This window comes from Lathyrus oleraceus, chromosome 3, assembly GCF_024323335.1.
Source record: "Lathyrus oleraceus cultivar Zhongwan6 chromosome 3, CAAS_Psat_ZW6_1.0, whole genome shotgun sequence".
NCBI classification, from domain to species: Eukaryota; Viridiplantae; Streptophyta; class Magnoliopsida; order Fabales; family Fabaceae; genus Lathyrus; species Lathyrus oleraceus.
The window spans coordinates 148,037,256-148,109,344 of NC_066581.1; the positions used below are offsets into that span (position 1 = coordinate 148,037,256).

General features: G+C 37.6%; 2 protein-coding genes, 1 long non-coding RNA gene and 1 other non-coding gene across 6 annotated transcripts; 2 read left to right on the forward strand and 2 right to left on the reverse strand.

Moving 5' to 3' along the window:
• Positions 1-633: 633 nt before the first annotated feature.
• LOC127125889 (zinc finger BED domain-containing protein DAYSLEEPER) lies at positions 634-6,219 on the reverse strand. Of its 2 annotated transcripts, none has more exons than XM_051054745.1 (2): positions 6,059-6,219; positions 634-4,675 (listed from the first exon to the last, which is right to left on the reverse strand). In XM_051054745.1, the coding sequence occupies exon 2, from the start codon at positions 4,654-4,656 to the stop codon at positions 802-804; it is 3,855 nt and encodes a 1,284-aa protein (XP_050910702.1). In that variant the 5' UTR covers positions 4,657-4,675; positions 6,059-6,219; the 3' UTR covers positions 634-801. The 2 variants fall into 2 exon arrangements, with proteins under 2 accessions (XP_050910702.1, XP_050910701.1); XM_051054744.1 differs by having other exon boundaries at positions 634-4,679.
• Positions 6,106-7,825, forward strand: LOC127125891 (uncharacterized). Its single transcript, XR_007804829.1, has 3 exons — positions 6,106-6,250; positions 6,340-6,403; positions 7,044-7,825. It is a non-coding gene; the product is annotated as an uncharacterized LOC127125891 (long non-coding RNA).
• Positions 7,826-23,870: 16,045 nt separating this feature from the next.
• Positions 23,871-26,699, forward strand: LOC127129008 (glutathione S-transferase L1). 2 transcript variants are annotated; one of them, XM_051058339.1, is made up of 8 exons: positions 23,871-23,963; positions 24,048-24,122; positions 24,215-24,275; positions 24,375-24,461; positions 24,691-24,789; positions 24,883-25,023; positions 25,234-25,307; positions 26,038-26,699. In XM_051058339.1, the coding sequence occupies exons 1-8, from the start codon at positions 23,953-23,955 to the stop codon at positions 26,174-26,176; spliced, it is 687 nt and encodes a 228-aa protein (XP_050914296.1). In that variant the 5' UTR covers positions 23,871-23,952; the 3' UTR covers positions 26,177-26,699. The 2 variants fall into 2 exon arrangements, with proteins under 2 accessions (XP_050914296.1, XP_050914297.1); XM_051058340.1 differs by having other exon boundaries at positions 24,883-24,985.
• A 1,483-nt stretch (positions 26,700-28,182) lies between these two features.
• LOC127132947 (small nucleolar RNA R71) lies at positions 28,183-28,289 on the reverse strand. The gene has a single exon (XR_007806950.1). It is a non-coding gene; the product is annotated as a small nucleolar RNA R71 (small nucleolar RNA).
• Between the last annotated feature and the right edge of the window lie 43,800 nt (positions 28,290-72,089).

Consider the following 72,089-nt stretch of genomic DNA (forward strand, 5'->3'; position numbering starts at 1 on the left):
ATTGAACGTTTATATATATATATATATATATATATATATATATATATATATATATATATATATCCGGCAACATCATGTCATAAACATGGTTTTAATTTAAGCACAAACACAGTAATCAAAATGTTACAACGGAAAACAGTAGAAAATTACTTCAACTGAATCATAAGGATTGGTTTTACCATAAAATAGAAGTGGCGGCACTTATTCCTGATTGTCTTCTATTTGTGTATAAACTTTATTATAAAAAAAAACCAATGAAAAACAAAAAAAAAAGGGACAAAAATCAGAATCAGAACAGTTAAAACATATATGATCAGAATGTGAATTCTATTAGCAGCTCTGATAAACTCTTAATTGTAACAAGATCAAATTAACTAACATGACTACCAATAAGCAAATAAACATGATTTTTCTATTCTATTATTTTTACCTTTGGTTCCATCAAACTGCAGAAAATTATTCATGGGAGTGTCGCAATTTTTAGCTGGAGCAAATCGTTCCAGTTATTGCCACCTCAATTTAGGCTGATTTCTGATGGAGCAAATCCAATTATCTGCAGTTCTTGAATATTTCTGTTGAGGACTTGTATACGGAAAGGAAGGATCTATTTCTATTTCTAGCATCAAAGAAAAGTTAGATCATAGTTTAAAGTTTAAATATTCAAGATGAATCATCCAAATAATCTCTCAAATATTACAATATAGCCTAAAAGAGAACTAAGTTAAAAGTAAAATACAAGAGAACCTAAAAACATAATGGATACAACCACATGAAATCTAGGTTTCCATCACAACATGAAATCTAGATTTCCATTTTCACAAGTGCAGTCGCAGATTCGGGTGCTCCATACTGCATCCAATCTTTGGCACAAATAAGTGCTTCCACTGTCTCTGGACGCAAGGAACTTCGATAATGATCCATTTCTCTGCTCGTTTTGTCAAAGACGTTGTCATGAGGAACAGTAGAAACTGGAATAGACAATATGTCTCGGGCCATCCTAGACAGTGTCGGGTACTTAAGTTTATTTAGCTTCCACCAACCTAATACATCAAAGTCTGGCACTCGCGGCAATAGTGATTCTTCCATATATTGATCCAATTCAGACTTCGTCTGATGGGTAGAAGTTTCCATGATGTAGACATCAAAGTCTGTAAGACCGTTATCTGACAACAAAGTTCCTCCCGGGGACCCATCCATCTTCATGTTACTTCCAGCATTTCCTTCTTCCGCATATGCCGGTGTTACCGGAAGAGGAAGGGTCGCATACTCACGAAACAGCTCATGAATTCCGTCATTAACAATCTTGACATACACATGAGCATCCTCACCATATATTTTTGTGAAACTGAACTCAACAAGCTTCATCTTGAAACGAGGATCCATAACTACAGCAATCACCAAAGCCAGACTACAATCTCTCCAGTACTTATCGATCTTTTCATGCATGGGTTTAGTAAGGTCACTAATGAAGGGATCCTCATTCATAACAGCACGAGCAAGATCCAAATGTAATTTCCAAATTTCATGAAAGAATGTAATAGCAGTGGGATAAGTTGTTGTCATAAGAATGTTTGCTGCATCATAAAGGGGTTTCAAGTATGCGCAAAGGGTCTCAACAAGCTTCCAATCTTGAACAGATGGGGTTCCTTTGTAATCAGGATCCGAAGTGTCTAAACAAGAAAACACTTCCTTCAGTTCAGAAGCTGCAACCAACATTTGATATGTTGTATTCCATTTGGTTTGGTCATCAATAAAAAGGCTCCTTTCACTAGGTACCTGAAGGTGCTGCTTAAGATCCATGAATTTTTCCTCATGTGATTCTGAAGTCTTCACATATTTCACACTTTCCCGGATTTTATTAACAATGCCATGTGCTGAGCCTAACAAATCATATGCAACATTGCTTAAAGTACGGGAAATGCAACTTCCAATTAGCAACTGGCCATTGAAGATAAGTGGATTCTTCACAGAGAGTAGAGGTCTGAGATTCTCAATGGTGACTTCAGTCAGTGGCTGATTACAAGTAATAGTAAATAACCTTCCCTCCAAATTCCAATCAGAAATGCAGACAGATACAGCATGGCTGAGAGCAGAGTCAGAATCAGGGTATGGTTCCATCACAACATTGAGAATTCTCCTCTGCAACTTCCAATCGCTATCAACAAAATGTCCTGTGATAAACACATACCCTACAGATTGACTTGAGGTCCACATGTCCAGCGTCAGGCCAAAACGTCCTGGTAATTCATCAAAATACTTCATAAGGTTTTGCTTTTCCGTCAGGTAAGTTGCGACGCAGTCTCCTTGAATAGTATTAAAGCTCACCATGTTGAACTGAGGTTGCAGATTTTGAACAAATGCAACGAATCCTGGATGCTCAACCATGTGAAGGGGGTAATCATGCATAATGATCATCCTAGCAATCTCTTGACGACACCGATCTTGATCGAAAATCACGTAAGGCGTGCTAGCAGTTCTATAACGCCGTTTTGGTGTATTGCTAGCATTGCCAGCAGCACCACTTCCCCTTGAACGCGGGGTATATGGGGCATACTGATTTGGATCTAAACTACGCAGAAGAGCTGGGCATGCACCTTTGGCAATGTGCCGTTTAAGGTGGCTGGTACCAGCAACTTTAGGGCCAGTACTGTAGGCAAAAGTTTGCTTGCATTCCTTGCAACATGCCCTTCTACAGTCAGCACTAACTGTTTCTATGGTGAAGTGTTCCCAAACTATAGATTTCTTTTTCCTCCTCTTATTCGGCTGTGTCTCTGGGGTATGTTCTTCATTGTTTGGTGGAGTTTCAGCATTTACTATTTCATAGCTGGGAAAATCGTTAGCATTGACTATCTCATAGTGTGCTTGAGAACTGATCTGACTGCTGTGAAACGTTTCACTATTTGCCAGGTCATAGTGAGTCATCATTTGGGAATTGGCTAGCTGATCATGGGGCAGTGTTTCAGAGATAGCCAACTGATGGTTGGCCAGTGCCTCATGATGGTCCAGATGGTTATTTGGCAGTGTATCATACTCTTGCAAGTGGTTATGGGATACTTGTTTGACATCTGTGTCGTGACTGTCTGCCACTGGTTCAGAGCTATGCGGCGATTCAGTATTAGGCAATGATTCAGGTTGAGGCAGTTGATCTTCAGGAATCATATGGAGATTAGCAAACTGATGATTATCAAGAAGAATTTCTTGATGGGATATCTGATTATTGGGATACATTGTTGAATTGGTTAACTCATTCTCAGGCCGAGCTTCAGATGCAACCACATCATTGCTGATTTGTGCTTCGTGCATTACAGTCTCATTACTGATTTGTTCCTCGTAAATGACAGTCTCATTGTTGGGTTGTGTGTCAGACATAACTTCCTCATTGTTAGGCTGTGTGCCAGACACAACTGCATCATGGATGATCCCTGCTTCGTGCATGACACTCTCATTGTTGGGCTGTGAGTCAGACATGACTACATCAATGTTGGGCTGTGTGTCAGACACAACTGCATCATTGCATACCCCTTCTTGATGAATGACATTCTCATTGTTGGGCTCTGTGTCAAACACAACCACATCATTGCTAATTTGTGATTCATGTATGACGGTATCATTGCTGGGCTGAGTGTCAGAAAAAACCACCTCACTGTTCAGCTGTGAATCAGATATGACCACCCCATTGCTCTGCTGTGAGTCCGACAATACAACTTCACTGCTGGGCTGTGCTTCAGACATGACCATTTCATCATTGTCATGCGTTTCCGATATCACCACCTCAGTCTTGTGTTGTGCTTCAGTAACAATAATCTCATCAATGCGCTGCGTTTCAGATACAAGCGCACTCTCATTGTTGTGCTGTTTTTCAGATTCAACCAACTCATCTCTATTTTGTGTTTCAGATGCAACCACCTCATCACTGTGTTGTGCTTCATTACTTGTCTGCATTTCAGAATTAACCACAGCATTGCTTGGCAATGCCTGAGAATCAACTACCTGGTTGCTGGGCTGTGCCTCTAAGGAAGCCTTCTTGTCAGTAGTAGCTTCAGAACCAACAAGCAGATCACCAGGTGCAGCTTCAGAGTTGTCCTGCGGGGTATCAAGTCTTGCCTCCAAATCAATTGGCTGATTGTCTTCTGCAGCACCAGCATTGCCAACCTGGTTGTTGTTCAGTGATTCAGAATTCTCCAGCTCATTTTCCTGACATTCTTTTGTGTTGTCCAACTCATCTGCATCACCATCGGTAGGCAGGGTTTCAGATGTAGAAAGTCTTTCATTAGGGTGTGCTTCAGAATTGCAGAGATCCTTGATGGGCTGTGTCTCCAAATTTTCCACATTATTGTTAGACAGAATTTCAGAATTTTCAAGATCGTTGCCAGGTTGAGAGCCAGGGCTGTTTGGCTCTTGTTTTACATCAGGGGTCACCACTAATTTGTCTTCAATAACATCCATCTTGTCGGCATTGATTGACTCATCTTTTACATCAGGGGTCACCACTAATTTGTCTTCAATAACATCCATCTTGTCGGCATTGATCGACTCATCTTTTACATCAGGGGTCACCACTAATTTGTCTTCAATAACATCCATCTTGTCGGCATTGATCGACTCATCTTTTACATCAGGGGTCACCACCACTTCACCTTCTTCAAGGGTAGCCATCCTATTAGTATATGTCCTCCTGCCTTACCCAGAAGAAATAAATATTTATGTAATCAATCACAATTACACCGGTACCATGTGTATGTGAAGATAAACATGGCATCAGTAGGACATGAGGTCTCGAGATATAATGCATCACAAGAAAAATATACAGACTTAAAATTAACATAAACATTCAGCCATATAAGCATTTGTCTACAATGAATATTTGGAAAGCAGAGAAATCAAGAACTACATGGAAAGAAATAGTGAAAAGTAATACAGAACATCCAAAGCAACAAATCTATTAATTTAAATAAAGCATGCAATTTAAGCAGCGCAATTAAGAAAAAGCATAGAGTGAGGGTTTAATTCCCATCAGTAGAAAATGCAGGGAGATAATTACATTTTTTAAAAGAATTTTCAACAAACTGCGCTGCTACCCCTAAGTACCACGCATAAGCATAACACACAATTTATTCAATGCGTGAACTCTTTGTTTACAAATTTGTCCTATCATTAGTAATTAGAAAATATTTATACATAAAAAGAAGGCAAACCAGAAATATTTATTTTTTACATATATCCTTCCAAGGATAAGAATACGCAACTCATGCATGAAAGCAACCAGTGCAGTTTGTTTTTCTCTCTACACCATTTCACTTCTCTTGGCTGGGTTGTGCAGATGAACTACTGCAACTTTCATTGGGTGGAAAAAAACCAAGGAAAGCTCTACATTAAATATTAATGAATGAACAACATAAAAATGTTCTCAGCATCAGATATTCTTAACATGAATCACATTTGATTGTCAGATAAAAAAAATGCATTTTGAATTTGTTAATAAAATAATAAGGCCCAACCCAAGGACACGATAGCAACAATACCCACAATCCGTAAATTCGTTACTATTTATCCAAGTATATATTTGCGTTTAATTCTTCGACATATATTCACAAATGTAATTAAGCCATAATATACACAACTCTCGATGAACCCAAAGGATAATTGGGCCCATTGTTGGGTCGGATAGGCCCATCTCAATAAGAACAACCCAACAGTCAAATGGAAGAAGTACATAGATCACAAGCACTTTCCAGTATCCAGAGCCCGCATGATGTAATAAATCAAGCATAAACTCAAAACCAGTTTCAAGTTTCAACTAATCACTACTATACATATATATAAAATATCACACTACAATTGGATAAATAAAAAGAGAGGCAATATAGGATCGATCTACTAGTTTCAAATTAAGTAAGAACCGCCCAAACACAGTTTACAGAAAGAAAAGCTGAAAAGGAATAACGACTTGCAACAAAAGCGATTATTGACAAAACTTGAGTAGAAGTGAAAAAGGAATCAGATGAAGAGAATTCTCAAAAATAATTGACAAATTAGAATATTCGGGTTTGAGATCTACCAGCGGTGTCGACGGAATCTGACTGGAACGCGGCTCGGCGGCGCCGCGCGAGATCTAGGGTTTTCAGGAGAGAGAAAGAGAGAGATTGGGCTTGGAAAGGAACCCGATACTAATTGGACCTAAAGTTCGAGAGGCAATAGTATGGCTCGTTGTGTTTTGATAAGGTCGTGTAAAGATATAAAATACAACAAGGTCCAATATTATTTATTTATTTTTAGGGAAATATATTCAGATTTATTGGTTCCATAATAATTTATTTTGTCTGGCTTTTACTATATTAGGTACCCCAATGGGGAATGGACCATGGATATCATCATATTCGGAGCCTCCTCCATAATTTAGGAGGTTACTTTTCTCCCCCATACGAACATCCTTCATTTCGATGTTTACAAAATATTTTAGATTTTTGAGATTTATTTTCGGACACATTTAAATTACACTCATTAATTTTTTGAAGATACATCTTTGTAATAACCTTTATTTTAAAACTCAATGATTTATGTTCAACGGATTTTACAAAGATGCATCTTCGGACGGTTAAAATTAAAATAACTCTTCCTTCTTTGTTTGCTACACTTTCACAAACTCTTCAAAAGCTTGTGAGTAAAATTCAAGTGCGTCATTTTTCAAGCTTTAACATTATGTCTAACTTATTGTAATCGATCCAAGTATATTTCATTCACTTCATTTGAGTTTTCGCACAACAACACTCAATTGGTAAGTTTTTCATTTCCTTTCTATTTTTGAGTTGTTATGCATGTTTTAGGTAACCTAGGTTGTTTAAAATGCATTACTTTCGCGGTTACATTTAAAATTGGTAGTTTGTATAGTCATGCATTCACATTATTGGTGTTTAGGGAATTTTTTACAATCGCGTTTTTTTACGGAGATGCATCTCTGATTTTCGCATTTATTGTTTTACGGAGATGCATCTCTAGATTTGACTTGCATTGATTTTGATGTGATTTCCTGGTTTGTATTATAGGAACAATGGCTGAAAATTAGGATAGATTGAGGCACGACCATGTATTCCAACATGCGTCAGTTCGTAGGGAGAGGGCAGTGCGCTCGAGGCCACGAGTTAGTGCTAGTTCATTTGACGCGGAAATGTCGACTTCACATGGTCGTGTGTCTTAGGCTTCACAAGGTCGCGTGTCTCAGACTTCGACCTCCTGAGGGCACGTGTCTCATGATGACCTTGTAGCTTATGAAGCACCTGAAGCCCATCAAGAAGAACTTCTTGTTGTTGCTCTCGTTCCTGATAGTTTTTTAAGAGGCCCTTGTGACACCTCCTTACTTCTTCTTTATGCAAAACATGTTACTAGGCATGTGTGAGAAAGAGGTGTATATTTTTTTTTACTTTTCGTTACACCTATTTCATACTAATTGAGTTGAGACTGATGTTGATATATTAATTTTTATAGGAGCATGGAACGATAAAATCTGTAAATCATGCTAAAAATATTTTGAATTTGGAATAGAATGTAGTCACATGGTTTCAAGATGTATTTTGTTACTCTGGGCTGACATGTTTATGAGCCATTGGATACAAGATCATTCACCATGGCATGTTAATGAATTTTGTGGAGAGATGGCATAAAAAGGCATCTCTTTCCACATCCCTCATGGTGAGGTGTTCATAACTCTTGATGGTGATGTTAGAACAAAATTGGTTTATCATATATCCCTTATGTTTTGATGATAACAAAGTATTTAAAGAAAAATTGAGTATATATTTGTTCAAGTGTGCAAGACCAAAGACTAAATTTCATGAACAATCCAAGTATTAGTTTTGACTATGAACATCTTATGAGAAGTTTAAAGACCAAAATCTTATGGATCAGAAGCTGAAGACCAGACTCTGAAGAAGCTTACTTCTGATAAAGTCAATGTCTTACGTTTAAAGTTTGAAGAAGTCAACCTCTAAAGACCAGACTTTGAAGAAGTCTCCCTCTGCTGATCAGAACTTGATGACTACACAAAGCTTAATGACCAAGGTGACTCTGATATGTCATTGTCTACTTCTGAGCCTACTTTGTCTTCTTAGTATTTGAGCATTTGAAATTTCTTGCTTATGTGCTTGAGCATAAAAGTTTATTGGTTGTGTGTTTGAGCATTGAAAATATCTTGCTTGTGTGTTTGAGCATATAAGTCTCTTACTTTGTGTTTGAGAATTAGAAGTCTCTTGCTTGTGTGCTTGAGAAAATTATAACCTTATGTGATTATAATGAAAATATCTTGTTAGTACAAGGGGACTTGATTATTCTCGAGTTGTAAGAGAAATTAGGGTAAGTCTGTGTATCTCTCTTATTTCTTGCATTATTTATATGTTGCCTACCTCTTATCTCTGATTCGGATTCTATATCATGTGTTTAGAATCTGACAAGAACTTTAGAAAGAAAGACAAAATCAACACAATTCAACCCCCCTTTTTGTGTTTTTCTCACCTTCAGTTGGCATCGAAGCACAATTTGTGCTAAACATTTAACAGTGGTGCGAAAAAGATCCTGAAAAAAACATATTGAATCATGTCTAAAGTTTCTAAATCTGATAGTGGTCCTCCTCATCCACATAATGTTATTAATCATGATTATAAACTTCAGAAAAGAACAGAATTATACAGCTAGACCTCTAACTTTTAATGGAGACTCTAATGAGTTTGAATGGTGGAAGGTCAAGATGTATACTCATATCATAGGTCCTGATGATGAGTTATGGGATATTCTGGAAGATGACATTGATATTTCAGTTAATGGAGTAGAAATGTTTGTTGACAGAAAAACTCTCACACCTGCTCAGAAAAAAATCTATAAAAAACATCATAGAGTTAGAGGCATATTGGTTTATGCTCTACCTCAGTCGGAGTACATCAAGATCATTGCTAAATCTACTACCAAGACCATTTCTAAATCCCTATGTGCTACTTATGAAGGGAATCAGCAAGTTCAGGAAGCTAAGGCTAACCTTCTAGTTCAACAGTATGAGCTATTAAAAATGAAGGATGATGAAGACATTGAAACCATGATCTCAAGGTTCCAAGTTCTTGTATCAGTACTTCAGGTTCTGAACAAGAGCTATAGTACATTTAATCATGCCAAGAAGATTCTTAGGAGTCTTCCTATCAGATACAGACCCAAGGTGACAGTTATCCAGGAGGCCAAATACTTAAACACATTAGTCTAGGATTTTGTAGTCGATCCGGCAAGTAAACCTCAATAGGAGGCTAGAGATTGTTTGCGCGAACACCACATGCGAACACCTGTATAGGTCATGTGTCAACCTGTATAGGTCATATGTCGACTTGTATAGACGACACATCAAACCAAATATACCAGTCTTTAAAAATGAGGTACATGAGTCGACCTGAAAATTGGATGTATCGACACATAAGAAAAATTTTCTTTTATGTGTCGACTCATAAATTGTTTTGCCCATAAAAACTTATTTTTGATGCATGAAACATTTTCTAACTCGTTTCCAAATGTTTTTATGTTTCATAATACTAAGATGCATATTGAGAATCAAAGGATATCGTTCTATATACATAAACGCTAAAGTATCCTAGTTTTAACATCCTACAAAATAAATATAATGGAAAGTCGCACTCGCACTATGGTGGAAGTTTAGGAGCGAGATGGGCATGTGTTGTCCATAATGGTACCACATGCTTGTAGAATCTTGGTGTTGAGTACATTGCATTCATTGTTGCATATGTAACTGTTTGATTTTGTTGACATTGGTGATTGAGAATACTTGTGTAGTTGATGTGAATGAATTGTGCTGAATAATTGTTGATGTTTGCTTAGGGAACCCTTGCATACTTTTGCACAATTATATATTATGATCGTATTATCACCCTTTTTGTTTGTATGGTTTTGTGTTCCTTCTTGAGGTACAAACGAGCAGGTAAATGAGTACATGTTTAGAAGCTGAAGAACGGCGTTGAAGTTGTTCTTCTTTTTTAAGTTTTATGCGATATTTAGATTTCGTTGATCGTATATGTAATAGTGGGAGAACATTTGTTTTATTATTTGTTATTATTCTGATGTTGTTGATACGCGTATTAGACATTATGACTTATGGTGTTATGTGTTGTTGAATCACTTTAATTGAATTATTTTCAGCCGCGATGAGCCTATATAAAGGCGAGTATGTGATGATTGTTGTTTAAGTATTGCATGTTTTTATCTAACCCGTGTTACAAAGCATGTTTATGTAATGTTTGAGTGACATCATATGTGAATCGTTGTTTTACTTCTGTCTTATTTCGCGCTGGGGTAGTTATGGTGTTACAAAATAAACCAAACTTGTTGCAACTGTAGCACTAAACATTTCTCTTGTCAAACTTCTCTTTTCGCTTATGAACATTCTGATGTTTCTTATCAGAATTGGAGAGTTCTGACTTCTGAACATCACCACCATACTTCTTCTTGCTCTCTAACTAGGAGTGACAAAACGGGTCGCCTTCCTGGCCCCGCCCCGCCACACCTTAAGCCCACACAAAAAAAGGGTGGGACTGGCTGATCAGTGCATTTTGATGCACGTTCTTCCATGTTTGTACTTAAGCATTTCTTTGGTTTGCTTTGATTATTTTTATGTTTTAATGTGTTTTCATAATTTATTTTATTTTTGCACTTATTTAATTTTCGTATTTAATTTTCAGCATTAGCTGCTTTCGCGAGAAAAATCATATCTTGAGCTAGGAGTATCGGATTGAGACGTGCTACCAGTCGATGGAAAGCTAAGAAAAAGATCTACAACTTTTAATCAGAAGTTGAGAGCTGAATCAGACTGTAGCAGGGTCAGAAAATTCGTTGAAGTGCAACATTAGTTTTATTTAAGTTTTGGGTCATTAGTTTTGGGCTTGGGTTATGTTTTCGATCTAGTTGGATTGTAAACCAAATTCCTTGTTTTCCATATACCTAGAAGCCGCATAACATGGGGATGATCACTATTCACGAAAGACTTGAAAGCTTTGGCAAGAATTCTCATGAAGAACTAATCGATCCAAATAATTTGCTGTATTTGGGTTCCGATACCTTGAGATTTTAGTAATTCTTATTGAGGTTTTTTATTCCTTTCAATATTAATATATGTATTTTGTTTGCTTAATCCGATTTACATATGCTATATTGATTTAATCCGATTGATTGTGTGATCCTAGCTATAGTCACGATTTCGTTTACTTAATTCGTTATCGAGTCCGTTTAATTCATGTTTGCTTAATTCATGAAACTTAATCCCGTTTGCTTAATTCGGATAATAGGAACATACAACTTATACTATCAATTGCGCTTGTCAGTTGATATTATAATCGAATAGGAATAGTTAATCTGCGGTTGGAATTACGATAGTCGATGATAGGCAAAGACCGAATAAGTAAATTGTTGCTACAACTTATTTCAATAATCACTTATTTTAATCTATTTTTTTAATTGAATCCTAAACCAACCAAAACCCCATTAATCGTAACTATCATTGGTTAATTCATTCAAGAATCCTTGTGAGAACGATAATCCGAGTCAATTTGTCGCTAACTACGTTTTTTCAAAAATACTCGTTTTTGATCCGCGCGCGACAGCGGATCAAATTGGCACCGTTGTCGGGGATTCTTGTCGAATTAGCCAATAGTTTAGTTTTAAGTATTGTGTGTTTTGTTGTTCTGTAATTTCCTGTTATTTTTCCGAATTTTTCTACAGTTTCGCGTTCGGAGTTGCGTCTAGAGTCAGAAAAAACCGGTTTTTGGAAAATTTGTGTTTGATTGTATAAATTTTTTGCCTACTGGAAGCAGAAAAATCGTGCAATCAATACTCCAGAGTAAGGGACTCTGACGTCAAATTTGCCAAATTCCTTGTTTTTCTATTTTTAATTAATTTTTTTACAGTTGTCATAGTGTCGAAAAAATCCAAAAAAAAATCTCAAAATTTTTATTTCACGTCATTATAGTAAGTTTGGTGCTTTTGTATTTTTCTGAATTTATTTTAATCGTTTTTCTTCTTTCTATTTGTTTTTGTCTATTTCGGACATAGTTGGTATTTCTGTGTTATTTTTTACATGGATGATCAAAGAACATTAAGCCAGTTTGTTGCTCCTGATGTTAATTATAATGACTTTTGTATTAAATATTCTAATGTTTCGGTTCCTTTTGAATTGAAATCTGGTTTAATACACTTGTTTTCAAGGTTTAGTGGTCTTGCAGGTGAGGATCCGCATGAGCATCTGAAGGAATTTGAGGTTGTGTTCTCTACACTTTCTGGATCTTCACTAGAAGATATTGTCAAACAAATGGCTGCAAATAATCTTCAGTTTCAACAACAAGTAGATTCTACTTTAAAGACTTTGCAAACACAGATTGGGCAAACCAACAACCTTTGGAAGAACATTCTGTTTTTCAAATAGATTTGATTTCTAAAATTGTTGATGATACTTGTAGTGATTTGTTTGCATCTGATTTTCCATCATTGTCTGGTTTTGATGATGTTTATTCTTGTGATATTTGTACTGAAATTAAAATTTGCTTTGTTTGTGCTGAAATTGAGGTTGCCTTGCAAGTTGATATTCTTACTGCAGATGAGGTTGCAAATAAAGTTGTTCATGTAGATAAAGCTCTTGACATCCCAGCTGCCCCAAACACTCCTTCTATTGAGCAGTCACCTTCCCTCGAGCTGAAGCAACTTCCTGAAAATATGAAATATGCTTATTTAGAGATGAATGAAAAACTACCGGCTATAATTTCTTCTAACCTTGATTTTGATCAAGAAAATAAGCTTTTGCAGGTTTTAAGGAAGCATAAAAAGGCATTTGGTTGGACATTGGCTGACATTCCAGATCAGATCACCTTCACGTGTCCATTTGACACTTTTACTTTTATAAGATTCTTTGATCCTGGAATAAAAGACGAAGATACTAATAAAAATTTCAAGTTCAATGGACATTACCCAATGCTATTCCATGACAGCCCCACTTTGGAAGAAGAAAATGTAGAATATATCTCTTTGGGAAATACTACTTATGTGATCACCTATCCTCCTTGACTACTCGGGAGTGTTCTTTCCTCTCTCTTCTCTCTCTTCTCTCTCTTATTTTATGTTTGTTTCTTTCATTGAGGACAATGCATATTTTAAATGTGGGGGAGGGAATACTTTATTTTCTTTGTTTTTGTTCTTTGATTTGTTTTGTTTTTGTTTTCTTTCAGAAAACAAAAAAATTGTATTTTTGTTGAAAGTTTTATGCTATAGAATAATTTGAGGTTGGTTTGTAAAGACTTAGGAAAAGTTCACAAGATCTGTATTGTTTTAACACCGTAAGTCTCCTGCATATGGAAATTGAGTTGAATTTTTATTATGTTTTAGCCTTACATTCTCATCCTCTGACAGCTCTTGAGTAGTTTATTTCAGCAGTCAGCACCATCTCACACGCACTCTACGCAGGGAAGCCGATGAATATAAGTGAGTGCTCCGGAAAAAAAAAACAAGGAATGCACCTTCTAAGTTTGGTGACCCTCACCCGGTCACTTAACCCAACAGATGTAGAACCTTCAAAATAAAAATTTGAAAATAAGATTAGTTATCAGTTGGTTCAGCGGTTTCTGGTACTGAACTTGGTAGGGGGGATTACGGTCCGATCCCACGCAACTACAACTGAATAAGCAAAGGGTTATGCCACTTAAGTACCAGAACCCCGTGCAGAAAAGGATCAGAGTCATTAACCGGTCGCCTTGCTATGAGTGTGTGGAGATAACGGGCTTAATGTGATTGCGCTTGAATGAAAAAGCGCTGAAGAATGATGAGTAAGTTAGGCTTTAATATAATAACATGATTCGAGTTGATTTGTGTATTCAGGAGGTTTATGTCTGCATAACTGTGGATTAGTGTTCTTACAATGTCCTTAGTGTGCAAGATTAGTATCTATCGAAGCAAACTTAACCGAAGATGACTTGTAGCCTAGAATGAGTAATCGTTGATGTGTTTGTGTTTTGTTTTGTTTTTCATTTTGCTCGGAGTGCAAAAGTTCAAGTGTGGGGGAATTTGATCAGTGCATTTTGATGCACGTTCTTCCATGTTTGTACTTAAGCATTTATTCGGGTTGTTTTGATTATTTTTATGTTTTAATGTTTTTTCATTATTTATTTTATTTTTGCACATATTTAATTTTCGTATTTAATTTTCAGCATTAGCAGCTTTCGTGAGAAAAATCATATCTTGAGCTAGGAGTATCGGATTGAGACGTGCTACCAGTCGATGGAAAGCTAAGAAAAAGATCTACAACTTCTGTTCAGAAGTTGAGAGCTGAATCAGACTCTAGCAGGGCCAGAAAATTCGTTGAAGTGCAGCATTAGTTTTATTTAAGTTTTGGGTCATTAGTTTTGGGCTTGGGTTATGTTTTCGATCCAGTTGGGTTGTAAACCAAATTCCTTGTTTTCCATATACCTAACAGCCGCATAACATGGGGATGATCACTATTCACGAAAGACTTGAAAGCTTTGGCAAGGATTCTCATGAAGAACTAATCGATCCAAACAATTTGTTGTATTCGGGTTCCGATACCTTGAGATTTTAGTAATTCTTATTCAGGTTTTTTATTCCTTTCAATATTAATATATGTATTTTGTTTCCTTAATCCGATTTACATATGCTATATTGATTTAATCCGATTGATTGTGTGATCCTAACTATAGTCACGATTTCGTTTGCTTAATTCGTTATCGAGTCCGTTTAATTCATGTTTGCTTAATTTATGAAACTTAATCTCATGAAGAACTAATCGATCCAAACAATTTGTTGTATCCGGGTTCCGATACCTTGAGATTTTAGTAATTCTTATTCAGGTTTTTTATTCCTTTCAATATTAATATATGTATTTTGTTTGCTTAATCCGATTTACATATGCTATATTGATTTAATCCGATTGATTGTGTGATCCTAACTATAGTCACGATTTCGTTTGCTTAATTCGTTATCGAGTCCGTTTAATTCATGTTTGCTTAATTCATGAAACTTAATCCCATTTGCTTAATTCGGATAATAGAAAACTTATACTATCAATTGCGCTTGTAAGTTGATATTATAATCGAATAGGAATAGTTAATTTGCGGTTGGAATTACGATAGTCGATGATAGGCAAAGACCGAATCAGTAAATTGTTGCTACAACTTATTTCAATAATCACTTATTTTAATCTATTTTTTTAATTGAATCTTAAACCAACCAAAACCCCATTAATCGTTACTATCATTGGTTAATTCATTCAAGAATCTTTGTGAGAACGATAATCCGAGTCAATTTGTCATTAACTACGTTTAGTCAAAAATACTCGGTTTTGATCCCCGCGCGACAGTGGATCAAATTGGCGCCGTTGCCGGGGATTTTTGTCGAATTAGCCAATAATTTAGTTTTAAGTATTGTATGTTTTGTTTTCTGCAATTTACTGTTATTTTTCCGAATTTTTCTACAGTTTTGCGTCTAGAGTCAGAAAAAACCGGTTTTGGGGAAATTTGTGTTTGATTGTATAAATTTTTGCCTACTGGAAGCAGAAAAATCGTGCGATCAATACTCCAGAGTAAGGGACTCTGACGTCAAATTTGTCAAATTCCTTGTTTTTCTATTTTTAATTAATTTATTACTGTTTTCATAGTGTCGAAAAAATCCAAAAAAAAATCTCAAAATTTTTATTTCACGTCATTAGAGTAAGTTTGGTGCTTTTGTATTTTTCTGAATTTATTTTAATCGTTTTTCTTCTTACTATTTGTTTTTGTCTATTTCGGACATAGTTGGTATTTTTGTGTTATTTTTAACATGGATGATCAAAGAACATTAAGGCAGTTTACTGCTCCTGATGTTAATTATAATGACATTTGTATTGAATATTATGATTTTACGGTTCCTTTTGAATTGAAATCTGGTTGAATACACTTGTTTTCAAGGTTTAGTGGTCTTGCAGGTGAGGATCCGCATGAGCATCTGAAGGAATTTGAGGTTGTGTGCTCTGCACTTTCTGGATCTTCACTAGAAGATATTGTCAAACAAATGGCTGCAAATAATCTTCAGTTTCAACAACAAGTAGATTCTACTTTAAAGACTTTGCAAACACAGATTGGGCAGCTTGCCACTTTGGTGAATGACATGCAGCAAGCTCAAGGATCAAACCAACAACCCTTGGAAGAACATTCTGTTTTACAAATAGATTTGATTTCTGAAATTGTTGATGATACTTGTAGTGATTTGTTTGCATCTGATTTTCCATCATTGTCTGGTTTTGATGATGTTTATTCTTGTGATATTTGTACTGAAATTAAAATTTGCTTTGTTTGTGCTGAAATTGAGGTTGCCTTGCAAGTTGATATTCTTACTGCAGATGAGGTTGCAAATAAAGTTGTTCATGTATATAAAGATCTTGACATCCCGGCTGCCCCAAACACTCCTTCTATTTAGCAACCACCTTCCCTCAAGCTGAAGCAACTTCCTGAAAATATGAAATATGCTTATTTAGAGATGAATGAAAAACTACCGGCTATAATTTCTTCTAACCTTGATTTCGATCAAAAAAATAAACTTTTGCAGATTTTAAGGAAGCATAAAAAGGCATTTGGTTGGACATTGGCTGACATTCCAAATCAGATCAACTTCACGTGTCCATTTGACACTTTTACTTTTAGAAGATTCTTTGATCCTGGAATAAAAGACGAAGATACTAATAAAAATTTCAAGTTCAATGGACATTACCCAAAGCTATTCCATGACAACCCCACTTTGGAAGAAGAAAATGTAGAATATATCTCTTTGGGAAAGGCTGCTTATGTGATCACCCATCCTCCTTGACTACTCTGGTGTGTTCTTTTCTCTCTCTTCTCTCTCTTATTTTATGTTGGTTTCTTTCATTGAGAACAATACATATTTTAAGTGCGGGGGAGGGAATACTTTATTTTCTTTGTTTTTGTTCTTTGTTTTGTTTTGTTTTTGTTTTCTTTCTAAAAACAAAAAAAATGCATTTTTGTTGAAAGTTTTAGGCTATAGAATAATTTGAGGTTGGTTTGTAGAGACTTAGGAAAAGTTCACAAGATCAGTATTGTTTTAACACCGTAAGTCTCCTGCATATGGAAATTGAGTTGAATTTTTATTATGTTTTAGCCTTACATTCTCATCCTCTGACAGCTCTTGAGTAGTTTATTTCAGCAGTCAGCACCATCTCACACGCACTCTATGCAGGGAAGCCGATGAATATAAGTGAGTGCTCCGAAAAAAAAACAAGGAATGAACCTTCTAAGTTTGGTGACCCTCACCCGGTCACTTAACCCAACGAATGTAGAACCTTCAAAATAAAAATTTGAAAATAAGACTAGTTATCAGTTGGTTCAGCGGTTTCTGGTACTGAACTTGGTAGGGCGGATTACGGTCCGATCCCCCGCAACTACAACTGAATAAGCAAAGGGTTATGCCACTTAAGTACCAGGACCCCATGCAGAAAAGGATCAGAGTTACTAACCGGTCGCCTTGCTATGAGTGTGTGGAGATAACAGGCTTAATGTGATTGCACTTGAATGAAAAAGAGCCGAAGAAGGATGAGTAAGTTAGGTTTTAATATAATAACATGATTCGAGTTGATTTGTGTATTCAGGAGGTTTATGTCTGCATAACTGTGGATTAGTGTTCTTACAATGTCCTTAGTGTGCAAGATTAGTATCTACCGAAGCAAACTTAACTGAAGATGACTTGTAGCCTAGAATGAGTAACCGTTGATATGTCTGTGTTTTGTTTTGTTTTTCATTTTGCTCGGAGTGCAAAAGTTCAAGTGTGGGGGAATTTGATCAGTGCAATTTGATGCACGTTCTTCCATGTTTGTACTTACGCATTTCTTCGGGTTGCTTTGATTATTTTTATGTTTTAATGTGTTTTCATAATTTATTTTATTTTTGCACTTATTTAATTTTCGTATTTAATTTTCAGCATTAGCAGCTTTCGCGAGAAAAATCATATCTTGAGCTAGGAGTATCGGATTGAGACGTGCTACCAGTCGATGGAAAGCTAAGAAAAAGATCTACAACTTTTGTTCATAGGTTGAGAGCTGAATCAGATTGTAGCAGGGCCAGAAAATTCGTTGAAGTGCAGCATTAATTTTATTTAAGTTTTGGGTCATTAGTTTTGGGCTTGGGTTATATTTTCGATCCAGTTGGGTTGTAAACCAAATTCCTTGTTTTCCATATACCTAGCAGCCGCCTAACATGGAGATGATCACTATTCACGAAAGACTTGAAAGCTTTGGCAAGGATTCTCATGAAGAACTAATCGATCCAAATAATTTGTTGTATTCGGGTTCCGATACCTTGAGATTTTAGTAATTCTTATTGAGGTTTTTTATTCCTTTCAATATTAATATATGTATTTTGTTTCCTTAATCCGATTTACATATGCTATATTGATTTAATCTGATTGATTGTGTGATCCTAACTATAGTCACGATTTCGTTTGCTTAATTCGTTATCGAGTCCGTTTAATTCATGTTTGCTTAATTCATGAAACTTAATCTCGTTTGCTTAATTCGGATAATAGGAACATACAACTTATACTATCAATTGCGCTTGTCAGTTGATATTATAATCGAATCGGAATAGTTAATCTGCGGTTGGAATTACGATAGTCGATGATAGGCAAAGACCGAATCAGTAAATTGTTGCTATAGCTTATTTTAATAATCACTTATTTTAATCTATTTTTTTAATTGAATCCTAAACCAACCAAAACCCCATTAATCGTTACTATCATTGGTTAATTCATTCAAGAATCCTTGTGAAAACGATAATCCGAGTCAATTTGTCATTAACTACGTTTAGTCAAAAATACTCGTTTTGGATCCGCGCGCGACAACGGATCAAATTGGCGCCGTTGTCGGGGATTCTTGTCGAATTAGCCAATAGTTTAGTTTTAAGTATTGTGTGTTTTGTTGTTCTGCAATTTCCTGTTATTTTTCCGAATTTTTTTACAGTTTTGCATTCGGAGTTGCGTCTAGAGTCAGAAAAAACCGGTTTTTGGAAAATTTGTGTTTGATTGTATAAATTTTTTGCCTACTGGAAGCAGAAAAATCGTGCGATCAATACTCCAGAGTAAGGGACTCTGACGTCAAATTTGCCAAATTCCTTGTTTTTCTATTTTTAATTAATTTTTTACTGTTTTCATAGTGTCGAAAAAATCCAAAAAAAAATCTCAAAATTTTTATTTCACGTCATTAGAGTAAGTTTGGTGCTTTTGTATTTTTCTGAATTTATTTTAATCGTTTTTCTTTTTTCTATTTGTTTTTGTCTATTTCGGACATAGTTGGTATTTCTGTGATTTTTAATACATGGATGATCAAAGAACATTAAGGCAGTTTGTTGCTCCTGATGTTAATTATAATGACTTTTGTATTGAATATTCTGATGTTTCGGTTCCTTTTGAATTGAAATCTGGTTTAATACACTTGTTTCCAAGGTTTAGTGGTCTTACAGGTGAGGATCCGCATGAGCATCTGAAGGAATTTGAGGTTGTGTGCTCTGCACCTTCTGGACCTTCACTAGAAGATATTATCAAACAAATGGCTGCAAATAATCTTCAGTTTCAACAACAAGTAGATTCTACTTTAAAGACTTTGCAAACACAGATTGGGCAGCTTGCCACTTTGGTGAATGCCATGCAGCAAGCTCAAGGATCAAACCAACAACCCTTGGAAGAACATTTTGTTTTTCAAATAGATTTGATTTCTGAAATTGTTGATGATACTTGTAGTGATTTGTTTGCATCTGATTTTCCATCATTGTCTGGTTTTGATGATGTTTATTCTTGTGATATTTGTACTGAAATTAAAATTTGCTCTGTTTGTGCTGAAATTGAGGTTGCCTTGCAAGTTGATATTCTTACTGCATATGAGGTTGCAAATAAAGTTGTTCATGTAGATAAAGCTCTTGACATCCCGGCTTCCCCAAACACTCCTTCTATTGAGCAGCCACCTTCCCTCGAGTTGAAGCAACTTCCTAAAAATATGAAATATGCTTATTTAGAGATGAATGAAAAACTACCGGCTATAATTTCTTCTAACCTTGATTTCGATCAAGAAAATAAGCTTTTGCAGGTTTTAAGGAAGCATAAAAAGGAATTTGGTTGGACATTGGCTGACATTGCAGATCAGATCACCTTCACGTGTCCATTTGACACTTTTACTTTTACAAGATTCTTTGATCCTGGAATAAAAGACGAAGATACTAATAAAAATTTCAAGTTCAATGGACATTACCCAAAGCTATTCCATGACAGCCCCACTTTGGAAGAAGAAAATGTAGAATATATCTCTTTGGGAAAGGGTGCTTATGTGATCACCCATCCTCCTTGATTCTTCGGGTGTGTTCTTTCCTCTCTCTTCTCTCTCTTATTTTATGTTTGTTTCTTTCATTGAGGACAATGCATATTTTAAGTGTGGGGGAGGGAATACTTTATTTTCTTTGTTTTTGTTCTTTGTTTTGTTTTGTTTTTGTTTTCTTTCTAAAAACAAAAAAATTGCATTTTTGTTGAAAGTTTTAGGCTATAGAATAATTTGAGGTTAGTTTGTAGAGACTTAGGAAAAGTTCACAAGATCAGCATTGTTTTAACACCGTAAGTCTCCTGCATATGGAAATTGAGTTGAATTTTTATTATGTTTTAGCCTTACATTCTCATCCTCTGACAGCTCTTGAGTAGTTTATTTCAGCAGTCAACACCATCTCACACGCACTCTACGCAGGGAAGCCGATGAATATAAGTGAGTGCTCAAAAAAAAAAACAAGGAATGCACCTTCTAAGTTTGGTGACCCTCACCCGGTCACTTAACCCAACGGATGTAGAACCTTCAAAATAAAAATTTGAAAATAAGACTAGTTATCAGTTGGTTCAGTGGTTTCTGGTACTGAACTTGGTAGGGCGGATTACGGTCCGATCCCCCGCAACTACAACTGAATAAGCAAAGGGTTATGCCACTTAAGTACCAGAACCCCGTGCAGAAAAGGATCAGAGTCACTAACCGGTCGCCTTGCTATGAGTGTGTGGAGATAACAGGCTTAATGTGATTGCGCCTGAATGAAAAAGAGCCGAAGAAGGATGAGTAACTTAGGCTTTAATATAATAACATGATTCAAGTTGATTTGTGTATTCAGGAGGTTTATGTCTGCATAACTGTGGATTAGTGTTCTTACAATGTCCTTAGTGTGCAAGATTAGTATCTATCGAAGCAAACTTAACCGAAGATGACTGGTAGCCTAGAATGAGTAACCGTTGATGTGTTTGTGTTTTGTTTTGTTTTTCATTTTGCTCGGAGTGCAAAAGTTCAAGTGTGGGGGAATTTGATCAGTGCATTTTGATGCACCTTCTTCCATGTTTGTACTTAAGCATTTCTTCGGGTTGCTTTGATTATTTTTATGTTTTAATGTGTTTTCATAATTTATTTTATTTTTGCACTTATTTAATTTTCGTATTTAATTTTCAGCATTAGCAGCTTTCGTGAGAAAAATCATATCTTGAGCTAAGAGTATCGGATTGAGACGTGCTACCAGTCGATGTAAAGCTAAGAAAAAGATCTACAACTTTTGTTCAGAAGTTGAAAGCTGAATCAGACTGTAGCTTGGCCAGAAAATTCGTTGAAGTGCAGCATTAGTTTTATTTAAGTTTTGGGTCATTAGTTTTGGGCTTGGGTTATGTTTTCGATCCAGTTGGGTTGTAAACTAAATTCCTTGTTTTCCATATACCTAGCAGCCGCCTAACATGGGGATGATCACTATTCACGAAAGACTTGAAAGTTTTGGCAAGGATTCTCATGAAGAACTAATCGATCCAAACAATTTGCTGTATTCGGGTTCCGATACCTTGAGATTTTAGTAATTCTTATTCGGGTTTTTTATTCCTTTCAATATTAATATATGTATTTTGTTTGCTTAATCTGATTTACATATGCTATATTGATTTAATCCGATTGATTGTGTGATCCTAACTATAGTCACGATTTCGTTTGCTTAATTCGTTATCGAGTCCGTTTAATTCATGTTTGCTTAATTCATGAAACTTAATCCTGTTTGCTTAATTCGGATAATAGGAACATACAACTTATACCATCAATTGCGCTTGTCAGTTGATATTATAATAGAATAGGAATATTTAATCTGCGGTTGGAATTACGATAGTCGATGATAGGCAAAGACCGAATCAGTAAGTTGTTGCTACAGCTTATTTCAATAATCACTTATTTTAATCTATTTTTTTTAATTGAATCCTAAACCAACCAAAACCCCATTAATCGTTACTTTCATTGGTTAATTCATTCAAGAATCCTTGTGAGAACGATAATCCGAGTCAATTTGTCGCTAACTACGTTTTGTCAAAAATACTCGTTTTTGATCCGCATGCGACAGCGTAACACGGGCAAGTCCGTCAATTGAAGTTGGGCTTAAAAACTAGCTCGTCCCTCAAAGGTGGCGGGTTGGCAGGCGGCGGGCTTACCCGCCAATTTTTGTTTATATTTATTTTTCATATTTTTAATATATTAATATGCTTACTTTTACATTTCAATTATACTTTTCACTTATTTTTTAAAATATTTTTTATAAAATATATTTTTAATAAATTTTACTTAAAAAAATATTGCATATATTCACTAATAAATATATAAAAATTATATTTTGAGTGCTTGATCACTAGGTTGGCAGGCTGGCGGGCCAACCCACCATTTTTTTGCGGACTTAAGGCATGCGAGCTTAAAGAGGGGCGGGCTGATCGGGTTGGCGGGCACAAAATCCCAACCCAACCCGTCATTTTTTGGCGGGTGGGGCGGGCCACGACCCGTTTTGCCACCCCTATCTCTAACCATGCTTGCTTATGGTTCTTCTTGCCAGAAAAAACTTCCAGAGTCTAAGCTTTCAGAGCCTGTTTTAACTATTTTTCAAAGATTCTTTCAGTCAGACGCAACTCTTATGCCTCTAAACTACCATGAAACTCTTCAATTCTCATGGTGCTAGTATCTTTAAAGTGTTTTATGGCTACAAGTATGTAATCAAATTGAGGAGTAAATGATCTCAATACATTTTCAATGATTACTTGTTTAGAGAGCGTTTCTTCATAAGATTTCATCTAATTAGTGACCACAATCACTATGGAGATGTAATCAAATACTTTCTCATTGTTCTTCATGCTGATATTCTCATATTGCTTACGTAGGAACTAAAGCTTGACCTTCTTCACCAATGTGTCACCTCCATAACAAACTTAAATGAAATACAAACTAAATTCAAATGCAAATGTAAACTTAAATGCAAATGAAATTTAAAGCTAAACTAACTTTAATGTTAAATTACATTCAACACAAATTTCAACATATTTAAAATTAATTATTAAAAAAAATGTTTTTGGAGAAAAATTAATTAAAAAACACTTTTGAAGAAAAAATAATTTATCCATAAAAAAAAAACAAAAAAACCTCATTCTATATCATTTTTAAATGACGTTTCTATATCATCTTTATTAGGAAAAAAAATCAATTCCCTTGTATATTATACTAAGGTTTGAATAAAATCTACCCAGAAAAATATTACTTCACCTTATAATAATTGGCAGCCATAAAATAAAAAATTAATTTCTATTTCTATGACAAATAGAATATATTAATAATCTCTTATATAACTACACTGTCACGATTCAAAATTATTCATATTCAAACTTGCATTTGTCAAATTGACACTAATATTAATTAATTCTTATCAAAGACCAAAGACCAAAAAATTGCATTACACTAATATTAATTAATTCACATCAAAGACCAAAAAGCTGCATTCCACTAATTAATAATCATATATAAAAACTAAACAATGGTTTCAAAACATAATCATATCATCTCGATATCATTAGATCAATATGACAACTATGTAAGAATGTTATGTTTTCTAATATTATTTGTTCACAATTTTTGTTGTTGTTTATTATCTGAATTCATATTTTGTATAATCTAGAGGTGTGCAAGAAATTCGTCCTCAAACTCTTTCTCCCACCTCCGAACCACCACCTTTTTTTGATGGAACTACAAGGTTAATTCATTTTCTCACTTTTTTTATGAATTTTATTACAGGTTAATTTGCATATGCTCATATATTATTCAATTTTTTTTATCTTTTATTAGGTTATACATGAGTTATACATGCCCATTTGTCCAACGAGTATGGATCACTAGGAACCATAAGGTTATTGAATTTGCATTCTTATTATGGTTATGTTCATTGCTATTACACAACCATTATTGAGAGTTTGGTTTATTTATTTATTTGTTTGTTGAACACCAGGGACTACAAGACAAGATCAAATTGATTCCTTTTGATCTTCAGAACAAGCATGTTTGGTACAAAGAGAAGGTCCACCCAGAAAATAAGGTGTTGTAATCTTAAAGATAAATTAACAGCATCAAATCAACTTGCATAACTATTTTCTTCCATTGATTAATTGATGGTCATATGTTATATGTTTTTCAATTGAAATGTGTTAATTAACTTAAATGAGTAAAAATTAACGGTATAAAGTTCAATCCTGAGCAATTGTATTTATTTATAAATCAACAATTTTAAAAAATATATTAAATGTTTCACCTTAATTCTATCGCAGGTGCCATGTCACAAACACAATGGTAAGGTTATAAGTGAAAGTATTGACTGGATCAAATATGTTGATGCAAATTTTGAAGAACCACCGTTAGTGCCTAATGTAAGATCAAAAGCAATATCACTATATTCTAACTTATTTTAACATCAACTAGTGGAGATAAGAATTGATGTTAATTAAGAAGATTTTATTTAGGACCCACCCAAGAAGGAATTTGAAGAGGAGTTAATAAAGTATGTTGATACTTTTACCAAAGATGTGTATGGTTCGTTCAAGGGTGATCCCATGACACAAGCAAGTAAGAGATTGTGTTTTTTGGGGTGCATAGATAAAATGGTAATAACTACTATAAAATCATAAACACAACTATAAAACTTTTCGAGCTCGGATTGTATTAGCGTTCAATCTAAAAATATCAACATTTTTGTTATTTCAGATAAGATTTACATACAGATATTGTGTTTTTTAAGTGAATGAAAGACAGTAATAATAATTTTAAAAATATAAAATATGTGTTATAGTTATAAAAATTCATCATTGAATCAGGTGGTTCATTTGACTATTTGGAGAATGCTCTTGGCAAATTTGATGGTTCATTCTTCCTTGGTGGATTTAATTCGGTAGGTTGAAGATTTATGCTACTTTGAAAAATTCGATACATATTTCCTATACTCATAGCAAATATACACTTGATAATCTTGGAATGATGGTGTAATCTTGACCAAAATTTTATTTTATATATACACTATTAAAAATGGTGATGTCATTAATCATATAATATAAGTGGATATTGTGTATAAGTATGACAACACAGTTGGAAGACCTAAATTTGCAGCATTTGCAACATGGGATGAGGTACATGGAATAATACCTTTGAATCAAATTATTTTATTTACTAAAGTATGATGCTAAAGTTATAAAAATAAAAAAAGAATTCGTTTTAGCTTTTATATATATATATATATATATATATATATATATATATATATATATATATATATATATATATATATATATATATATATATATATATATATATATATATATATATATATATATATATATCATCTTTTTGCAGAAGCTGAACAAAAATGATACTTATAAGCAGACAAAACTTGTTGATCCACGAGAATTCATTGGCTTTATCGAGAAGATCTTCTTGGTACAATATAAACAAAAATGGATAATAACATCTTCAATTTTATGTGGTTGTTAATTAACTTTCAATACCGCTGTTAATTATTGATAACGCGAAAACACATCAGATAATTGCCTTAATTTACACTCAAAGATCACACCATTTTGATTAATATCCCGATTATTGCGCAAGTATTTGTGTTGTTTTTGCAGGTATTTGAATCTCCATGCACTAAAGAGCAAAATGAAGAAAAGGAAGAAAAAGAAGAAGAAACACGTGGAAAAGCACGGAAAAACCAGAAAAGCAGAGTTTGCAGATTTTGCTGATGTGACGACCGTCACAGATTCATGACGCTCGTCACGACCCAGACTGTGACGACCGTCACAGACCCATGACGAGCGTCACGCGGCCACAATATGCGCTTCGAAACAGTCATCCACAAGCACCTAAACGTGCCTAAATCTCCTCCAACAAACTTATTCCCACGGATTCCTCATTCAAAACCAAGTCTCCCTTGATTTTCTCAACCACCAAGACCTAATGGACACTATATAAAGGACCAGAATGGGAAAAATTGAGAACGCCTTTTTTTACACTTACGCTCTGCAATTTAGTTTTACAGCTTTCTAGCTTTTAGTATTTTTCTTTTCAGCAACCTTATTTCCGTTGCCTTATTTTATTCGTCATTCTTTTTAGAATTCCATTTTTCCCTTTTCCTATAGTTTTCCAGTTAGCCATAGTAGTAGTTTCCTACACTGAGGAACTACTACACTCTATTTAATTTTAGTAGTAATTTGTATTGAAGAAGCAAAGTCTACCGACTTGTGGAGGATTGCTCAAGTACTTTAAGAATCGCTATACTCTGTTACTTCGATCTCCAGGTTTTTATTGAATTATTATTATTATTGCCCAATTGTTATTATAAGCATGTTTACCGCAATGTTGATCTGTTTATGCCTTGTGTTTGCCTTATTTAACATGTCCGGCTAAATTACCGATATCGGTATGTAGCAACTTACTTTGATGGGATTTAATAATAATCGGTGAAAACCCTTTTTCTCAAATAACCTTTTAGGCTGAAGTTTTTAATTTAAATTTAATTAACTTTATCATAAAAGCGTGAAAAGCTATTTAATACGGTTTTGCCACGAGAGTGGGAAATTAACTAAGGTAAGAACCAACAATCGCGAGAGCGTGAGGCTCGAGCTGGATAGTAAAAATTAAGCATTGAGTTTAAAAATAGCGAGAGCACTTTAAAAGCAATTAAAACTTATTTATTTTCAAAAGGTAATTTTGACTTCAAATGGGACAGCGAAAGCGTACATTCTGACTCAAAGTTATAGGCCGAATCAACAACCACGAGAGTGTGAGATAAAGTCTTTTAAATAAACATTTTCTACTGAGAGATATTTGGCATTTAAACTATTCACCGGTGACTTATCGAATCCCTGAAAATTAATGCGCTGCATACTGATTCCTTCCATAAATTCCTTCTTAAAACTACATTTCCCTTAGATTTACTATTTTGCCCCCAAACTTCTACTAATCATTCCCTTAGCTAAACATAGTGACGTTAGTAACACTAGTTTGGCCATAGGTCCCTATGGGACCGATATCTTTTAAAATTAAAGCGATTGGACTGTGCACTTGCAGTCAAGTACCCGACAGACTATATTTTATATATAGTCAGACGAAGCATCAAGTTTTTGGTGCCGTTGTCGGGGACCTGTTTTAGTCGAATAGTGCGATTCTTTCGTTGCACGGTATAGACTAAGGTAAAAATAAAAACTAATCTTCTCCCTTCTTTCCCTGATCGTATGCCAAGTACTCGCTCATAAGGCGATAACTTAGCACCACCAATCCCTGAATTAGAGCGTTTCTTATACGTGAGACGCCGAATACACGAATATCAACAAAAGTACGGTATTGCCGATATCTCATTTCCTCCTAAATCAGAAGAAAACCCAAACATGGCTGAAGAAGGACCCCAGAATCGTCCTCTTAAATTCTACGCTACCCCGTCTCAACAAGAACCTCACAACATCATTGCTGCCCCCGCTATAAATCGAAATGATTTCGAGCTGAAACCCTCACTCTTATGAGCCGTCCAACAACATCGATTTGCTGGAAATCCAACAGACGATCCTAATGAACACCTGACCAAGTTTGTGCAGTACGCCGATACTGTAAAAGCGAATGGTGTATCTCAAGATGCAATAAGACTGCTCCTCTTTCCTTTCTCACTAAGATACAGAGCTTGGGCTTGGTTGCAATCCTTGCCCTCCAACTCCGTTACAACATGGGAAGAACTGAAGAACGTCTTCTTATCCCGATACTTTCCGCTGAGCAAAACTGTTATGCTGAGAGCTCAAATCAATGGATTTCGACAAAAAGATATGGAATCTCTCTACGAAGCGTGGGAGAGATACAAGGACATAATGAGGATATGTCCACATCACGGTCTAGAAGACTGGGTGATCATTCACACATTTTATAATGGGCTTCTGTATAACACAAGACTTACAATAGACGTTGCCGCGGGCGATGCACTTGTGGATAAGCCATACATCGAAGCCTATCAACTCATTGAAAACATGGCCCAAAACCATTGCCAATGGGGAGGTTAACGAACTCTAGTGGAAAAGTCCCAGACTAAGGGTGGAATGTACGAAATCAGTAGCCTTGACCATGTTCATGCAAAGGTAGATGCCCTTGTCCAAAAATTAGACAACTTGACCATACTGTAAGTTGTAAAAGCGCCTAAGAGGGGGGTGAATTAGATGGTAAAAATTTCTTTAATCTTGTTTCCGGTTCTTGGTTATTTTTCGTTTAAGTGCTGGAAAATAAATTGCGGAAAGTAAAAAGACACCGGAATTTATAGTGGTTCCCTTCACACTCCGAAGGTACTCCACTCCCCTTTCGACTCGAAAGAGATTTCACTATAGTTAGAATTATTGTACATCCTACTCACACCAATGGTGATGCTTACTATCTAACCTATAGGTAATCAAGTGCGCAAGAACAATCCTCTTGCAACACCAACTCTTGTGTCCAACAATCCTGGATCACAAGTCAAACAGAAATAAATCTTCTTTGATGATTTGAATAAAGTGTAGTACTATCAATCTTCTCTTGATTGATCTTCTCCTTGGATAAATAATTCACTCAATGAATAATATATAAGTGTTCAACAAGAGATGGAATGAGATGAAACAAGAATGTTAAAAAGTTTCTTCTCAAAAAATTGGTTATGAACACTTTTATGAGAAATTGACAAATATGAAAGAGTGATTATCTTGAGTTTTTATTGAAAGTTCTTGGAGGTATTTTTTTCATTTAAAAATCCAGAATTTATATTGATCAAAACACCTTTTCAAAGAGGTACAATTTTCTTCATAAAAATTAGTGAAAATGTATAAGTATTTGAAAACATTTTTTCATGAAAAGAGGCCAAGAAAAACTGAAACGAACAGTGTTAACCGGTTAACCAAATGGGTTAACCGGTTAACGCATATAATGGTAACTTGAGAATTTTTAAAAACAGGGCCGTTAACGGATTAACCCATATGGTTAACCGGTTAACACTGTTGAAACACAGAAAAATATCTTAAGAAAAATGTGTTTTTCATTTCAACATGTTAACAAATGGTTAGGTTAAATATGGAAATGCAAAACATGATTGTTGAACACTTGTATACTAATTTAAGAGTGAATTAGATATACCTTAGAACTGATTCAACACATTTGCAAAAATGTTGGATTGATAATGAAGCTTGAACCAAATGTTGCTATGCATAAGTGGCTTGATTAACTTGATGCTTTGAATTCTCTTGAAGCTCTTATCTTTTTGCGTTGATGCATGTTGTCTTCATCAAAATTCTTTTGGATTGAAGCATGCTTCTACAATCTCCCCCTTTTTGATGATGACAACCAACTTTGAGAAAGATGCTTAAGAGTGAAGTTTCTCTAATTTGATTCTCCCCCTAAGTTCAAGAACTCCCCATAAATGAGAAGCATAACACAAAAAATTCTGCATAGAGAGAATATTAGAGAAACAGGTTTTCTCCCCCTTTGGCATTAGCAAAAAGGAAGAAGCTTATGGAAAAGAAAAGCATATAAGCATACAAGCATTATGTGATCATTAATATAGTATAAGCATTCAAACACACATGATAACATAAACATAATTGGATTAAACGGTTAAGAGTACGGTAAACATAAAACCGAGCATCATGTATAGTCATAAACTAGAACGAAAAAACATAAGAAAACATAACAGCAACACAAATAGACATGGTGCTTTAATCTTCATCCGACATGTCCTCACTATCCTCTCCTTCCGCTTCACTACCGGCGTCGCCTTCATCATCATCCTCGGGAAGGTTACGGGAACTCAACACAAGGTTACAGAGGCTTTTGATTGCACAGGTAGTTTCACGGTGTTGGCTCATCATGGTGGTATAAAGGAACTCGTTGGTAATGCCACCTTCCGGGATAGGAAAGTTGGATGAAGAGGACCCGTCATCATATTTGTACGATCTGTCGTTGCATTGAACTATGTCGGTATTCTTCATGATTGTAACTCCGTTGATCTCATTTGCGGTTGTGGTCATTGCAATGAACGGTTCTCTTCTGATTTCCATGTCGGTAGATTCCAAAATTCTTGAAATAAGACGACCATAGGGCAGCCTAGTCTTTAAGGTGAGTTGTTGTTTGAGATGGTACAACATAGTTGGAAGCCAATTAACTTTGATCTTGTTCTTCACAGAAAATATAACCTGCATCTCCAAGTCATTGATTTGAGAAAGATTTGAGTCTATTGGCAACAAAACATGACAGATAACATAATGTAGCATCCGATCATCAACTGACAAATTCTTCGCATAACAGAGTGTGCGAGAAGTACACTGACCCGAAATAATAACAACCCTTGGAAGCTTGCAGATTGAGTAATAATACTCCATTTTGTCATATTTAACCCATTTGCCATCCACATGGTTAACCCTTTCCGGAGAAAAAATCCCGAATATGGAATCCTAAGAGAAGCAGTCGGCATACCTAGGTCTGTCTCAATCTCACAGTCCCTCACAGTAGCAGACAACATATGTTTATCATTATCATCCAGGTTTAAAGTGAAATGGTTCAAAAGAGATTTTACCAAATCAGGGTAAATTTTTCCATTATCAGTGATAAACTCATGCATCCCTTGAAATTTCAACAGCTCAGGGAAGGTGAAAGTAAAAGGTGTGAAGGATTTTAGGTTCACATACTTACCCTTGAGAAGATGTCTGACCCTGACCTTGAAATCCATTCTTCTCTTCTTTGCTGTTTCCATTTGCATCTCTTCCTCTTCACTGCTTGACACTGACACATGAGCCTTTCCTTTTCTTGGAGGAGTCATGGATGAAGGTGGAGATTCTAGGGTTTGTAGAGGGATTTTTGGAACAATGTTTATGGTGAGTCAAAGTAGGAAGAATAGGAGTTATGAGGTGTTGGTAAGGATTAAAGCACATGCATCATAAATAACACGCACACCAAAACTAAATAAAATAAAATTTTTAAACATTCTGTACTTAAAAAAGCAACGCAGAACTGCTGTCTGGGAAGCGTTAACCGGTTAACCTATTCCGTTAACCGGTTAACGGGCTAAAATTTTCAAAAAAATTTAAAAAAAACAGTAGCTTTGTTTTGAATAAATGGGAAAAGATTTTCACAAAGTATTAATACTTATCAATACGCAACTTTCGATCAAAAAATATTTTGAAACCAATAATTTTCGGACATACGAAAGTAAGAAAAACTAAAAACGGCGAAAAAAGAGTGCTAGCATTACATAACACAAAAGTGAAAATAAGCATATTTTAAGCTACTATAACACATAACAAGCAATTTTAAGAAAAGGTTAAATGTCACCTTCATTGAGAATACCAAGTTCTTGCCGAATCTTGAAAAATTGCTCTTTAGCCAATGGTTTTGTGAATATGTCGGCAAGTTGGTTACGTGTATCCACGAACGTAACATCTACATCTCCGTTAAGCACGTGATCTCGAAGGAAATGATGTCGGATATCTATGTGCTTTGTCCTTGAATGCATGACCGAGTTCGTTGTGATGTTGATGGCACTTGTGTTATCGCATCGAAGAGGAATGCAGCCGAGATCTACACCAAAATCAAGAAGCTGTTGCTTGAGCCATAAAATATGTGCACAACAACTGCCTGCTGCAATGTACTCCGCTTCGGTCGTGTTAAGTGCGACACAGGCTTGCTTTTTGCATGCCCACGACACTAGTGCATTCCCGAGAATGTGACAAGTACCACTTGTGCTTTTCCTATCGGTCTTACATCCTGCATAATCAGCGTCAGAATAACCAATCAAGGAACATATACTACCTTTTGGATACCATAGTTCGACGTTCATTGTTCCTTTGAGATACTTCATAATCCTCTTCACGGCGGTGAGATGCGATTCCTTCGGATTTGCTTGAAAGCGTGCACACAAACATACACTAAACATAATGTCAGGACGACTTGCCGTCAAATATAGTAATGAACCAATCATACCTCGATATTTTGAGATATCTATTGAAACTCCGGATTCATCTTGATCAACGTACGTTCCGGATCCCATAGGAGTGGACATCACTTTGCAACTATCCATATCGAATCTTTTCAACAATTCCTTACAATACTTGGATTGGTTGATGAAGATGTCATCCTTTGTTTGCTTGATTTGTAGTCCAAGAAAATAGTTCAATTTTCCCATCATGGACATCTCGAATTCTCCTTGCATCATAAATGAAAATTCTTCGCAAAGATCTTTGTTTGTTGAACCGAAGATGATGTCGTCGATATAGACTTGAGCCAATAAGGTGTTACCCTTGATCTTCTTTAGGAACAAAGTCTTGTCAACCTTTCCTTTTACAAATCCCTTTTCACATAGAAAGTTGTTGAGGCGGTCATACCACGCTCTTGGTGCTTGCTTTAATCCATATAGTGCTTTCTTCAACTTGTAAACATGTGAAGGATTCTTGAAGTCTTCAAAACCCGGAGGTTGTTTGACGTAGACTTCTTCATTGATATTGCCATTCAGGAAAGCGCTTTTGACATCCATCTGAAACAATTGAAAATTCATAGAACAAGCATAAGCAAGTAATAATTGAATTGCTTCTAACCTTGCTACCGGAGCGAACGTCTCATCAAAATCAATTCCTTCCTCTTGGTTGTATCCTTGTGCAACCAATCTTGCTTTGTTACGAACTATGATCCCATTCTCATCAAGTTTGTTCTTGAACACCCATCTTGTTCCTATGATGTGCTTGTTGTTCGGTCTTGGTACAAGACTCCAAACTTGATTCCTTTCGAATTGGTTGAGTTCTTCTTGCATTGCTACTATCCATTGATCGTCGCCTAAGGCTTCATCGACTTTGGTTGGTTCTATTTGAGATACAAAAGTCATGTTGAGACAAGCATCCTTGAGATTTAGTCGTGTTGCAACGCCTTGGCTAATATCACCAATAACTTTATCGATCGGGTGATCTTTATGAGTTCTCCATTCTTTCGGTAGATCATGATGTTCTTCAATGATTGGTGAGTCATCTCCTTGTGGTATTGGTTGATCATTTGGAACTTCCTTTTGTTGTTGTGACATATCTATTATATCATCATCATCGTCAACAATAATGTTATCCTCTTTCGAGGGGTTAGTTTCATCAAAAGATACATGCATTGATTCTTCAATAGAAAGAGTTCTTTTATTGAAAATTCTAAATGCCTTACTAGATAGGGAGTAGCCAAGGAAGATACCATCGTCGGATTTCTCATCGAACTTACCAAGGTTGTCCTTACCATTGTTGAGGATAAAACATTTGCACCCAAAAATGTGAAAGAAAGATATATTGGGCTTCCTTCCTTTGAATAGCTCATACGGAGCCTTTTTGAGAATCGGCCGAATGTTGACACGGTTGCTTACAAAACATGTTGTGCTAACTGTGTCCGCCCAAAAATATTTAGGAAGGTTGGAGTCACTGAGCATTGTTCTTGCGAGCTCCACCAAAGATCTATTCTTTCTTTCTACGACACCGTTTTGTTGTGGTGTTCGTTGTAACACCCTTCTAAAATACCCCAAATATTTAATTAAAACAACAAATATATATCAGAGTAGATATGCAATTAAGGGTGTCACACAATCACTTCACACCATTCACCAAAATAACTGTCATGCTCTTTATTTAATCCAAATAAACATTGCATAATTCGTAGCGGATAGAAATCAAATCAATCATGCAAAACATGTAACACATTACATGTAAAGTTGTTCAACAACCGAATGAAAACAATTAAAACATCCCGTCCCGATGTTACATCTACCAGAGCATGACTCACTAATAAACTACGCTAGACTCCAAGCACTAGCTCCTACTCAATCACTGCTCGTTACCTGAAAACATAGTTGTAAGGGTGAGTTCCTCAATCGATATAATAAGCATTATAAAATATCATGCAATGTTAAGTAATTTAACACATTTCATCACCCTAATCATAACACACATTCAGTAACGGCACATCAACTCAAACATCATACTCAACACCAACATAAAGCACACGTATAATCTCAATTCATACTTAACACCAACACAAAACACACGTATAATATTGGAATACATCCATTCATATTATACGCCATACATACATTATGCAATGAGACTCCATGCATGCGGTACCGACTATTCGTGAACATATAGTTCAACCTCACCGATCAAATCCAGATACGGCTACCAAGCTCACTAGTCCCACTCATTTGAGACCTAGTGACTCACATCACTAATTCCTCACCATGGGAATTAGCTACCACCCCAAGGGCCATGCTATGCACGCTAATCACCTAGCATGCAAACATCAACAACAGTCCTAAATGACTAACATCACTAATTCCTCACCATGGGAATTAGCTACCACCATAAAGGCCACATTATGCTATGCCAAATCACCTAGCATGCAACATCAACAACAATCCACAATGGACATATGCTCACACTCTAAGCCATAAAACAGTCCATCCACAATTACATACATAATATATACATTCACCACATTATGCATATTTTCACACATCATCAGCACATTTATCACATAATCATATCATGTCATGCCAAATAATACAATCACAGCATTAACACACTCTACTAACACCTATCCTACTCAAAACAACGGGAAATAATCCTTACTATATCACACACCGATATAGGCCAATCACCAATTATGTTCACAACATTAAAATATCAATTTTTCCAATTTCCAACAGTGTTAACCGGTTAACGCCCTGGGTTAACCGGTTAACGCAACACAGAACACGCTTTCTGGCAAAACTCAACAGTGTTAACCGGTTAACGCCCTGGGTTAACCGGTTAACGCAAACAGAGCAGCAATTTTCACAAATCACAACAGTGTTAACCGGTTAACACCCTGGGTTAACCGGTTAACGCAAGCAAAACAACAATACTTCACAATTCCTAACAGTGTTAACCGGTTAACACCCTGGGTTAACCGGTTAACGCAAGACAGAAAGCTGTTCCTGCGCTAACACGAAGCAGAATTCTCCGTATTTTCCGCCGTTGGAGGACTTCCGGACCTCCGATTTCAATTCCGTAAAAAGCTACACTTTCGGGAAATCAAGACTCATCCAATTACAGAGTCAATTTCAGTTTTAACACAACTTATCCATCACAATTTTTTCAGCATTCAACATCCCAATTAGGGTCAAATCAATGGCTTATCACTACCCATTACATGCTAACCCATAATACCCATTAAACGACGATAAACCCCCCTTACCTGAGTTAATCCGGCGAATCTTTAAGCTTCAAGCTTTTCTCTTCTCCAACCTTCTTCCTCTTGCTCTGTCTCTTTTCAGCCGCTTCTCTGCTTTTCACGTGAAACCCTTTCTTTACCAAATGGGACTCTTTTTCTTATTTCCAACTTATATATATTTTCCAATAATTATTATTCCAATAATAATAATAATAATAATAATAATAATAATAATAATAATAATCCAATAATTCCAATTATTTAATTAAATTAATAAATATAATATTAACTTAAATTAAATAATTATCTTATTTTTATCGGGGTGTTACAACTCTCCCCCACTAAAAGAGTTTTCGTCCTCGAAAACATACCTCAAGCGAATAACTCCGGATAAGACTCCTTCATCTGACTCTCAAGTTCCCAAGTCACATTGCCACCTGCTGGTCCTCCCCAAGCTACCTTTACCAAAGCAATCTCTTTACCCCGCAACTGCTTCAACTCTCGATCCTCGATCCTCATAGGTGATGTTTCAACAGTCAGGTTATCTCTCACCTGTACATCATCTACTTGGACAACATGCGACGGATCAGGAATGTACCTCCTCAACTGAGACACATGAAAAACCTCATGCAAATTCGCAAGTGACGGCGGTAAAGCGATACGATAGGCTACCTCCCCTATCCTCTCCAAAATCTGATAAGGACCAATAAATCGAGGTGTCAACTTCTTCGACTTCAAAGCTCGACCAACCCCAGTTATCGGAGTAACACGAAGAAACACATGATCTCCCTCTTGAAACTCAAGTGACTTCCTCCTCTTGTCGTGATAACTCTTCTGACGACTCTGAGCAATCCTCATCTTCTCCTGAATCATCTTAATCTTTTCCGTAGTTTGTTGAACAATCTCCGGTCCCACCACAACACTCTCACCGGACTCATACCAACATAAAGGTGTCCGACATCTCCTACCATACAAAGCTTCAAACGGTGCCATGCCAATGCTCGAATGAAAACTATTGTTGTAGGTAAACTCAATCAAAGGTAAATAACAATCCCAAGCACCTCCCTTTTCCAAAACACAAGCCCTCAAAAGATCCTCCAGTGACTGAATCGTCCTCTCAGTCTGACCATCAGTCTGCGGATGATATGCAGAACTCAATCTCAGCTTAGTTCCCAAAGCCCTCTGCAAACCTTCCCAGAACTTCGATGTAAATCTAGGATCTCTGTCCGAAACAATACTCGACGGAATACCATGCAAACTTACAATTTTCTCAATATACAACTCAGCTAATCTCTCTAACGGATAATCCATTCTGATCGGAATGAAATGAGCCGATTTTGTCAATCTGTCAACAATCACCCAAATAGCTTCAAAATTCTTATTTGTCCTCGGTAAACCAGAAACAAAATCCATACTGATACTATCCCACTTCCATTCTGGAATAGCCAACGGTTGCATTAGCCCAGACGGCTTCTGATGCTCAATCTTTGACTACTGACAAGTCAAACAAGAATAAACAAAACTCGCAATTTCTCTTTTCATTTCCGGCCACCAAAATAACTTTTTCAAATCATGATACATCTTCGTAGCCCCAGGATGAATACTCAGGCCACTACGATGTCCTTCCTCAAGAATACTCTTCTTAAGTTCGGTAACATCCGGAATACACACCCGATTACCAAATTTCAAAACACCATTCTCATCGACTCTAAATTCACCACCTTGATCTTGATTCACTAGAGTCAACTTATCAACCAAAAGCACATCGGATTTCTGACCCTCTCTAATCTCATCCAGAATACCACTCGTCAACTTCAACATTCTCAATTTAACACTATTGTGAGTACTCTCACACACCAAACTCAAGTCTCTAAACTGCTCAATTAAATCCAATTCCTTAACCATTAACATAGACATATGCAATGATTTCCGACTCAATGCATCAGCCACCACGTTTGCTTTACCCAGATGGTAATTCAAACCAAAGTCATAATCCTTCAGAAACTCTAACCATCTCCTCTGTCTCATATTCAGCTCTTTCTGATCAAACAAATACTTTAAACTTTTATGGTCACTGAAAACCTCAAATCTTGACCCGTACAAGTAATGCCTCCATAACTTCAGAACAAATACCACAGCTGCCAACTCTAAATCGTGTGTCGGATAGTTCCTCTCATGAACCTTCAGTTGTCTCGAAGCATAAGCTACAACCTGCTTATTCTGCATCAAAACACCACCCAAACCCAACAACGAAGCATCACAGTAAACCTCAAATGGTTCCGATGGACTCGGTAATATCAGAATAGGAGCAGTAGTTAACCTTCTCTTTAACTCTTGGAAACCTTCTTCACACTTTGAGTCCCTAACAAACACTTGCCCCTTTCTAGTCAACATCGTCAACGGTAACGCCAACTTAGAAAATCCCTCAATGAACTTCCTATAATAACCAGCCAAACCAAGAAAACTCCTTATCTCAGTAACTGACTTCGGAGCTTCCCACTTAGAAACCGCTTCTATCTTAGAAGGATCAACAGCAACACCACCGCTTGAAATCACATGACCAAGAAAACTAACCTCTTCTAACCAAAATTCACACTTGGACAGTTTAGCAAATAACTTTTTTTCTCGTAGAACCCCTAAAACCACTCTCAAATGTTCAGCATGCTCTTCTTCAGATTTCGAATACACCAAAATATCGTCAATAAACACCACAACAAACTTGTCTAGGTACGGATGGAAAATCCTATTCATATACTCCATAAATACTCCAGGCGCATTAGTCACACCAAAAGGCATTACAGAATACTCATAATGTCCATACCTTGTCCTGAAAGCAGTCTTCTGAATATCCTCAGTTTTCACACGTATCTGATGATACCCCGATCTCAAATCTATTTTACTGAACACACTCGCACCAACCAACTGATCCATCAAATCATCAATCCTCGGTAAAGGATACCGATTCTTGATCGTCACTTTATTCAGTTGCCTTTAATCCACACACAACCTCATAGTACCTTCTTTCTTCTTAACCAATAACACTGGTGCACCCCACGGTGACACACTCGGACGAATAAATTTCTTATCCAACAGATCTTCCAACTGACTCTTCAATTCAGTTAACTCAACAGCAGACATACGGTACAGAGCCATCGATATCGGCCTAGTACCAGGTACCAAATCAATCGAGAACTCAACTTCACGCTCTGGCGGTAATTCATTCACTTCTTCGGGAAACACATCAGGAAAATCACACACCACAGCTAGATCGCAAATCGCCAGTTTATCTTTAGCCTCCAAAGTTGCTAACAGCATAAACAACTCTGCCCCATCTGCTACTGCCTCATTCACCTGCCTTGCTGATAGAAACAAACTCTTTCCTTCCTCAATCTCAGGAAAGATCACAGTCTTATCAAAACAGTTGATATAAACTCGGTTAAACACCAACCAGTTCATACCCAAGATAACATCAATCTGCACTAGTGGAAGACACACGAGGTCCATCCTAAAGTCTTTACCAAAAATACTCAAAGGACAATTTAAACAAACTGAAGTAGTAGTCACTGAACCCTTCGCAGGAGTATCAATCACCATACCCCCATGCATCTCAGATATCTCAAATTTAAGTTTCACAGCACAATCCAAAGATATAAAGGAATGAGTCGCACTTGTGTCAATAATAGCTACAAGAGGAAAGCCATTAATATAACACGTACCTCGGATCAAACGATCATCTGCAGAAGTCTCAGAACCCGCTAAAGCAAAGACCTTGCCTCCCGACTGGTTCTCTCTCTTCGGCCTAGGACACTGTGGACTGATATGACCCACCTCTCCACAGTTGAAACAAGTCACAGTCTTCAACCGGCACTCTGCAGCCAAATGACCACCTTTGCCACACTTGAAACACTTCTTCTCAGCACTGGTACACTCGTGGAAACGATGTCCAGCCTGACCACATCTGTAACACTTAGCAGGGGCACTAGAGTCTCCCCCACTAGGCCTCTTCATCCCACTCTGTCTCTGGAAACCTTTGCCAGCTGCATACGGTTTCCCACGGTCATTCTGATTCTTGCCTTTCCTATCAACCCCCTGCTGATAGCTCTCCGCTCTGGCCTTGGTATCCTGTTCAAAAATTCTGCAACAGTCAACCAAATCAGAAAACACTCTAATCCGCTGATACCCAATAGCCTGCTTGATCTCGGGACGTAACCCGTTCTCAAACTTCACACATTTTGAAAATTCCCCAGTAGCCTCATCATAGGGAGTGTAATACTTCGACAGCTCTGTGAACTTAGCAGCATACTCAGTAACAGACCAATTGCCCTGCTTCAATTCTAAGAACTCTATCTCTTTCTTTCCTCTGACATCCTCTGGAAAGTACTTCCTCAGGAATCTCTCTCTGAACACCGCCCAAGTGATCTCAGCACTCCCAGCAGCTTCCAACTCAGTGCGGGCAGCAACCCACCAATCATCTGCTTCCTCTGATAGCATATGCGTACCGAACCTGACCTTCTGGTTATCGGCACACTCAGTCACTCGGAAGATCCTCTCGATCTCCTTCAACCACTTCTGAGCACCATCTGGATCGTATGCTCCCTTGAACATTGGAGGATTGTTCTTCTGGAACTCACTCAGTTGACGAGCAGCTCCCAGTCCCACAACATTCGGATTTCCTCCAAGTACTCCAGCTAGCATACCCAGAGCCTCAGCAATCGCAGCATCGTCTCTACCTCTTCCAGCCATCTCTATTCTGAAAGTCCAACAAGCTAAAACAATAAGTACTGATAGGGTTACACAACACCTATCACGTACAGGGAAACAGAATAATTACGACTCGACTCGACCGACTATGCTCTGATACCACTAATGTAACACCCTTCTAAAATACCCCAAATATTTAATTAAAACAACAAATATATATCAGAGTAGATATGCAATTAAGGGTGTCACACAATCACTTCACACCATTCACCAAAATAACTGTCATGCTCTTTATTTAATCCAAATAAACATTGCATAATTCGCAGCGGATAGAAATCAAATCAATCATGCAAAACATGTAACACATTACATGTAAAGTTGTTCAACAACCGAATGAAAACAATTAAAACATCCCGTCCCGATGTTACATCTACCAGAGCATGACTCACTAATAAACTACGCTAGACTCCAAGCACTAGCTCCTACTCAATCACTGCTCGTTACCTGAAAACATAGTTGTAAGGGTGAGTTCCTCAATCGATATAATAAGCATTATAAAATATCATGCAATGTTAAGTAATTTAACACATTTCATCACCCTAATCATAACACACATTCAGTAACGGCACATCAACTCAAACATCATACTCAACACCAACATAAAGCACACGTATAATCTCAATTCATACTTAACACCAACACAAAACACACGTATAATATTGGAATACATCCATTCATATTATACGCCATACATACATTATGCAATGAGACTCCATGCATGCGGTACCGACTATTCGTGAACATATAGTTCAACCTCACCGATCAAATCCAGATACGGCTACCAAGCTCACTAGTCCCACTCATTTGAGACCTAGTGACTCACATCACTAATTCCTCACCATGGGAATTAGCTACCACCCCAAGGGCCATGCTATGCACGCTAATCACCTAGCATGCAAACATCAACAACAGTCCTAAATGACTAACATCACTAATTCCTCACCATGGGAATTAGCTACCACCATAAAGGCCACATTATGCTATGCCAAATCACCTAGCATGCAACATCAACAACAATCCACAATGGACATATGCTCACACTCTAAGCCATAAAACAGTCCATCCACAATTACATACATAATATATACATTCACCACATTATGCATATTTTCACACATCATCAGCACATTTATCACATAATCATATCATGTCATGCCAAATAATACAATCACAGCATTAGCACACTCTACTAACACCTATCCTACTCAAAACAACGGGAAATAATCCTTACTATATCACACACCGATATAGGCCAATCACCAATTATGTTCACAACATTAAAATATCAATTTTTCCAATTTCCAACAGTGTTAACCGGTTAACGCCCTGGGTTAACCGGTTAACGCAACACAGAACACGCTTTCTGGCAAAACTCAACAGTGTTAACCGGTTAACGCCCTGGGTTAACCGGTTAACGCAAACAGAGCAGCAATTTTCACAAATCACAACAGTGTTAACCGGTTAACACCCTGGGTTAACCGGTTAACGCAAGCAAAACAGCAATACTTCACAATTCCTAACAGTGTTAACCGGTTAACACCCTGGGTTAACCGGTTAACGCAAGACAGAAAGCTGTTCCTGCGCTAACACGAAGCAGAATTCTCCGTATTTTCCGCCGTTGGAGGACTTCCGGACCTCCGATTTCAATTCCGTAAAAAGCTACACTTTCGGGAAATCAAGACTCATCCAATTACAGAGTCAATTTCAGTTTTAACACAACTTATCCATCACAATTTTTTCAGCATTCAACATCCCAATTAGGGTCAAATCAATGGCTTATCACTACCCATTACATGCTAACCCATAATACCCATTAAACGACGATAAACCCCCCTTACCTGAGTTAATCCGGCGAATCTTTAAGCTTCAAGCTTTTCTCTTCTCCAACCTTCTTCCTCTTGCTCTGTCTCTTTTCAGCCGCTTCTCTGCTTTTCACGTGAAACCCTTTCTTTACCAAATGGGACTCTTTTTCTTATTTCCAACTTATATATATTTTCCAATAATTATTATTCCAATAATAATAATAATAATAATAATAATAATCCAATAATTCCAATTATTTAATTAAATTAATAAATATAATATTAACTTAAATTAAATAATTATCTTATTTTTATCGGGGTGTTACATTCGTGGTGCGGAGAAGTTGTGGGAAATTTCGTGCTCTTCGCAAAATTCTTCAAAGAATGTGTTTTGGAATTATCCACCGTGGTCACTTCTTATGGAGGTTATTGTGAGGGACTTCTCATTTTGAATTTGTTTCGCATACTTCTTGAAAGCCTTGAAAGCATTGCTTTTCTGCACTAGAAACAATGTCCACGTATATCTAGAGAAATCATCAACAATAACTAAAGCGTAAACATTACCTCCGAAGCTTTTCGTTCTTGATGGACCAAAGAGATCCATGTGCAAGAGTTGAAGTGGCCTAGACGTAGATACAACATTCTTGGATTTGAAAGTTGTCTTGGTTTGCTTTCCCTTTTGACATGCGTCACATAGCTTATCCTTGATGAACTTAATCTTTGTAAGACCAACAACTAGATCATGCTTTATCAACTTGTTCATGTACTCCATGTGAATGTGAGCGAATCTTTTATGCCATAGCCAAGCCTCGTTGTTGTTCGTCATTAAGCATTTTACCTTCGAGGAAGAGTCATCAAATGAAGTCATAAAAATATTATTAACCCTTTTACCTTTTAGCAAAATGTCATGGGTGACTTCATGTTCTATTAAACATTCATCCTTTGGCCTTTACAGATAGATGTGAAAATTTGTTGACATCGCCCGTCATATGCTTTGAACAACCGCTATCAAGATACCATTGATTCGAAGTTGTCTTCAAGCATACCTACAAAACAAAATCAAGTTTTGTTAGGTACCCAAATTGCTTTGGGTCCTTGGTAGTTAGTACCCTTTTTAACCCACACATAATTCCCTTTTGCAACGCCAAAGTTTCGCACATAACAAGCATTAGGTGTGTGGCCTTTGATTCCACAGTAAAAACAAGTAGGTTAAAAATGACTTCTATATCTAGGAACATAATTCTTCTTCTTAGCAATCATTTTCTTTTTATGACTTTGATGCACACTTTTAGAATTGTTTACTTTCTCTTTAACAACTTGTTCACTTGCTTTAACAAAAATGGTCTCATTTGTGCTTGGTTTGGAAAACTTAGAATATCCTAATCCACTTTTATCATTAGAATACCTTTGGTGCTTAAGAATTTCCTCCAAGCCAATTTGACCTTTTTCATATCTTTCTAAAACTCTTTTAAGTTGAACAATTTGGAAAGATAAAGACTCACAATTCTTACATACAAGACTTTGTTTTTCATCCATCAACTTTTGTTTTTCACTTTCAATATATTTTTCCAAAGCAATATTATTTTCTTCTAAAGATGAAATTTGTTTCTTTTGGGATGAAATACTTTTATACAACGTCTTGCATTCTTTTAAAAGTTCATCTATAACATCTTGTGCGTCATTGTCATAAACTGAAAAGTTGCTACTAACCTCATCGATTTCTTCATCGGAGTGATGTGAAGCCATAAGATCCATGTTCGCACATTCATCGCTTTCCGATTCCGAAGATGAACTTATCTCATTATCGTCCCAAGCAACATAAGCCTTTTTGTTCTTGAATTCCTTCTTGCCTTTGAATCCTCCTTTCTTTGCAAGTTTCGGGCAATCCGCCTTTATGTGACCTTGCTTTCCACATTCATAACAAGTGACGTCTTGCATTGATGTGGATGCTTCCTTTTTCCTGAAATGTTTATTCTTTTTAGGATAAGAGGAATTTTGATTTTTATTAAAAAACTTACCAAGCTTCTTCACAAGAAGCATAAAGTTCTCATCTTCGGACATCTCATCATCTTTGTCATTTTTTGAATCAACCTTCAAGGCAATTCCCTTGGACTTCTTTTCTTGACTTTCGTGCTTCTCGAGCCTTCCAAGTTCCAATTCGTGTTCTTGAAGTTTGCCAAATAGAGATGCGGATGTCATCGTTGAGAGACTCTTCTTTTCCGAAATAGCGGTCACCTTCGGTTGCCATTCTCTTGTCAAAGATCTTAGGACTTTCAGGTTGAGATCATCATTGGTGAAGGTTTTACCGAGAGCAATCAAGTGATTTGTTAGATGGACGAATCTCTTTTGTAAGGCAACTATAGATTCACCGGGCTGCATGCGGAACATCTCATATTCTTGACTTAGAGTGTTTAGCCTCGATCTCTTCACTTCGGCAGTTCCTTCATGTGTTTCTACCAAGGTGTCCCAAATTTCCTTTGCCGATTTACATTGAGATATACGGAAGAACTCGTCCATACTAAGAGCGCTTTGGAGTATGTTGATTGTCTTCTTCTCATTCAGAATCTTTTTCCTATCATCTTCGTCATAGGTGTTTTTCAACTTTGCGGTACCAACTCCATTCACCATATTCACCGGTTTGTGTGGACCTTCTTCAACTGCTTCCCATATACCTTCTCCTTGGGCCTCAAGATGTGCCTTCATTCTGATTTTCCAGAAATCAAAATATTCTCCGGAGAAGAGTGGGGGCTTGTTGCTACTTCCACCATCTTTGAAAACCGGGTTTATGCTTGCGGAAGCCATGCTGGATCTCTAGGAACAAGTTACCTATAACTTGCTCTGATGCCAATTGTAAGTTGTAAAAGCACCTAAGAGGGGGAGGGGGGGTGAATTAGGTGGTAAAAATTTCTTCGATCTTGTTTCCAGTTCTTGGTTATTTTTCGTTTAAGTGCTGAAAAATAAATTGCGGAAAGTAAAAAGACACCGAAATTTATAGTGGTTCCCTTCACACTCCGAAGGTACTCCACTCCCCTTTCAACTCGAAAGAGATTTCACTATAGTTAGAATTATTGTACAGCCTACTCACACCAATGGTGATGCTTACTATCTAACCTATAGGTAATCAAGTGTGCAAGAACAATCCTCTTGCAACACCAACCCTTGTGTCCAACAATCCTGGATCACAAGTCAAATAGAAATAAATCTTCTTTGATGATTTGAATAAAGTGTAGTACTATCAATCTTCTCTTGATTGATCTTCTCCTTGGATAAATAATTCACTCAATGAATAATATATAAGTGTTCAACAAGAGATGGAATGAGATGAAACAAGAATGTTAAAAAGTTTCTTCTCAAAAAATTGGTTATGAACACTTTTATGAGAAATTGACAAATATGAAAGAGTGATTATATTGAGTTTTTATTGAAAGTTCTTGGAGGTATTTTTTTCATTTTAAAATCCAGAATTTATATTGATCAAAACACCTTTTCAAAGAGGTATAATTTTCTTCATAAAAATTAGTGAAAAGGTATAAGTATTTGAAAACATTTTTGCATGAAAAGAGGCCAAGAAAAACTGAAACGAACAGTGTTAACCGGTTAACCAAATGGGTTAACCGGTTAACGCATATAAAGTTAACTTGAGAATTTTTAAAAACGGGGCCGTTAACCGGTTAACCCATATGGTTAACCGGTTAACACTGTTGAAACACAGAAAAATATCTTAAGAAAAATGTGTTTTTCATTTCAACATGTTAACAAATGGTTAGGTTAAATATGGAAATGCAAAACATGACTGTTGAACACTTGTATACTAATTTAAAAGTGAATTAGATATACCTTAGAAGTGATTCAACACATTTGCAAAAGTGTTGGATTGATAATGAAGCTTGAACCAAATGTTGCTATGCATAAGTGGCTTGATTAACTTGATGCTTTGAGTTCTCTTTAAGCTCTTATCTTTTTGCGTTGATACATGTTGTCTTTATCAAAATTCTTTTGGATTGAAGCAAGCTTCTACACATACCACCCACAACCATCGTGGCTACTGTAACTCTTAACTGTGAGTTATGTGGAAACCCTGGACACATTGCACAAGAATGTTAAATATTAGCAGGAGTCCCAACTGATCAAGTGAATTATGCACAAGGAAATCCCTATTCAAATTCCTACAACCCAGGTTGGAAAAACCATCCTAATTTCTCGTATAAGAATAACAATGCCCTGTATGCACCTGGCCAAGCACCACCTGTTCCGCCTGGATATCAAAATCCAGCTAATAATGCTCCTAACATGCCTAGGAAGTTAAATCTCGAATTGATGATGGAAAGTTTCATAGCTACCCAAGCTCAAACAAACAAGGACTTCTTGAACCAAAACATACATACTAGCGAGCAACTTAAACAACTAGCGAATAAAGTAGACGCCTTAGCCACCCACAATAAAATGCTTGAAACACAGATTTCACAAGTGGCTCAACACCAAGCATCTACAGCCGCTCCAACTGGGATATTTCCTGGACAACCGCAACCTAATCCAAAGGGACATGCAAATGCCGTTATACTGAGGAGTGGAAAAGAAGTAGACGGACCCGTAGATCCAAGACTCCAAAACCCTGCCATGTACCAAAAACCAGATAAAACCTCAACTGAGCAGGTGAATGAACCAAAGGAAGCAGAAGATAATACCCGGGAGGCCGAAGAGAAAGAGAAACCTTATGTGCCTCCACCTCCTTATAAACCACCCATTCCGTATCCTCAAAGACTCAAAAGTTCTAAAACTGCGAGTCAATTTAGGAAATTTGTTGAGCTTCTGAAGCAACTAAACATTACGATACCCTTTACAAAAGGCACCACACAAATGCCCTCCTATGCCAAATTTCTTAAGGAAATCCTATCCAATAAGAAAAAGGTTGAGGATGACGAAATAGTTACACTTACTGCCGAGTGTAGCGCCATAATCCAGAATAACATGCCTCCCAAACTAAAGGACCCAGGTAGTTTCTCCATACCCTATGTCATTGGAAAATTTGTCATAGACAAAGCTCTATGCAATCTAGGAGCCAATATTAGTGTAATGCCCTTAACCATCTGCAAAAGGCTCGGTATGGGAGAATTAAGACAGACCAAGATGTTTGTTCAATTAGCTGACCGCTCAATCAAATATCATGTCGGTATACTAGAGAATGTCCCTGTTCGTGTAGGACAATTTTACATTCCTACCGATTTCATAATCATGGACATCAAAGAAGATGCCAGTACACCTATCATACTAGGAAGGTCATTCTTGGCTACCGTAGGAGCAATAATAGACGTAAATAGAGGTAAGCTGACATTCGAAGTTGGAGAGGAAAAAGTTGAATTCATCTTGACCCAATTCTTACAAGCGCCGGCTACAGACGACACCTGCTATCTACTTGATGTCATAGACGAATGTGTGAGAGAGATGGAGATGGAAGAAACCACATACTCTGAAATAATGAAAATCCAAATCCCTCCAATCCTTGAAGACAATAATTGGCATGAACCATACCAAAAGGAAAGTCTAAGTGAATGCTTAACACTTACACCCGATCACATTCCATGCCCAAAGAAACCTGACTTGGAACTAAAAACACTACCAAAGAACCTAAGATATGAATTCCTAGACACTGAACTGAAAAGACCAGTAATAATCAACGCTGACTTAAGACAGATGGAAATTGAGAAATCACTAGATGTCCTAAGAAAATATCCAACAGCGTTAGGATATAACATCGTCGATCTTAAAGGAATAAGCCCTTCTATCTATATGCATTGCATTATGCTGGAGGAAGATTGTAAAACCTCTAGAGAACACCAGAGAAGGATCAACCCAATCCTAAGTACCGTAGTCAAGGATGAAGTAAAGAAACTTCTAGACACTGGAATCATATACCCGATCTCCGATAGTCAATGGGTTAGCCCCGTTCATGTAGTACCCAAGAAAGGAGGTGTTACAGTTGTTAAGAACGAGAAGGGCGAGTCCATAGCACAAAGAGTTGTGACCGGAAGTAGAATGTGCATTGACTATAGAAAACTAAACAAAGCCACTCGGAAAGATCATTTCCCTCTACCTTTCATTGATCAAATGCTTGAACGATTGGCTAAGCATTCTCACTTCTGCTATCTAGACGGTTATTCAGGATTCTTTCAAATCCCAATCCATCCTGACGACCAAGAAAAGACTACCTTCACATGCCCTTATGGTACATTCGCCTACCGACGAATGCCATTTGGCTTATGTAACGCTCCCGCAACATTTCAAAGATGCATGATGGCAATCTTCGCCGATTTTATAGACGACTGTCATACCCCAATTTTGTCCGTGCATATTTAAATTTTTGTAAAATCGATTTCATTTTTAATTTGCATCATATGCACAGCATGACATGCATTCCATCATGAATAATAACTAAAATATCAGTTAGAATAAATTTATTGAAAATACAGACAAATCGGTTGAATCATTTCCTCAAGTACAAACAAAATCAGCGGATAAAAAGTTTCGAAATTAAAATTGCAGACGCCAGTATTATTAATCTACGGTTCATGTAGTTTAACCTGATGTGCTCGTTGTATTTTCCAGTAGCTGTTTCAGTTGGGTTTTGACCCGCCTGAGCCTTTTAACCGGTGCAAACTTATTTCAGAATTTGAAGAAACGTTGTATTTTTTCAATAAGTATATTTTGCACTGATCATTTTTATACATCTGATTTAATTTTTTAAGCAAAATTTTGCCCGACTTTTATTCATTTTTAGTCGTTTTAATTTTGTTCTTTCGTCAAAATAGTCAGATTGAATAAATAAAATTTTCCATGTTATTATTTTAATTTTATCATGATTATTTAAAAATTTGTGAATTTTATTTGATTCAATTGATTTAAATTATTTTAAAACGATTAAATTATATAAAAACAACATTATAGGCATTTTAATTTATTTAAAAAGATGTGTTTCTTTGTGTGCTTCTTTGATTCAAATTAATCAAAGGCCCATGTTAGCAATCCATACTCATTTCTAATATCCAATTATAAAATAGAAATTTAAATAAATAGTTAAATAGAAAATCAAAAAATATTAAAAAATATATCTTTCAATCCAATTGCCAGGTGCCACGTGGCAATCTTATCTTCTTGTTACTGGTACATAGCTGTCAAGTGGCCCTCAATAATACCCCTCTCTCTTCTTCCAACGGTAACAAAAAAATAATATTAAAAAAAGAGAAAAAAGAGAATAAAACCCACCAATACTCTCATCAATGACTCTCTCTCTCTGTACATTAAAAAGAAACAAAAAAGAAAACAAAAGCAAGGCACAGACACGTGACCTCTCTCCTAAAACACCCTCTCTAAAAAACGAAAAAGAAAAGTCTCTCACTGTTCATCTCTCCTTCACCCTTCGTTGAATTGCCGGAAACCGCGCCTCCGCCGGCAATCACACAAGCACCGCGTCTCCCTTCACCATCCATATCCCTCCACAACAACCGCGAGATCTTGATCCACACCGTCGACGAACTCCTTCCGCTACCATTGTTTTTCCGACGAGCTCCCTCCATCCGACACCGACACCTCGCCGCGCCAACACGCATCCATCATCTTCTTCCGGCGAACACCCTTCGTTGCAGAATACCTCATTCGTCACAACCTCACATCCACACTACAGCAATACCATCCTCCTTCCGTAAGCTTCCGTCAACGACCTTCCGCCTCCAACCTCCATCGTCGTCGGCCATCCAACAACAAACACAACCGCACGCAAATCTCCATCTCGCCACGTCTGTTCCCACCTCGGGCTCTTAGGTTCGACGGCATCTGTTTCACCCATTTCGACATCATGTCATCCTGCAGATCTTTAACACATGTAGAAGCAACCAAATCAAACCCAAGCAACTTATTGAGAAGATCCAAAGATGACGTTGCTAAATGACAAAGTCAAATGCAATCATGGCTTCACGATTTCGGCAACAGCACTGTGGTGACAAGGCGTTGGTTCAGATCTCCTAATTCAGTTGTTATTATCATGGAGTCATGTAAGTATTTATGGTTGTTCTATTGAAATTATGATATGCTATGTTGGGTACTCCGGTTTTGCCATTAACGTTGTTTCTGTTTCAAATGAGTTAGAAATTTTTCTTAATTTTCCACAGTGATTTCCTTTGTAGGATGTTCCGATCTTGAACTCAGTTTTAGTGCAACAACACTTTTAATTGTATTTTAGTTGGTCTTTGTTTTTAACTGTGATTATGATAGTTTCAATTGATAGTACTTTAAATATTAGTGTTATATTTTGTGCCTTGAAAGTTATGGTAGTTGATGTTGAATATCGCATGTTGTAACACCCCGATAAAATATGATAATTATTTAATTTAAGTTAATAGCATATTTATTAATTTAATTAAATAATTGGATTATTATTATTGGAATATAAAGTTGGAATCAGAAAAGAGTCCCATTTGGTAAAAAGGTTTTTCACGTGAAAGCAGATAAGCGACTCAAAAGTGGAAAAAGGGCAAAGAGGAAGAGCAAGAGAACAAGGGTTGAAGAAGGGAAAAGCTTGAAGCTAAAGAATCAATTGCCGGATTAACTCAGGTAAGGGGGGTTTATCGTCGTTTAATGGGTATTATGGGTTAACATGTAATGGGTAGTAATAAGCCATTGAATTGACCCTAATTGGGATGAGGAATGCTGTAAATGGTGATGAATAAGTTATGTTAAAACTGTAATTGAATCTATATGTGGGTGAGTCGTAAATTTCTGGACGTGTAGCTTTTTACGGAATCGAAATCGGAGGTCCGGAAGTCCTCCGACGGCGAAAAATGCGGGGGATTCTGCATTCTGTTCGTGTTAGCGCAGGAACAGCTTTCTGTCTTGCGTTAACCGGTTAACCCAGGGTGTTAACCGGTTAACACTGTTATGAATTATGAGAAATTGCTGTCTGTCTTGCGTTAACCGGTTAACCCAGGGCGTTAACCGGTTAACACTGTTAAAATGTGCCAGGAAGCGTGTTCTGTGTTGCGTTAACCGGTTAACCCAGGGCGTTAACCGGTTAACACTGTTGGAAAAGTAAAAATTTGATATTCAAATATTGTGTACATAGTTGATGATTGGCCTATATTGGTGTATGATATAGTAGGGATCATTTCCCGTTGTTTTGAGCAGTAGGGGTATTAGTAGAGTGTGCTAATACTGTAATTTATTATTTGGCATGACATGATATGATTCTGTGATAAATATGCTGATAATGTATGATGGTATGCATAATACTGTGAATATATCTATTATGTATGCAATTGTGGATGGACTGTTTATGGCTTAGAGTGTGAGCATATGTCCATTGTGGATTGTTGTTGATGGTTGCATGCTAGGTGATTTAGCGTGCATAGTATGGCCTTTATGGTGGTAGCTAATTCCCATGGTGAGGAATTAGTGAGTGAGTTATTGTGGATTGTTGTTGATGTTTGCATGCTAGGTGATTTAGCATGCATAGCATAGCCCTTGGGGTGGTAGCTAATTCCCATGGTGAGGAATTAGTAAGTGAGTCACTAGGTCTCAAATGAGTGGGACTAGTGAGCTTGGTAGCCGTATCTGGATTTGATCGGTGAGGTTGAACTATGTGTTCACGAATAGTCGGTACCGCATGCATGGAGTCTCATTGCATAATGTATGTATGGCGTATAATATGAATGGATGTATTCCAATATTATACGTGTGTTTTGTGTTTGTGTTGAGTATGATTATGAGTTGATGTTGCCGTTGCTGAATGTGTGATCTGATTTAGGTGATGAAATGTGTTAAATTACTTAGCATTACATGATATTTTATAATGCTTATTATATCGATTGAGGAACTCACCCTTACAACTATGTTTCAGGTAACGAGCAGTGATTGAGTAGAAGCTAGTGCTTGAAGTCTAGTGTAGTTCCTTAGTGGGTCATGCTCTGGTATATGTAACATCGGGACGGGATGTTTTACCTTGTTTTCATTTGGTTGTTGAATAATTTTACATGTAATGTGTTACATGGTTTGCATATCCGCTGCGAATTGTGCAATATTTTATTTTGATTATTAAATGAGCATGACAAACTATTTTGGTGAATGGTGTGAAGTGTCAAGTGTGACACCCTGAAATTGCATATTTACTCTGATTTATATTTGTTGTTTTAATTATTATTGGGGTATTTTAGAAGGGTGTTACATTAGTGGTATCAGAGCATAGTCGGTCGAGTCGAGTCGTAATTATTCTGTTTCCCTGTATGTGATAGGTGTTGTGTAACCCTATCAGTACTTATTGTTTTAGCTTGTTGGGTTCTCAGAATAGAGATGGCTGGAAGAGGTAGAGACGATGCTGCGATTGCTGAGGCTCTGGGTATGCTAGCTGGAGTACTTGGAGGGAATCCGAATGTTGTGGGAATGGGAGTTGCTCGTCAACTGAGTGAGTTCCAGAAGAACAATCCTCCAATGTTCAAGGGAGCATACGATCCAGATGGTGCTCAGAAGTGGTTGAAGGAGATCGAGAGGATCTTCCGTGTGACTGAGTGTGCCGATAACCAGAAGGTCAGGTTCGGTACGCATATGCTGTCAGAGGAAGCAGATGATTGGTGGGTTGCTGCCCGCACTGAGTTGGAAGCTGCTGGGAGTGCTGAGATCACTTGGGCGGTGTTCAGAGAGAGATTCCTGAGGAAGTACTTTCCAGAGGATGTCAGAGGAAAGAAAGAGATAGAGTTCTTAGAATTGAAGCAGGGCAACCGGTCTGTTACGGAGTATGCTGCTAAGTTCACAGAGCTGTCGAAGTATTACACTCCCTATGATGAGGCTACTGGGGAATTTTCAAAATGTGTGAAGTTTGAGAACGGGTTACGTCCCGAGATCAAGCAGGCCATTGGGTATCAGCGGATTAGAGTGTTTTCTGACTTGGTTGACTGTTGCAGGATTTTTGAACAGGATACCAAGGCCAGAGCGGAGAGCTATCAGCAGAGGGTTGATAGGAAAGGCAAGAATCAGAATGATCGTGGGAAACCGTATGCAGCTAGCAAAGGTTTCCAGAGACAGAGTGGGATGAGGAGACCTAGTGGGGGAGACTCCAGTGCCCCTGCTAAGTGTTACATATATGGTCAGGCTGGACATCGTATCCATGAGTGTACCAGTACTGAGAAGAAGTGTTTCAAGTGTGGCAAAGGTGGTCACTTGGCTGCAGAGTGCCGGTTGAAGACTATGACTTGTTTCAACTGTGGAGAGGTGGGTCATATTAGCCCACAGTGTCCTAAGCCGAAGAAAGAGAACCAGTCAGGAGGCAAGGTCTTTGCTTTATCGGGTTCTGAGACTTCTGCAGATGATCGTTTGATCCGAGGTACGTGTTATATTAATGGCTTTCCTCTTGTAGCTATTATTGACACAGGTGCGACTCATTCCTTTATATCTTTGGATTGTGCTGTGAAACTTAAATTAGAGATATCTGAGATGCATGGGAGTATGGTGATTGATACTCCTGCGAAGGGTTCAGTGACTACTACTTCAGTTTGTTTAAATTGCCCTTTGAGTATTTTTGGTAGAGACTTTGGGATGGACCTCGTGTGTCTTCCACTAGTGCAGATTGATGTTATCCTGGGTATGAACTGGTTGGTGTTTAACCGAGTTTATATCAACTGCTTTGATAAGACTGTGATCTTTCCTGAGATTGAGGAAGGAAAGAGTTTGTTTCTATCAGCAAGGCAGGTGAATGAGGCAGTAGCAGATGGGGCAGAGTTGTTTATGCTGTTAGCGACTTTGGAGGCTAAAGATAAACTGGTGATTTGCGATCTAGCCGTGGTGTGTGATTTTCCTGATGTGTTTCCTGAAGAAATGCATGAATTACCGCCAGAGCGTGAAGTTGAGTTCTCGATTGATTTGGTACCTGGTACTAGGCCGATATCGATGGCTCCGTACCGTATGTCTGCTGTTGAGTTAACTGAATTGAAGAGTCAGCTGGAAGATCTGTTGGATAAGAAATTTATTCGTCCGAGTGTGTCACCGTGGGGAGCACCAGTGTTATTGGTTAAGAAGAAAGAAGGTACCATGAGGTTGTGTGTGGACTACAGGCAACTGAATAAAGTGATGATCAAGAATCGATATCCTTTGCCGAGGATTGATGATTTGATGGATCAGTTGGTTGGTGCGAGTGTGTTCAGCAAAATAGATTTGAGATCGGGGTATCATCAGATACGTGTGAAAACTGAGGATATTCAGAAGACTGCTTTCAGAACAAGGTATGGACATTATGAGTATTATGTAATGCCTTTTGGTGTGACTAATGCGCCTGGGGTATTTATGGAGTATATGAATAGGATTTTCCATCCGTACCTAGACAAGTTTGTTATGGTGTTTATTGACGATATTTTGGTGTATTCGAAATCTGAAGAAGAGCATGCTGAACATTTGAGAGTGGTTTTAGGAGTTCTACGAGAAAAGAAGTTATTTGCTAAACTGTCCAAGTGTGAATTTTGGTTAGAAGAGGTTAGTTTTCTTGGTCATGTGGTTTCAAGAGGTGGTGTTGCTATTGATCCTTCTAAGATAGAAGCGGTATCTAAGTGGGAAGCTCCGAAGTCAGTTTCTGAGATAAGGAGTTTTCTTGGACTTGCAGGTTATTATAGGAAATTCATTGAGGGATTTTCTAAGTTGGCGTTACCGTTGAGGATGTTGACTAGAAAGGGGCAAGCGTTTGTTTGGGACTCAAAATGTGAAGAAGGTTTCCAAGAGTTAAAGAGAAGGTTAACTACTGCTCCTATTCTGATATTACCAAGTCCATCGGAACCATTTGAGGTTTACTGTGATGCTTCATTGTTGGGTTTGGGTGGTGTTTTGATGCAGAATAAGCAGGTTGTAGCTTATGCTTCGAGACAACTGAAGGTTCATGAGAGGAACTATCCGACACACGATTTAGAGTTGGCAGCTGTGGTATTTGTTCTGAAGTTATGGAGGCAGTACTTGTACGGGTCAAGATTTGAGGTTTTTAGTGACCATAAAAGTTTAAAGTATTTGTTTGATCAGAAAGAGCTGAATATGAGACAGAGGAGATGGTTAGAGTTTCTGAAGGATTATGACTTTGGTTTGAATTACCATCCGGGTAAAGCAAACGTAGTGGCTGATGCATTGAGTCGGAAATCATTGCATATGTCTATGTTAATGGTTAAGGAATTGGATTTAATTGAGCAGTTTAGAGACTTGAGTTTGGTGTGTGAGAGTACTCACAATAGTGTTAAATTGGGAATGTTGAAGTTAACGAGTGGTATTCTGGATGAGATTAGAGAGGGTCAGAAATCCGATGTGCTTTTGGTTGATAAGTTGACTCTAGTGAATCAAGATCAAGGTGGTGAATTCAAAGTTGATGAGAATGGTGTTTTGAAATTTGGTAATCGGGTGTGTATTCCGGATGTTACCGAACTTAAGAAGAGTATTCTTGAGGAAGGACATCGTAGTGGCCTGAGTATTCATCCTGGGGCTACGAAGATGTATCATGATTTGAAAAAGTTATTTTGGTGGCCGGGAATGAAAAGAGAAATTGCGAGTTTTGTTTATTCTTGTTTGACTTGTCAGAAGTCAAAGATTGAGCATCAGAAGCCGTCTGGGCTAATGCAACCGTTGGCTATTCCAGAGTGGAAGTGGGATAGTATCAGTATGGATTTTGTTTCTGGTTTACCGAGGACAATTAAGAATTTTGAAGCTATTTGGGTGATTGTTGACAGATTGACAAAATCGGCTCATTTCATTCCGATCAGAATGGATTATCCGTTAGAGAGATTAGCTGAGTTGTATATTGAGAAAATTGTAAGTTTGCATGGTATTCCGTCGAGTATTGTTTCGGACAGAGATCCTAGATTTACATCGAAGTTCTGGGAAGGTTTGCAGAGGGCTTTGGGAACTAAGCTGAGATTGAGTTCTGCATATCATCCGCAGACTGATGGTCAGACTGAGAGGACGATTCAGTCACTGGAGGATCTTTTGAGGGCTTGTGTTTTGGAAAAGGGAGGTGCTTGGGATTGTTATTTACCTTTGATTGAGTTTACCTACAACAATAGTTTTCATTCGAGCATTGGTATGGCACCGTTTGAAGCTTTGTATGGTAGGAGATGTCAGACACCTTTATGTTGGTATGAGTCCGGTGAGAGTGATGTGGTTGGACCGGAGATTGTCCAACAAACTACGGAAAAGATTAAGATGATTCAGGAGAAGATGAGGATTGCTCAGAGTCGTCAGAAGAGTTATCACGACAAGCGGAGGAAGTCACTTGAGTTCCAAGAGGGAGATCATGTGTTTCTTCGTGTTACTCCGATAACTGGGGTTGGTCGAGCTTTGAAGTCGAAGAAGCTGACACCTCGATTTATTGGTCCTTATCAGATTTTGGGGAGGATAGGGGAGGTAGCCTATCGTGTCGCTTTACCGCCGTCACTTGCGAATTTGCATGAGGTTTTTCATGTGTCTCAGTTGAGGAGGTACATTCCTGACCCGTCGCATGGGGTCCAAGTAGATGATGTACAGGTGAGAGATAACCTGACTGTTGAAACATCACCTATGAGGATCGAGGATCGAGAGTTGAAGCAGTTGCGGGGTAAAGAGATTGTTTTGGTCAAGGTAGCTTGGGGAGGACCAGCAGGTGGCAATGTGACTTGGGAACTTGAGAGTCAGATGAAGGAATCTTATCCAGAGTTATTCGCTTGAGGTATGTTTTCGAGGACGAAAACTCTTTTAGTGGGTGAGAGTTGTAACACCCCGATAAAATATGATAATTATTTAATTTAAGTTAATAGTATATTTATTAATTTAATTAAATAATTGGATTATTATTATTGGAATATAAAGTTGGAATCAGAAAAGAGTCCCATTTGGTAAAAAGGTTTTTCACGTGAAAGCAGAGAAGCGACTCAAAAGTGGAAAAAGGGCAAAGAGGAAGAGCAAGAGAACAAGGGTTGAAGAAGGGAAAAGCTTGAAGCTAAAGAATCAATTGCCGGATTAACTCAGGTAAGGGGGGTTTATCGTCGTTTAATGGGTATTATGGGTTAACATGTAATGGGTAGTAATAAGCCATTGAATTGACCCTAATTGGGATGAGGAATGCTGTAAATGGTGATGAATAAGTTATGTTAAAACTGTAATTGAATCTATATGTGGGTGAGTCGTAAATTTCTGGACGTGTAGCTTTTTATGGAATCGAAATCGGAGGTCCGGAAGTCCTCCGACGGCGAAAAATGCGGGGGATTCTGCATTCTGTTCGTGTTAGCGCAGGAACGGCTTTCTGTCTTGCGTTAACCGGTTAACCCAGGGTGTTAACCGGTTAACACTGTTATGAATTATGAGAAATTGCTGTCTGTCTTGCGTTAACCGGTTAACCCAGGGCGTTAACCGGTTAACACTGTTAAAATGTGCCAGGAAGCGTGTTCTGTGTTGCGTTAACCGGTTAACCCAGGGCGTTAACCGGTTAACACTGTTGGAAAAGTGAAAATTTGATATTCAAATATTGTGTACATAGTTGATGATTGGCCTATATTGGTGTATGATATAGTAGGGATCATTTCCCGTTGTTTTGAGCAGTAGGGGTATTAGTAGAGTGTGCTAATACTGTAATTTATTATTTGGCATGACATGATATGATTCTGTGATAAATATGCTGATAATGTATGATGGTATGCATAATGTTGTGAATATATCTATTATGTATGCAATTGTGGATGGACTGTTTATGGCTTAGAGTGTGAGCATATGTCCATTGTGGATTGTTGTTGATGGTTGCATGCTAGGTGATTTAGCGTGCATAGTATGGCCTTTATGGTGGTAGCTAATTCCCATGGTGAGGAATTAGTGAGTGAGTTATTGTGGATTGTTGTTGATGTTTGCATGCTAGGTGATTTAGCGTGCATAGCATAGCCCTTGGGGTGGTAGCTAATTCCCATGGTGAGGAATTAGTGAGTGAGTCACTAGGTCTCAAATGAGTGGGACTAGTGAGCTTGGTAGCCGTATCTGGATTTGATCGGTGAGGTTGAACTATGTGTTCACGAATAGTCGGTACCGCATGCATGGAGTCTCATTGCATAATGTATGTATGGCGTATAATATGAATGAATGTATTCAAATATTATACGTGTGTTTTGTGTTTGTGTTGAGTATGATTATGAGTTGATGTTGTCGTTGCTGAATGTGTGATCTGATTTGGGTGATGAAATGTGTTAAATTACTTAGCATTACATGATATTTTATAATGCTTATTATATCGATTGAGGAACTCACCCTTACAACTATGTTTCAGGTAACGAGCAGTGATTGAGTAGAAGCTAGTGCTTGAAGTCTAGTGTAGTTCCTTAGTGGGTCATGCTCTGGTATATGTAACATCAGGACGGGATGTTTTACCTTGTTTTCATTTGGTTGTTGAATAATTTTACATGTAATGTGTTACATGGTTTGCATATCCGCTGCGAATTGTGCAATATTTTATTTTGATTATTAAATGAGCATGACAAACTATTTTGGTGAATGGTGTGAAGTGTCAAGTGTGACACCCTGAAATTGCATATCTACTCTGATTTATATTTGTTGTTTTAATTATTATTGGGGTATTTTAGAAGGGTGTTACACATGTCGTACGTGCCAGTTCTCTCAATTAAACAAAATGATGGCTATACTGGTTATGATACCTCTAAGGACGGTACCGCTTTCCTGGCCTATCACTAAAATGACTTTATTGGATTGTTGGTTTTTTCCCTTAGTTATTTCTTCTTGATTTTGGCCCAATGTCTTATTAAATGTGCTAATTAGAAGTTTAACAAAGTCCAACTTGGTTTTTTTCTCTCTTTATTAGTTTTCTAATTTAATAACTAATTAATTAAATTTTAAACTAATTATTTATTAATTGATCATTTGATAATAGTTCAATTCATTAATTGTTTTAATTGCTAAATAGATGGTTTGATTTTGTTTCACCGATTGTAATATGTCCAATAAATTAAGTTGGTTACCTCTATCATATCCTATAAATAAACTATTACAATTGACATTTCACTTAATTTCAATCATCATCGATTTCCAAACCATAAACTATTAAAACCAAACAATTTCCGATTCAATTCAATTATTTTATATTCAATATTCACTTATTTCTTTTAAAATTAATAAATTAAAGTTTTGATTAAATTAGATAATTTTCGTTAATTGATTTTTATTAACTTAATTATTTGATTATATTAATACTTAATCAAACAATTTTGATAATTAATTTTAATTACCTTAATTAGACGACTTAACTGAATTTTAATTAATTAATTTTGTTTAAAATTGACCGACTTATTTCACCATCATTTTTCATTATCATTTCATAATACAAACTCAATTCCATTTCATTTCCAAACCATAAAAATCGCACAATCCTCGATTCAATGTCGAGCCATTTTTTTCAAATACCTTTGTAAGTCGATCGCTTTCAAGCATCGTCATCAACCTCACATAACTTACTCTTGGGCTTTCTTACAATGAGACCTATTCGGTTATTGAATAATCGAGTGGATGATTGATTCACTCAATAAAATACAATTTATTCACAAACACCAATTCAAACCTCGATCTAATATCGTGCATTTTTATTCACACTCAATTAAAATACCCAATCACAATCAAATACTATTTCATTTAGAAATCAAAAGGGGGATGGTTTTGAGTTTTTAACTCCTCTTCTCGATTATTTGAATACGAGTTTTCTTACTCGGTTAGTCAATTAATCGTCATTTCTAACTCGCCCAAACTTAACATAATCAAATTATTTTCATGATTTGGAAATGAAAAGGGAGATGGCTTTGAGTTTTCAATTCCTCTCCTCAATTGTTTGAATACGAGTTCTCTTACCCGGTCAGTCGAACAATTGTCATTTTTCCGCAAATTAATAAATTAATCAAATCATTTCATAATAAACTATATGAAAAGGGAGATGGTCTTGAGTCTTCAATTCCTCTCCTCAAATGCTTGGATATGAGTTGTCTTACTCAACCATTCGAGCACCCGTCGTTCATTCTAAAATACGTCAATCATATACAACCTTATTTTCATAAATACTCAGATGAAACAGAAAGTGGTCTAGAATCTTCTATTCCCTTTCCCGATTATTAGGATATGAGTTGTCTTACTCGAACGTCCGAGTAATCGTCATCCATTCAAAATACCTTAATTATTATCAAAGCCTTTCTATAATTAAGGATGAAAAAGAAAGTGGTCTAGAGTCTTCTATTCCCTTTCCCGGTCATTAGGATACGAGTTGTCTTACTCGACCGTCCGAGTAATCGTCATCCATTCAAAATACCTTAATTATTATCAAAGCCTTTCTATAATTAAGGATGAAAAAGAAAGTGGTCTAGAGTTTTCTATTCCCTTTCCCGACTATTAGGATACGAGTTGTCTTACTCGACTGTCCGAGTAATCGTCATCCAACAAAATATCTCAACACATCAAAGTTATCTTTTCTCGCCCTCGTGCGATCAAAACCAATAAAACAAAACGTCAAACACATTAATCCAACTTGTCACCCTCGTGTGATCAAAACTCTTTTCAGAAAGAGCACTGTTTAATCCTTTCTAATGCGCACAACAAACTAATGCTTAAGCCTCCGCCGAGAGTAGACAAGTCAACGTTTAGCCTTTAGAACGTGATCTAAACAGCTGTTCGGTAAAAGACACCAACCAATCATAGTTCCCTGAACTACGAATGCTCTGATTTCCTTATTATATCATAAGGATACGTAGGCAGGAGATTACTGTATCTTCGCGAGCACACTAATAAAAAACCTCCCCTTTCTCTCTTCTGAGGTTCTCATCCATTTCTATTTTCAATATTTTATAACCCAAAGATAACAAACAAACATAAATTAACACCCGAAACACAAATTAGAACTAAAAGGTTCCCGTTGAGTACAACGGACGCAAGAGGTGCTAATACCTTCCTCTTGCGTAATCCACTCCCGAACCCGAATATGGTTGCGACGACCAATATTCCATTTTCTAAAGGTTTTATCGATATTTTCATATTCCTTCATTGGGATAAATAAAGTTCGGTGGCGACTCTGTTCGAACATAAATTTTTTCCGCGACCATCGTGAGGAATCGTATTTTTTGAGATGCGACAACGACATCATGGAAGTCTTTATGGATGATTTTTCTGTTTGCGGGCAGAGTTTTGAAGGATGTCTATCTAACATCGAAATGGTACTCGAAAGATGCGTGAAAGTAAACCTCGTTTTAAACTGGGAGAAATGCCATTTCGTGGTTCAACAAGGAATTGTATTAGGTCACGTGGTATCTGACAGAGGAATTGAAATGGATAAAGCTAAAATCGAAATTATAGAGAACCTTCAACCTCCGAAAACTGTACGAGAAATACGAAGCTTTCTAGGACACGCTGGTTTTTACCGACGTTTTATTAAAGATTTCTCAAAAATAACCAAGCCACTTACATGATTACTAATGAAAGACGTTGACTTCATATTTGATGAAAAATGCTTAACAACGTTCAACCAACTGAAAACATCTTTAATCACCGCACCCATAATGCAACCACCTGACTGGAGATTACCATTTGAAATCATGTGCGATGCGAGTGATTACGCAGTAGGCGCAGTACTGGGACAAAGGAAAGATAAGAACCTTCATGCTATTTACTGGCGAGTAGAACGCTTGATCCAGCCCAAATGAACTACGCCACCACTGAAAAAGAACTTCTAGTCGTCGTGTTCGCTTTGGACAAATTCCGTTCCTACCTAGTAGGGGCAAAAATTATCATTTATACCGACCACGCCGCTATTAGATATTTGTTAAGTAAAAAGGATGCCAAACCAAGACTTTTAAGATGGATCCTGCTCTTACAAGAATTTGATTTAGAAATAAAAGATAAGAAAGGTACCGAAAACGTAGTAGCAGACCACTTATCTCGTATCCAAGGGAACAAGCCTGAACAAATCCCAATTAATGACGATTTCCCTTACGAACGACTCATAGCCCAAATGGAAAGTGATATGTCTGAACTGACATTAAACGATACAGAAATAGAAGAATCTGTGGAAGAAGTACACGCGAATGCAACTCTGCCATGATATGCTGACTTTGTCAACTACCTAGCCGTCGGAGTACTTCCACCGGACCTATCTTATCAACAAAAGAAGAAGTTCTTTCACGATCTAAAACAGTATTACTGGGATGAACCTCTTCTTTTCAAAAGAGGGATCGACGATATTTTCTGTCGATGTGTTCCTGAGGACGAAATCGATGATATAATCTCCAATTGCCATTCTGCTCCCTGTGGAGGCCATGCAAGTACCTCAAAGACCTGCACTAAGATCCTGCAATCCGGCCTCTTCTGGCCTACTCTATGGAAAGACGTCCATAACGCGGTTATAAAATGCGACTAGTGCCAACGCACTGGCAACATCTCAAGACGCGATGAAATGCCACAAACAGGAATCTTAGAAGTAGAAGTCTTCGACGTATGGGGGATTGAATTCATGGGACCATTCCTAGCTTCTTTTGGTAATAAATACGTACTCGTTGCTGTCGACTATGTTTCAAAATGGATCAAGGTTGTAGCCTCTCCAACAAATGACACACGAGTAGTGATCAAGTTATTCAAGAACATTATTTTTCCCAGATTCGGTGTGCCAAAATTAGTAGTCAGTGACGGTGGCTCCCACTTCATATCGAATATATTTGGAAAACTCCTTCTGAAGTATGGAGTCCAACACCGCGTAGCAACACCGTATCATCCACAAACTAGTGGGCAAGTCGAAGTCTCGAATCGAGAAATAAAACAAATTCTTGAGAAGACCGTAGGAATATCCAGAAAAGACTGGTCAACCAAACTAAACGAAGCTTTGTGGGCCTACAGGACGGCTTACAAAACCCCGATAGGAACCACACCCTTCAAACTAGTTTATGGTAAATCATGCCACCTCCCTGTGGAATTGGAACACAAAGCGTATTGGGAAATTAAAACCCTAAACATAAACTACACTTCCGCAGGCGAGAAACGGATTCTGGACATCCACGAATTAGAAGAGTTGAGATTGGACGCTTACGAGAATGCCAGGATCTACAAAGAACGAACCAAAAGATGGCATGACAAATGCATTTCTAGGAAGGAGTTTAAAGTCGGCGACATAATGCTGCTATTTAATTCAAGACTTAAACTTTTTCCAGGAAAACTCAAATCTCGGTGGTCTGGTCCTTTCGAGATCACCAAAGTTCTCACTAGTGGCACGATAGAAATAAAAGGTAGGAATAGTGACCCTTTTATATTAAACGGGCAGAGACTAAAGCACTATCACAATATAGAAAGCAGAGATTATTCGAACAGTCTCAGACTCATAGAGTTGCCCGCTCAACCCCAAACCTAGTACAACACGACACTACTGTCGAACTTGCGACATTAAACAAAGTGCTTAGTGGAAGACAACCCACCCTTTTTCCTTTTTGTTCTTTTTCTTACACTCTATTTTCCCTTCTTTGATTTTCTTCTTTATTTTGTTTGCTCCCCTTTTCTTGATTGTCTGCAGTCACTCTTGTTGCTTCTAGTAACTAACTTAGACATATTGGATACTAACAAACAGGAAAATTACTAACTAGTTAGTTAATTACTTTCATCATGCAACAACCAGAGACAGTTTTCAAAGGCAGAGTTCAACGCAGGCGGTATGATTATCTAGCCCGGAAGGATATGGCATTGACCATATATTATGATGGACCGACCAGGGATAAATTAGGCATCCGAGATAGCATCCTATTTATGTTTAACCAACTTGGGTGGGAGAACGCAACCATTAAGAGACGGTTTGTCACGTACCGTGAACTAACCTTAGAATTCTTGAGCTCCCTTGTATACATCCCTGAGCATGGTTACGGACTTAACAAAGGGTTGATATCCTTTAGGTTATTTAGCATGAAATTCACCTACACTCGTCGAAACCTTGCTGACCTCCTAGGATTCCCTGGTGGCCCTTTCGTTTTTACTACCCGCCAGGAGGACCTTATCGATGACATTGACCTCGATGACTTCTGGGGTAGCATATCCGGAGAATCCAACCCTAACCCGAATGAGATGCACTCACAAAAGATCCATAACCCTGCTATCTGATACTCTCATAAAATACTAGCCCACACCTTATTTGGTAAGGAAGAGAATAACACCTTAGTGTCCCGCGATGAAGTCTTCATCTTGCTATGTGTCGATCAAGGTCGACACGTCAATATAGTGACATTCATGATGGAAAGATTTGTCCACCTTGCTAAGAATAATCGTACCCCAATAATCATAGGTGGCCTAGTAACCATGATAGCAGACGCCATAGGACTTGTACGCCCACTTTATGAGCTTGTACCTTTTGGAAACATCCGTCCAATGGATATTGAATTTTGCTTTAACCGCAGAATCATAGGAAACATTGGGACGGACACCTTTGATTATCTAATCAGTAACGAAGTGGTTCGACTATTCACCTTGCCTAACCATGAGAAAACGAGTGTTCACACCCGAGATAACTGACTCTACGACTTAGAAGAACACCGTATTGATCCACCTTCACCTCCTGCGACCCCACCTAAATATGAATGTATCAATGACCCTATCCTAATGGAAGAATCTAACCCTGAAAGACCTCCTAACTATTATAACATTGCTGAACCGGTTCCTCCATCTTATGCTGATAATCATGCCATGCTCATCACCCGTCTGAATGCTTTCCAAGCTGACATCACCATTGTGAAAGAAGAGATCAATCTCATACGCTTTGATGTTCTAGGCCTGATGGATATAGTCGTTGAGCAGTTTCATCATCTGAACGAAGTTGTCGCTGCATTGGGACAAAAACATGGCTAATACTACTGACCACTGATTTCTCCTACCCGCACTAAGCAATGAGGACACTGCTTTGTTTTGTGTGGGGAGGGAGCACATTTATTTATTTCATTACTTTTGTTCTATTGCTTTTGTTTGCTATGCTATCGCTACAATTTTTTTCCTATGTTACATTTAATTTCAATTTATTAATTCAATTGCTATTCATTTATTTATGCTTATTTCATCTATCTATTTATTTATTTATTTTTGCATTTGTGTTGTTAAAATTCAATGCTTAGTTATCATTTATGTTGTTATCAAATGCTGTTGCAACCTGTGTTAGAGAAACTTTTTGAAATTCAGCGTGTGACGACCGTCACTATAGGGTGACGTCCGTCTCACAGACGTAACGACCGTCACGGATCTGGCACGATCGTCACACGCATGAAAGTGACCGTTACGAGCATATGACCATTGCAGACGACCGTTACGCATCCGTTGCGCGTGATGACCGTCACACCCTTGTGACGACCGTCATGAATTCCAGAGAGCTCGCCTATAAATGCAGGCACTCTTTCTCCCTTCTTCCTCACCAATTATCACTCTCTTACATTCTGCTCTTCATCTATTAAATTCTTCACATTTTCTTCAAGCGTGTAACTCACAAACATTCCACCTTGTCGCAACGCGAAAAACAACCGGCGGAAAAAAAAACAGTTTACAGAGCCGCCACCGACACTATTCATCCTATGACAGAAAGGAAGCGCATGACTAACCTAAGAAAGGGAAAGGAACGGTCTTACGACCAGAGATTACAAGGTACGGGAGTCGGTTACGCAAGGGGAAGGTATTAACACCCCTCACGTCCGTCGTACTCGACGGGATCCACGCTCAAAAGAATAGGAAAAGAATAGAATAAGGTTGCTAATAAACTGCTCAAAGAAATTGCACAAACTGGAATGATAAACAGGTGAAAGAAGATCGAGGAAGTGGACTCGGCAGGATGTCGCATCCTGGGCCTACGTAGTTTGTCAGAAACAAACATCAGAGTCAACGTAGTTCGGGGAAAAGGGAGACATGCTCGCTAGGATATCGCATCCTGTGCCTACGTATCTCATCTAGAATGAGAATCAGAGCTGTCGTAGTTCGGCTAACGCACGCCGAAACAAAACACAAAAGAGACGCTGAGACGTCAAAGGAAACACTCAAAAGGAAACATAATGTCAATACATGGGCTTATATCCGACTCCAAACAAATACAAAACAAGGAAACAGAATGCCAATATATGGACTTATATCCGACTCCAAACAAACAACACAAACAAGGAAACAGAATGCCAATATATGGACTTACATCCGACTCCAAACAATAGCATACGCTAACCAGCGAACGCCAAAGAAAAAGGTTATCAGATTGACAAACTAATAGGGAGTCTGGAACTCGAGCCTAATAGTTGTCGCACAAACACAAAGAGACGCTGAGACGTCAAAAGAAACAAAAAGGTTGAAAACGAAAAAAGGGCGCTGAGACGCCAAAAGAAACAAAAAGCTTGCCCGGAGAGATCTCGCTCGATCTCCTGCCTACGTATCTCATCTGGTATGAGAATCAGGGTGACGTAGCTCCCCTTAACAGGGGAGAAACTCTCTCCTAACCAGAGACCAGGGAAGCAAACAAACTAATAGGGAAACTAAGACTCGAGCCTAAAAGTTGTCATGCAATCAGATATCCCTAAGTTGAGGTCTCTAATCAGAACCTAACTCACACAGGAAGCAAGTCAATTCAGAGGAAAGCAAATAAACACCAACACAAGTGGACAAGTGTCACACTCTATATACATACAAGAGGCCTAAACAATGGGTAGGCTTTAGTCAAGAGGGGTCATATCAACCTCGACAAACAAGCCAAACTGTAAGGATAAACAAGAGCTCTTAACCACTAACATTAAGAGTTAGGGTGAGCAGATTAAAATGGTAATGAGGATGAGACCTCATGCTCTTAACCTTGGCCAGGGTGAGCTCATGATAATGAAAGTGTGGGGATCCAGAAAGAGGGACCCTATTCCACTTGACAGACACTGTACAAAGATCTTGGGTACATGTTCTAGAGCATCAGCACGTAGTGCGAGCATAAAGAACGACTCACTGAATAACAGGGTATTTATCGCTAATCCCTTATATCTGTCAATTGCCTCTTCACTTAGGAGGACTTACCAAGTACATGCCTCATCATGGAGGTCTTTGGCACAAATGTAAACAAACACAATCAGAGCCTCATAAGGAGGACTTCAGCCAAAAATGCCTGCCAAAAAGGTGTCAGGACTTCCAGACTACATGCAGTAAGAAGGCTAAACTACCTCAGTGGTGTATCAACCACATTCCAAAGCTTAAGCAAAAGCAAAGCTATCAAGCCACTAATGTACCTGTACAAAAGCTTAAACAGTTAATATCTCAATCAGAAAACCAACAGACAAACAGTGGAACTTTCCAATATTTACAACTCAATGCAAGGCACAAATGCAAGCACTCAAATGAGTTCATCACATCAATTAACCTACAAAACAACAATAATTAGTGCTTAAAGGTATTTGCATCTCACAAAGTGAGACCAAACCAATCATCAAGGCTAATGTCCAAACCTGAAACACAAAGCACAATTAGTTCATCTACAAAACACTAGTTCAAAGACTAGGTTCAAAACCAAACCAAATGATCAAAACAGAAGTCAATCTTTTGCATAATTCACATTCAATCAATCAATAAAATGTCCTCAAAAGGACCAACATCAATTCACAAAGCAAAGTCATCAAATGATCAATGTAAAGCAAAGACCAATAAATGAGCACAAAATGGACAATCAAATTAGAAAATCAAAATCAAAATAGAAATGCATCCAATGGCTATGAAATTTTTTATGCAAGCTACTCATGTTATGAATGACCATCATGCAAAAAATCAAATCCAGAAGAGCTCAAATGATAGGTAAACAAAAATGCACAAATGCAATACCAAAAATGTGACACAAATTGTCACACTACACATTCATGTGTCCAAAACAGTGATAGCATATGATAAAAATTCCAAACCAAAGCTCAAAAATCATATCACATGTGAAGATCAAGCATACCAAATTTCAGATGAATTGGATTAAAGATGAACATTTCACAAAGCATTTAATGTAACATGTCAATTCGGCATAAGGTTCAATCAAAAATTCACAATTAAAAATCCAGCAAGGCACAAATCATGGAATTAACCCTATAAAAACTAGGCATTAAAACAAGATTTTGAAAAAAAATTGGACTCAATTTGGACTATTTTTCAATTTTTAATGATTTTTTAAAGTTGAATAAAAATAATATGAAATCACAAAATAAAATGGAAGGAAATGATTATTTGAATAAAATCCAAAATGACAAATGCACAACCACTGGAATCGAACACGCACCCTGAGGATCCATGAGAAAATCAAATTAAATCAGCATGTGTACACAAGCCAGGATCGAACGCACGCTACACAGGGCAAGAAGCGCTGGATATGAAACGCATCGTTTCATTTATTATGTGGCAAGCCACGCAAGCATTCAAACAATACATGGCAAAGTCAAAGCAAGCCTGGCCAATGAAACGGACACGCATGAGCAAACGTGGATGCCACCTGGACAAAACCCTAGGCATTTACAGACGGCGGAGCAACCGTCTTCTCCGGTTGGATCCACGACGGCGCTCAACAATTTTTTTCCAGAATTTCATGAAATGCACACCGTTCGAAAGCTCTCTCAATGCTGATTCTAAATATCATACTCACTAATCCTTAATCATCCTATAATTTCTGGATCGAGCACAAACATATTCAACATCAAAACTTCCATCTCATCATACATGCTCATTTCCTAACCATTTTTAAATATAAACCTATCAGCATGCTCCACTACAAGAGATCTACACAATGATAACAAGAAATCAACAAAAGAAGATGGTCGAATTTTCACTTACTTGAAATGCAGTGATCCAAAATCGTATCCTCAGGCTTCTAGAACTTCTAGATCTTCTCCTATGCTTATGCCTCGAAGCTTTGTGCACAAAGAATCCACTGAAACCTCTTAGATCTAGCTGAATTTCAAGCTTCCATCAACATGTTCATGTGCTCGATCTGCTTGATTCTGGACAGAATTCTTCAAACCAAACGATGATTCTTGCTCAGTGATGCTCCATGATCATGATTATGCAAAGAAATTGAAGAATTATATGAAGAAATTTGAGTTTTGAAGAGAGAGAAAATTGGAGGGAAATGGAAAATTCTAGATCTCAAATTCTGTTATGAGCAAAATCAGTTAGGGTTTGACTTATATATGGTCCACTAATGATGCTGAAATCTCAATTAGGCTTGATGTTAAACATGATTAGTGAGAATTCAAGTGAAGTGCAAAATTGCAAGTGGAACTTGCATGGCCAATCCACACGTGCAAAGCCTCATGTAATGACTTGATTTCACTTAAAATCAATCAAGGATTATCATGGAATGGTTAAATTGCTTGTAGCTTGAGCCAAGTTTGAATTATCAAAATTCCCCCCAAAATTCACATGTATGAACAAATGGTCATATGAGTTTCTTTCATGCAAGGCAAGGGTTGATTTGGAATCTCTTGGTCATGACAAGCATTTTGCAAAAAGGATGGACCAATTTGGAGTTTTGTATCAAAAGTTATGCCATGTTGAACTTCCATGCATACTTGGCGATCATTTGGCCATAACTTCTCAACCAATCATCAGATGATCATGAAATAAGACTTTTTGAAAATGGTAGAGAAAGATCTTCAACTTTCATGTTCACCAAAAATCCATTTGAAGCTTCTTTGATGTTGATAAGTCAAGTTGAATATAGACTAGAAACTTGCCATTTTTGGAAACTTGAAATTACAGGTCACTTTCCATTTTTGGAAACTTTTGCCATGACTTCAAAATCTTTAAGATAGATGTTTAGAATGACAAGTGGACCTCTTTTGAACATGACTGAGGTATATCAACTCGTTTCCCCACCTCATAGCCCTCAGTTGACTGCACAGTTGACTCTTTGGTCCACAGATGACCTTGAAATGCCCTAATCAGCTTGAGCCTATACCACTTGAGGAAATCGCTCAAAAATGAAACCCTAGCTCATGTAAGCTCCTTATGACAATCATGTGATCCTCATCATCAGCAAATACCTCATTTCCTTGAGAAGCCCTGTTTGAAAGAATGTCATTGATTAGGGTTGACCAGAGGTCAAAACCCTAATCTAAAGAAACTTGAGCATGAACAATGAAACCCTTGATGATGACATGACCATGATGATGGTAATATATCCTTGAAAATAAGATGATGCTCAAGACCTTTGAAGAATCAAGAAACCCTAACTGAAGTGCAAACCCTCAGATGGTTGACAATCAATCCATAGAGACCCTCAGGCTTGAATCATGTAACTTCTCCATCTTCTGAAAGACTTTGGAAGATGATCTTCTCATTTCCAGATGATATGCTAAATGCAATGCCTAATGTCCTAAAACATGAAATGCAATATGTCAAACTAGTCCCAAGAAGAGGAGGGCAAATTTTGAGGTGTTACACACCTCACCCACCAACACCAAAAGTTTCATATAACTCATCAATGGCCCGTCAAGAAAGAGCTACTCCCGACCTTTCAACCGTCATATTCCGTGATGGAAAATCCGGTGAACGCCAAAGAAGCAATTACCTCAAGTTCTATCAACGCTCCGTTCAAGCCACGAGGTATGTTAATCATGAATGCCTGAGGGAGTTAGGGCTTTTGGAAGGCGTGGAGTGAATGCTAACAAACTCCAGCTTGATGCAACTCTGTACCACGCCGTAACCAACCTACGAAGCGCTGACCCTGGAATTTCTAAGTTCCTACTCCTACATCACACCCCCTGGCGCTACCCAATATATCACCGGTGTAGCCACATTTAGAATGTTCGGCACCAAGTATTCCCTTAATCAAACCCAGATAGCGAGAATGCTTGGTTTCCGACACGGAGAAGGAATTCACTGCAGCATCCCAGAAGGATGGTCAGAGATAGCATTCCAAGTTTGGCACAACCTCACCAACATGAACGCAATGAGTTGGGATACGCTTAACGCAACGTATATCCATAACCCAGCCATTAGATACTTTCAACGAGTCCTGGGGCACACAGTTTTTGGAAGAGTCAGCAACCATAAGGTAAACTCCAAGGAACTTTTCCTTCTCCACTATGTGTTTGCACAGATTGCATTCAATGTTACTCCTTTTCTACTAGCCAACATCCAGGCTGCTTGCATGAGAGGCAGCCAAGCGTTTTGTTCTGGGGGAATTATCACCTCCATAGCATTAGGCTTGAACCTGGGAGATAGGCTAGCCAACTTACCAGCCCTGGAAGCAGAATTCCTCGACATCGACTACTGTCGTGCTTCACACCTGATCAAAGCAAGAGATGATGGGAAGTATCATCCCGTTGTCAGAAACAAGGTAGTTAGAAGTATCATCATGCCCAACAGGAACTGCACAGATCCAAGAGAAATGGAAAATTGGATTTTTGATCTGGAGGCCCCCGAGGCAAATGATGAAAATCCTGGTAATGGTGCAGATGAAGTCGAGGAGGAGCTTGACCGAGGAATGCCTCAACCACCTCAAGAGCACGCTGCAGAGACTTCTTCCCGAGGACAGCAGAGTAGCGAACGAAGACCCGCCTCCATGGAAAACATCTATGCCGAGATGTTGCGACACAATCAAATAATGGAAGACCGCCAAACAGAAATGATGCAAGCGATCCAGCAAATGCAGCGGGATCAGCACGATTATGCTAACTAGCATGATCAAGGGATGGTGGAACTTTCGGACCAAATGAGTGTCCTCACCTACCGCGTAGATGCCATCCAGGAGTACACTCAGCATGTGGGATTGGATCCTACCCAGTGAGGAAGAGGTGAGCGTGCAAGAGCAAGAGCCAGAGCACGCAGAAGCCAGCAGCGTAGTGACGAGCAGTGATTTTTGTTTCTTTCTTTTATTTTTATTCTGT

What these genes read in the sequence shown, in the direction of transcription:
- LOC127125889 (XM_051054745.1), bottom strand. Translation starts at nt 4,656, where the DNA reads ATGGCTACCCTTGAAGAAGGTGAAGTGGTGGTGACCCCTGATGTAAAA.
- LOC127129008 (XM_051058339.1), top strand. An exon ending in GGATCACTAGGAACCATAAG is followed by an intron (nt 24,276 to 24,374) that starts GTTATTGAATTT and finishes GTTGAACACCAG; the next exon opens with GGACTACAAGACAAGATCAA. An exon ending in AGGTCCACCCAGAAAATAAG is followed by an intron (nt 24,462 to 24,690) that starts GTGTTGTAATCT and finishes ATTCTATCGCAG; the next exon opens with GTGCCATGTCACAAACACAA.